Below are 72,089 nucleotides of genomic sequence, written 5' to 3'. Positions count from 1 at the left end.
TTGTGTTATAGTAGACCATGTAGCAGATAGTGAATGACAGGAACCAGGATCCAAGCTTAACCTTCAAAGGTCTGTGCCTAATGGCCTACTTTTGTCTGCAAAACCCCATCTCTTAAATGGTCAACCTCTGAAAATAACACCTCCAACCATTAAAAACCCTGTGTATGTTAGAAAATGGTTAGGAGGTATTTCAGATTCAAATTATAGCATGCTACAGTGAAATTAAGGACAATGCACTGGCTTTCATTTTCCAGCCCCTGGAAAATGGCCCCATGTTTCTTGTACTAAGTCTTTGAGACAAACACAGTTGTACGTGTGTGCTATGCGTATTGTGATGGACACAACGAAGGACATTGCTTCAAAGCTTGAGTGGATGCAAGCATAGAAAAGCCCAAGTCCTTCCTCTCTGAAACGTGACTGCAGTAGAGCCCACAGTGCCTGGGGCCATTTTCTTGCCTCACTTTTGACTTGGTGACAGACTTCTCATTGCTCTGACAGCTTCTTGAGAGAAACAAGAGGAGAAAAGATTCCATTTTTTGGCTGATGGTTTCAGGACTTTTCATCTATGGTTAGCCAGCTTTGCAGTTTCTGAGCATGCTGACGCAGGATCATGTGGGGGAGGATGTGGAGGAGCAGAGTGACTTCCATGATGGCCAAACAGCAGCCGGAAAGGAAACAGGCAGGGGCACGTTTCTATGCTCCCCCCCCCCTCCAGCTATGGTATGCCTTCACCCAATTAGTTGCTACCCTCTAAGCTTTTACGAACCTTCCACACTTAGCACCACTGTCTTGGAACCAAGCCTTTACTATGCGTGTGGGCCTCTTAAGGTCACACTTCATATCAATTTCTTACCATTTACTTTAATTCAACTTTAGTGCAAACAAAGGTACATTTAAACACACTAGAAGCAATTCTCTTCCGTGGGAACAGGACCCAGAATGAAGCGGGTGAGAAGTGACAGAGTCAGGTGACGAATCCTTGGCAGTCCACCTCCGGAGACCAGCAATAGGGTGCAGATCTGGGGTTTATTGCTCAGCCCACAAGCATATATATATATACTGAGCCAATCCCAAGCCCCTGAATCCTTGGCCAATCGCGTCTGGACAGACCGTCACCATGCACCAGTGTTCCCTTTTTTTTTTTTTTTTCTGCCTCATTGGTGTAGATCACAGAGACCAGAGAGAGATCAATGACATTGTCTGTCATCTTCAGGAACACTATCTACATCTCAGATCTAATGCCATTTGTGGCAGATCAGGACTCTTCGAGGAGTCACAGGAGCCTGTGGCGCCTTGCTCTCCCTCCACTTTTTCCTTCATAAGGTTGACCGCAGCCGGGCAGTGGTGGTGCACGCCTTTAGTCCCAGCACTTGGGAGGCATAGGCAGGCGGATTTTTGAGTTCAAGGCCAGCCTGGTCTACATGATGAGTTCCAGGACAGGTAGGGCTACGCAGAGAAACCCTGTCTCGAAAAACACACAAACAAAAAGGTTGACCGTTACATTCCCCACTCCCACCCCCACCCCACCCCAAAGATGTGTGTGTGTGTGTGTGTGTGGGGGGGAATAAAAAGAAATCGCTGGGGATTCTGTACAAGTAAAAGTTGTGATTAAATACATTTAATTTAATTTGAAAACCACGGGCTCTCATTTTTTAACAGCAGTTACTCCAGTACTGAAGCTCAGAAAATGTGGAAAAACAGAAAAATGACAAAGACTTTACTGAGGAACCGAATAAGGCAAGTGACCCTGCTCCTTTGGAGTCGTCGCTTTTAAAGGGTATCACGGCTCCGGGCTTGTCCTCTTGGATTCCTTGCTCTGGAGAAACAGCCGCACTATGAGGACAATCATGCATCCCTCTGGAGACACCTGCGTGTGTTGGCAAATAACAGAGGCCTCTGGTAACGGCTGTGCAGCTCGGTTTGGCTACCTTGGTTTGTGTTCACAGCAGTCCCAGCTGACAGCTAATTATAACCTCCTGAGATGCCTTGAGTCACACCCAATTTAGCTGCTTCCTAGTTCTAGACTAAGAGGCAAGAAAGTCATGTTTATTGTTCTAAGATACCATAATATGGGGGGACTTAGGTCATGGAGAGATTCAGGATAATATCCTTTATTCTAACAGCAGATACACAGAGGATTTAAACATATCTCACAACATGCCATTCCTTAACAGCTGTCCAATGACCCTGCGGTCCCCCCAGAGTCTTTAATGACCTTTATGATCTGACTCCTATGCTTCCTTGCTAGCCTCATTGGCCATCTTTGCCCGTCACATACTCACCTCGGTCATCCTCTTTAATGCCCTCCATACATCCCAGGAACGCTGCTACCTGTTTTGGTGGCTGCTGCCAGCGCAAAGCCCCAGTACCCACTTACCAAACACCATAGCTTCTGTTCAAATATGTCTGCTTTTACGAGGTACATTTTTATCATTCTCTTCATGTACAATTGCACGCTTGTCCCTAGAAATTGACTCCCTATGCGCTTGTGCTGCTCTAGCACTAATTGTATTATATAATTTACTTTTTAGTAATTATATTATGTAATATTACTGTTCACTGTTTTCCTCTCTAAATTAGCAGAAGTATTTGCCTATTTTCTTTGTTGATAAATCACAAGGATCTAGAGTAGTGCATGACCATAGTAGGTATTTACTATCTATTGTTTGTATGGTTGCCTCATTCCTAAAATCTTTTTAAGTTTACCTTCCAATTACAGACCCTTATTCACTTTCAGGGATTGAATCTTAAGGCTTCCCACAATCAGCTTTTGAAGTCTACATACAAAACAAAAACATGGCCTTCATCATCCATCTCACACACACTATTTTCTTTTAAAAAAAGGTTGTGCACATGCTTGTGTATATGAGTGAGTTTGTGGGTGTGCCCATGAGTGTGCATTTAAGCACACAGAGACCAGAGATCAGTGACAGTGTGAATCATCTTCAGGAGAACTATCTACATACTTTTGAGACAAGAGACAAGGCTTCTCCTTGGCTTGGAGATCACTCACTGATTTGGCTATACTGGCTAGTTACCACGCCCCCTGGATCCTGGTGTCTCGGTCTCTCCAGCATTGGGTGCTAATTTTATGCCAACTTGACACAAGTTAGAGTCATTTGAGAAATAGGACTCTCATTTGAGAAAGTGCCCCCACTTGATTGGCCTGTGGGGCTGTGATGGTTGTTCCTTGTTGTCAACTTGACTACATCTGGAATGAATTGCAATCCAAAAATGGAGGGCACACCTGTGATCCAGATCTTGAAGTTGGAAGACACAGGCTTTTGACCTGGATCTTGATATGGGATGACACAGACTTTTGATCCAGATCTTGAGGCTTAGTGGCCATGAAAAGTTTAGGCCGAGGCAAGGTAGTACACACCTTTAATCCCAGGAGACAGAGGCAAGCAGATCTCTGAGTTCAAAGCCAACCTGGGACAGCAAGTTCCAAATCCAAGCATGGTAGTACACACCTTTAATCTGGGTCACACCTTCTGCTGGAGGCCTACATACGGACAGTGGAAGAAGGAAGGCCCTCTTCTTTGCCTCCTTCTCCTCCTTCTTCTCCTGCTTACACTTACTTGCCAGCATATCTGTTGGAACCTACTTTCTCAGGATTCCAGCTTATATAAAAGACCAGCTGAAACACCTACCCTCGTGGGACTGAGCAACTACTAGATTCCTAGACTTCCCATTCACAGTTGCCCCTTGTTGGGTTGGTTAGACTGCAGACTGTTCTAATGATTTCCTTTAATATATAGAAACATTCTATAAGTTCTGTGACACTAGAGAACCCTGACTAATGCAGAAGTATTTTCTTTATTATTATGGGAAGGCACAGCTTACTGTGGGTGCTGTCAGCCCTGGGCTATCAGCCCTAGGTTCTGTATAAAAGCTGAGCAAGCCAGTAAGCAGCCCCCCATGGCCTCTACAGCAGTTCCCACCTCCAGATCCCCTCCCTGTTTGAATTCCTCCCCTGATTTCTATCAATGATGAGCTTTTAACTGGAAGTGTAGGATGAACTAAACCCTGTCCTTTATGAACTGCTTTTAGTCATGGTGGACGTGTTTTGTTTTGTTTTGTTTTGTTTTGTTTTTTTTCACAGTAGTAGAACCCCTAACTAAGACACTGGGATTTTACAGATGTCACCATATGTTGCATCTTCATGCAGGTTCTGGAGATCAAACCCAGGTCTTCACGCATGAAAGGCAAGTTCTTTAGCAGCTTAGATTCTCCCTTGCTCACTAGACATAAGCATTATTTACTTGATATGCATGGATGTGTTGTCTGTATCTGTGTCTGTCTACCATGCATGCACAGGGTCGATGGAAGCCAGAAAAGGATATTGGATCTCTTGATGTCTCACTGGGTGAAACACACTTGCTGCTCCAACCTGATGGCTCGACTTCTATTTCTGGAACCCACATACAGGAAGGGGTCAGGGTAGTGGTGGTAGGGAGGAAAGAACAGACTCCACAAAATTGTCTTCTGATTTTCATATGTGCATTTACATCCACGTAGAAAAATTAAAAAAAAATAAACTTTTGTAAAAAAACGTGTACAATGTAAAGAGAAAGTTAACAATTTTTTTTTTTATCATCAAGTATTTAGAGTAGAAGGAGCTGCAGTCACAGAGGTTGTACAGCTATTCTTTTACTTTGGGGTATATGGGTAGGGTCACGTTTTTCTTGGCTACTGCAAACTTGTTTATAGTCTCTGTCTATTTCAAAGGAAAGAGGTAAAACTTCAGGCACAGGTTATAGCAAAAGGCAGGCTCGCTGTTGCCGGTTTCTTTGTCTCCAGCATCTCAGCTCCTTGGCTTCTGATTGTATCATTGTTTCAAGAGAGCCTTTTGTTTTGTTACATGTTGGGCTCACTCCTCTTCTCCTCTTCTGTCTTGGAGGCCTTTCTGTACAGTCCTCCACAGCATCCTCCATTTCTTCTCACCCAGCAGAATGTCTTCCTAAAGAGGCCAATATCTTCTGTGTGCACATCCTGGGTCTCTCTTCTTCTTTAGCCTCCCGAAAATTGACTTTTGATCTCAACACTTTACTGAACTGGTTTGTGCTCAGAGTTTTGAAAGAAAAGGCACACATGACTTGCTTTTAAACTTTCCACATGAATCTTTTTAACTTTTGGTTATGACAACGTGCACAGAGTTTTCCTTTGGTGTTAGCCCCAGAGAGAAATTGAGCCTGTCAATCAAGCTGAATGGAATAAGACGTAATATTATTTAATAGTGAATAGAAACTTGCAAGATGAAAATATTTTCATGTCAGTTGAAATATTGCCACCAGCTGCAAGTTTTGAATGTATGCTGGGTGTTTTCTCTCTCTTGTTTCTGGGAAGAGTTTGCTAGCAGGCAGCCTGCCTTTCAGTCTTTGGCTTTCCACTCAGTCCATTTGAGCACACACTCAGTGAAGCTTTGTTCACTTGGAGACTTTCATATGGGAAAAGGCTTCACAGGTCTTTTTTTTTTTTTTTCTCCTTTAGTTCTCAGTCAGCTCTGAGGGCAGCATTCATTTTCTCTTCTCTTCACTATATACAGATTGAGAAATTGAAGCTCAGTGAAGATAAATTACTGTCTGTGCATGCCCAAATCTAAGCGTCTTGATTCCAGTTTAGAGCTACCACCACATTTCAGCTATCTAGATGCAATTTATGTTCATAAGTAAAACTGTAGAGTAGAGGTAGAAGCCATTCTTTCTTACAGCTATTTCCCTCCCTCATACATTATAAGATCATATACTTCCAATAGTTTAAATTTATTCTGATGCCTTAACAAAATGGTAATCAGTGATTTTTGGTATTGAGTTTATTCTGTTCATATTGTGATAATTTCAAATTACTGTGGCTGGACAATGTGAAGAAGGGTTTGTTTTGGCTTACAGATTCATAAGGTTTACCCTGCAGTTCCTTGGCTTCATACACTTGGCCGGGAAATCCTGGCATTGGGAGTGTTTGATTTAGGAGTGCTGTTTCTTAATGGCCAACAGAAACAAAAAGCAAGACAGGAAGCAGTCAGGTAATATGCCCCCAAGTACCCTAGTAACTTACTTCCTCAAGTTTAGCCCCATCTTCTAAAGTTTCCAGAATCTTCAGAAATAGTTCATCATCTGAGGGCGCAGCTATACCACTCCTCAACATATGTCCAACGGACCAGACATCTCACTCAACAGAAACTTGCTCAGCCTTCTTTTCACTGATGCTTTATTCACAATAGCTAGGGAATGAAAACAACCTAACTATTCTTCAACTGGCAAATGACTATTGAAAGTGTGCTACATATACACTATGGAATGTTACTCAGCTGTAAAGAAAATTGAAATCACGAAAATTTCAGGTAAATGGATGAGAATGTTATATTAAACGAGGTAACCTGGACCTAGAAAGGCAAACATTTTATGTTCTTTGTTATTTGTGGCTCCTAATTTCAAATCTTCAGATGTAGAAGCTAACTGGGAGTAATGGTAGAAACCAGGAAAGAAAAGGAACCATTGGTGGGTTGGGGCAGAAGCAATAGGAAAATAGCAGGGTACAAGTGTTTAGAAAGGGGAGTTGGGAAAAATGGGTGCTGGCTTTGATTGGGGAGGTAGAAAAAAAGAAAACTTCCCAGAGGTGGAAGGCAAGTCTTTAATTCTGAAGGCACCACACACTTCTGACAAATGACCCAGAGTTGACTGAGCTGGAGTTGACCAGAATTCTTCCTCCTTGAGGATGAGTTCCCGTGATACCAGTAGGTGCTATGCAAGCATTCAATGGAGGGGAGCAGCCAAGAGTCTGCAACAATGACCAGAGTGGCATGGTAACCCTGAGTGCAGAAGTGGCGCTCATGTCTTGGTAGCAACCAACAGCAATTTACTTGGATTTAAGGCTCATGGAACAAAAAGGAAAACATGCCTAGTGTCAGAAACTTAGCTAACTACACAGAGCTAATGAGGTCATGAATCTTTTTTTTTTTTTTTTTTTTTGACATGGTTTCTCTGTGTAGTCCTGGAACTCACTTGGTAGACCAGGCTGGCCTCAAACTCGGAAATCCGCCTGCCTCTGCCTCCCAACTGCTGGGATTAAAGGCGTGCGCCACCACCACCCAGCATGAGGTCACGAATCTTAAAGGAGAGCCTACAACCACTTTACAAAACCAGTACAGTTCTTAATTGCATTCTAATTATTTATCCTTATCCCATAGATGAGCAGCTCTCACTCCTCAACAACAACAACAAAAACCTTCTTTTGGTAGCTGTAGTACAACCACTTTATTCTTCTCCCCGACTAGCTTACAAATAAATGAGACTCAGACTATGGATATTTTATTTGGCTTTGACAGTTACTGGGGGGGAGGGGGAGCAGGGCCAGGAGGGGGAATCTACTCTTCTATCTGCTGGTCTGGCTATCTCCCTAGCAGTGTATCCCAGATACTTGCTGTCTCTCCTGGCCATGTGCTCATGGTCCATCTCCCCTCAGGGAGGCTTCCACTTCTCTTCCTCACGTTCTTCCTCCTTCTACAACCAGGCCATTCTAAACTTACCTACCTCTAATCCCTCCAGTAATTAATTGGCTGTAGAGAATTTTATTTAACCAATAGTTTTAAATCAAGGAACAAGGTTTGCACAACAAAACTTGTAAGCATAGGGTATAGAATTTAGCACATAGCAACACACAAAACCTCAGCGGGTAGCAGATAGACACACAGGAAACCCACAGATAGACACTGTTACAGGAAACCACAACTGTTCAAAATGCAGAGAACAAGAGAACATGTGGTTGTTAGTATTAATTCCGCCAAATGAGAATAAATATCATTATCCAAATTCCTAGGTCAGATTAAGCAAGTTTTATTTTCTGCCAGACAGGTCTCTCTTCCTAAAGTGGGGCTTGAAAATATAGTATTGAATATAGGAAACTGTAGGCTTACATAGCTCCCAAAACCCGCAAGACCAGGGGTTTTCAAAGAGTGGGTGATTTCCAGAGGAATTTTGGTTACATAGAAACTTGGCTGGATACTTCAAAGGTATTTGTCAGAACATCTTATCAGGGTACATTCAAGATGTGAGTCAAATTCCATAGGGTGGGGAGCATGTCAAATTCTAGAGACATGTTAAAGCATGGTCAACTTGAATTTTGCAGCAAATAGAATTGGACTTTTCCTGACCTAATAACAAAATGGCTTCCATCACTCGTCCCAATTGATATATCTACAATAGAATTCCTGTACCTAAGGCTCAGGGATCATGTGGAAGAGGAGGCAGACTGATTGTAAGAGCCAGAGGAACGGGAAATTTGCTGAGATATTTGTCTCAGAAATGTCAAAGAAGCTACACCCATGAAGTCTCAACAACTTGGCTGCTTCAAGAGCTGAGCAAGGACCATACCAATAGGCATATTATTATGGAATGGAGAATCCTTAGGGGACCCTACATCTAGACAAAGCACTGCAGATGACTAAGTAATTCTGAGTGGAAGAAATAGTCTTCTCTAGGGAAGAGACCCCCAGTTGGTAATCTAATACAAAATGATGAATATGAGAGAGAACAAGGAAGGGAGTGAATGAGATGGGTTGGAGGGAGGAAAAGGAAGGGGAAATGCTGTAATTATGTTTTAATTTAAAAAATAAGAATTATTTAAAAGCAAAAACAAATGAGAAAGTAAACTAGGTCTCCCCTCTGTGAGGTGTTAGCTAGTATTGTTTTTATTGTAGGGCATTTAAAAGACCTATTTCGAGATATATTATGAAGAGTTTTCATTTTGAACACAGTAGATTGAAATGTGAATATTTGTCAGAAGAAAACGTCAGCAAAGGATTTTTGAGGTATTTGGTGAAATTCACAAGATAATAGTTAGAAAAGGTTTCGGCTCTGATCACAAAGGACGTGAGTCATTTAATTTTACCCTTTCTACTGGTACAGTCTCCATACTCAAGAAGTCTGTGAGCTCTCAAATGATTTAATTGTTAAAGGCAAGTTTGAAGAAATGCATGGCATTTATGTAAAAATGGAGTCTGTTCAAACTGCCAATTTTTTGAAATTTCTGTAAGAACAAATTCAAGCACAGAGCAGGGTTTATGATTTAGGAACAATTAAGGCTTTTCAGCCCTATAATCCCTCAGTAATAACCACGTTCATCATTTAGCCAGCTTATAAAGAGAAATAAAAATGATAATGTTGATTCTTGCCAGAGTTGGTGACCGCAAACTTAATTATATATGGTAAATAATTATGGCTGCAAATAGCTACGTGATTTATAATTCAGGCACCGGAATGTAATGAAATGCTTTGACTCTGCTCTTAATCATACGGAAGGAATTTGAGTCACACTTTAAATCCTGACACTCCCTTTTTGACCTTTTCCAAGTTAGGGTTTGAAGCAGCGGGATGCCCTTTCCTTTGTCAAACATCTCCTCATCTCAAAGCAGAGGATTTTTGGATTGATCCTACTTCTGCCAAGTTCTACCCAGAGCCCTAATTATATTAACCTAGAAAATAAACCTCAAACTGTCTGGACTGTTTTATTAAGAGCAAAATGTCTGAGTAAACTCAAGAGAGAGCCACAAAGAGAATGAACAAGGTTTGTAAAGGATGTAACTGGGTTTTTATAACTAATAAAAGTAAATTTAATATAATGGGACAGCTAAATCATACAGTGAACTAGATTTATATTGAGGAAGATATATATTACTTTAAATAAGTTTGTCTATGTTCCAAACCTGCTGTGGTTTTTGAGGCACCATCTCAAGTATTTCTAAATAATGTCTAAGCGGAGGTGTCTCAGCTGAGATGCATGTTCCATGCTGAGGACTCAGGAAAGTGTAGTTGGGAGCCTCAAATAAATGGCCTCACACTGCGGCTGTGAGGTGTTAAGTCTGAGTCTTCCTGATTCTCACTCCTCTCCTGCAAACATCCTCATTTCCTTTCTCTTGAGCTCTCTTGCTATCTGAAGGACGACATATTTCATACTCTTCCATTTAGGAATCCTAGGCATCAGCCTGAGGCTTTGAAGTGATCTGTGATGAAATCTCAGCATCCTTTTCTTCACTTTGTGCTTTAGTGCTGGGTGTCAGACCATTGGTTGTATGCAATGGGATTATCATAGACTGCCGCAGGAAGTTTCGCATGCTTGCAGCACTGATTAGGGTTTACAGGAGTGCTTTCTGATCTTCCGAGTGATTTCCTTGTCTTCACTCCTGTTCCCCATTTTGCTCCCAGAACTTCCACTTTGTAATGTAAATTGAATTCTTTTCAAACTTTTTTTTTTTTTTTTTTGGTTTTTCAAGACAGGGTTTCTTTGTGTAGCCCTGGCTGTCCTGGAACTCACTCTGTAGACCAGGCTGGCCTTGAACTCAGAGATCTGCCTGCCTCTGCCTCCCAAGTGCTGGAATTAAAGGCATGCGCCACCACTGCCAGGCCTTTCCAAACATTTTTGAAACTTCCTACTGTACTTAGATTAAAATCCAAAGAAGTCAATCCCGTTTGTCTCTTTAACTGCTCCTTGTGTGTGTGTGTCCCCTTGTTCTTTTGTCAGTTCTTATATCTTAACTACTGAAGCTGAAAGGATAGAAGAAACATTTTATTTTCCTTGTTTTCCTTCACACATCTTTGACAAGCTCCTGTCTATGAGCTATCAGAATTAAGGCTTTTGCTTTCCTGATGGGCACATAAGGACTGGTGAGAGCCAGAATCTGATGCCGAAAGACCCAATCGATTTATTTTGTTCATATGTTAAGTGACTTGGACTTATTAGCTATGTCCTCCCAAACTTTCAGTGTTCACCTTTGCCTGGTGGGCACATTTCTAACAGTCTAATTTAAATTTAAAGGAACAGAAATTGCCCAGAGGCTAACACAATAGACAAGCCAGATAAGAACACTCGGACAGATACTGAAGGCTCTGTTGCATAGCACTGTTTTCCTTTGTTCTGAAAAGAACTGAATCACTAATAGATAATTTTTCACATTTGCGTTCAGAGACTCTACTGTCATTTGACTCTTAAATAAAAGTTAGAGTCAGCTTCACATATATGGAGTGTCAGTGACATTCAAAATACGTAGAGAACCAACATGCATATGTCCCGTCTAAAGAACAGGACCTAAGATGTTTTTCCTATAATGGTGGGGTGTGGGGGTCAGAGACAAACAAACCCAACATAGACTTAGAGAAGACACCATTTCATAAAAGTGTATTAAACCTCTAAAACAAGAAGGAAAGAAATTTAGAGTCACATGAGATCAGTTAACAGAACAACAATATATATTTCAGGTTCATATACTTTTGAAGATAAGTCATTTATCTTCAATGTAAATAGTAAACAACAAACTTTCTTGAGGAGAGGGAGTTATTTGGCTTAGACCATGGGTTCTCAATCTATGGGTTGCAGCCCCTTTGGGGACTGAATGACCCTTTCATAGGGGTTGCACATCAGACATTCTGCATATTGCACATTTATATTACAATCATGATAGCAGTAACATTACAGGTATGAAGTTGCAAGGAAATGATTTTATGGTTGGGAATTACCACACATGAGGAACTGTATTACAGGGTCACAGCATTAGGAAGGATGAGAACCACTGGTCTAGACTGAAACAGGAGGCAGCATTAACTTTAAGGGGAAGGGCAGTGAGTGTTGTCATACCAAGGCTGAGCTGAAGGGTCCTTTTGGTTAAAAGGTTGCCACTTTATTTCCTCCATGCCAGCCTTGATCTCCTGAGAAAAAGTGGTCTCCTCTATGAGACAGGAAAAAGGCTTTATAAATAATACTTTAACTTGTGAGGTTGACCTAGAAATTGTGTGTGTGACAATGACAGTTGCCACAATGCTGTTCTGAGCTGTGTGGCTTAAGTATACCAAAGTAACAAAGCTTTTGCTTTGTGGGGTTCTTTTAAAGAAAAGCATAGTTAAGGTTAAAGTCGTTAAGTCCATGACATTTTGTTTGGCAAAATCTCAATAAAAGAGAGGCTAGGTAGTTGAGTAATGACACAAGCAGTTCAATGCTTTAAGTGACACTGAAGCATCCACATGTACTTCCCACATGCAATTGTTGACTCTTAACTTCTAAAATGACTACTTAAGGAATGCATTTTTAACCATCATGATTTTCACAAAGTGGTGCCGTTTTTGGACATTGGCTTCTTTTCTTTTTCTTTTTGTAAAACAACTTGTTCACACACAAGAAATGCTATTAAAAATGACATTTCAATGTTACACTTTCAGGCAACGTCAATAACACATTTGACAAGTTTTCTTGACATAACAATTTTAGGTCAGAGGCTAAATGTGACTTGCATTTGACTAACAGGGTTATTTCAAAAGACTTATCTTGAAATTTGAAAAGTCTTTCTTTTGCTTGATGTAGTGTGTTAATGAGTCTCTTAGTTATAGCTATTATTTTCATTTAATTCATTTTCCAGGACATAAAACAAATAGCATTTAGAAAAATAACAATTTTCTTTAATACATTTTACTCTGAGAATTTCATGCATGCATTCTATGTAGTCTCATCATATTTGCCCCTGCTCCCCATTTCTAGCACCCCAAGATCACTCTCCCATCTTCCTTGCAAACAAATGTCTTCTTCCTTTTTAAAAAGCACACAGTTCAATTTGTGCTACCAACAGCTGTTCCCCATAGTAATAATGGACTATATAAAAAGACAAATCAGGAAAATAATATCATCTACAATAGTCACATTAAGTATCCAAAGAATATATCCCCTTCTGGTCTGAGCCTGTGCCCTGAGCAGACCTTGGGCACTGTATCCACACCCAGTCCCACAACACCCAGAGAAAGCTTGACTCCCAGTTGCTCTAACACACCCAGGATCAGAGATGAGGAGGCAACAACATCTGCCCCAATGCTTAGAGTAACTGGGTCCCTCAGAATTCACAGAGTTTGATCCCCATGTGCTCTGAAATGCCTAGGATCACAGGATCACAGGATCACAGGATCATAGGATCACAGGATCACAGAGAAAGCTCGACTCTTAGGAGATCTCACACACCCAGGAGCACTGGAGCTCTGACACACTCAAGATCACGGCTGAGGCCACACATCTTTCCCAACACCCAGCCTAACTAGAACCCCCACAGGAACCAGGGAAATACAAACCCCCACCCAGCCAGAGGCACAGGTTCCATCCAGCTTGTACCTTTGCCTAGAGCAAACCCAGGGCTCTGGATCCCCACACACCCCTGCAACACCTAGAGAAAGCTTGACTCCCAGGAGCTCTGACACAACAAGATCTCAGGAGCTTGGTCATACCAGGATTTCAGGATCCCAGTGGCAGCTTGACTTTTGGGATCTCGGACACACCCAGGATCTCAGAATCCCAGGATCCCAGAATTATAGGATCACAGAGACAGCTGAACTCTGAGGAGTTTTGACATAACCAGGATCACAGGAGGGACAGTCTCTAGTCAGAGACAGCAAGGGCAGGTAACACTAGAGATAACCAGATGGGGAGAGGCAAGTACAAGAACATAAGCAACAGAAATCAAGGCTACTTGGCATCATCAGAACCTAGTTCTCCCACTACTGCAAATCCTAGATAACATGTCACACTGGAAAAGCAAGATTTAGATTTAAAATCACTTTTCATGATGATAATAGAGCACTTTAAGAACATAAATAACTCCCTTAAAGAAATACAAGAAAACACAGGTAAACAGGTAGAAACCCTTAAAGATGAAACACACAAATCCCTTAAAAAATTACAGGAAAACACAACCAAGCAGGTGAAGGAATTGAACAAAACCATCCATGATCTAAAAAAATGGAAATAGAAACAATAGAGAAATCACAAAGAGAGATGACCCTAGAGATTGAAAACCTAGGAAAGAGGTCAGGACCAATAGACACAAACATCACCAACAGAACACAAGAGATAAAAGAGAGAATCTCAGGGGCAGAAGATACCATAGAAAACATTGACACAACAGTAAAAAAAAAATGCAAAATACCCAAAACATCCAGGAAACTCAGGACACAATGAGAAGACCAAACCAAAGGATAAAAGGTATAGAAGAGAGCAAAGATTCCCAAGTTAAAGGGCCAGTAAATATCTTCAACAAAATTATAGAAGAAAGCTTCCCTATTCTAAAGAAAGAGATGCCCACGAACATGCAAGAAGCCTACAGAACTCCAAATCGATTGGACCAGAAAAAAAATTCCTCCTGTCACAGAATAATCAAAACATCAAATGCACAAAAAAAGGAAAGAATATTAAAATCAGTAAGGAAAAAGGTCAAGTAACATTTAAAGGCAGACCTCTCAGAATTACACCAGACTTCTCACCAGAGATTATAAAAGCTAGAAGATCCTGGGCAGATGTCATACAGACCTCAAGAGAACACAAATGCCAGCCCAGGCTACTATACCCAGCAAAAACTTCAATTAACATAGAGAAACCAAGATACTCCACGACAACAACAAATTTATACAATATCTTCCTGCAAGTCCAGATCTACAAAGGATAATAGATGGAAAACACCAACACCAGGAGAGAAACTACACTCTAGAAAAGCAAGAAAGTAATCTTTCAACAACCCCAAAAGAAGATAGCCACACAAACGTAATTCCACCTCTAACAACAAAAATAACAGGAAGCAACCATCACTTTTCCTTACTATCTCTTAACATCAATGGACTCAATTCCCCAATAAAAACACAGAAAAACAGACTGGACTCAGCATTTTGCTGCATACAGGAATCTCAGTGTCAGAGACAGACTTTCCAAGCAAATGATCCCAGGAACTGGAGTAGCTATTCTAATAACTAATAAAATCGACTTTTAACCAAAAGTTATTTAAAAAGATAAGGAAGGACACTTTGTAGTCATCAATGGAAAAATCTACCAAGATGAACTCTTAATTATGAACATCTATGCTCCAAATGCAAGGGCAGCCACATTCATAATAGAAATTTTACTAAAGCTCAAAGCACACATTGCACCTCATACAACAATAGTGGGAGACTTTAACAACCCACTCTCAGCAATGGACAGATCATGGAAACAGAAACTAAACAGAGACACAGTGAAACTAACAGAAGTTATGAACCAAATGGATTTAGCAGATATCTATACAACATTTCATCCTAAAACAAAAGAATATACTTTCTTCTCAGCACCTCATAGTACCTTCTCCAAAACTGGCCAAATAATTGGTCACAAAACAGGCTTCAACAAATACAAGAAGATTGAAATAATCCCATGCATCCTATCATATCACCACAGACTAAGGTTGGTCTTTAATAATAATAAAAAATAATGGATAGTTATTGGTTACTACCCATAAGCAATAAACATACTCATGGAAGCTGAACAATGCTCTACTCAATGATAACTTGGTCAAGGAAAAATTAAAGAAAGAAATTAGAGACTTTTTAGAACTTAATGAAAATTAAGGCACAACATACCTAAACTTATGGGACACAATGAAAACAGTGCTATGAGGAAAACTCATAGCTCTAAGTGCCTCCCAAAAGAAACAGATGAGAGCATACATAGCAGCTTGATAGCACACCTGAAAGCTCTAGAACAAAAAGAAGCAAACACACCCAAAATGGGTAGATGGCAGGAAATAATCAAACTCAGGGCTGAAATCAGCCAAGTAGAAACAAAAAGAACTATACAAAGAATCAACAATACCAGAGCTAGTTCTTTGAGAAAATCAACAAGATATATAAACCCTTAGTCAGACTTAACAGAGGGCACTGAGACAGTATCCGAATTAACAAAATCAGAAATGATAAGATAAATATAACAACAGAAACCAAGAAAATCCAAAATATTATCAGATCCTACTACAAAAGCCTATACTCAACAAAAGTGGAAAATATGGATGAACTGCACAATTTTCTAGACAGATACCAGGTCCCAAAGGTAAATTAGGATCAGATAAACCATCTAAACAGTTCCATAATCCCTAAAGAAATTGCAGCAGTCATTAAAAGTCTCTCAACCAAAAGAGCCCAGGACCAGATGAGTTTAGTGCAGAATTCTATCAGACCTTCAAAGAAGACCTAATGCCAATACTCTTCAAACTATTCCACAAAATAGAAATAAAAAGAATACAACCCAATACATTCTATGAAGCCACAATTACTCTGATACCTAAACCACATAAAGACCCAATAGAGAAAGAGAACTTCAGACCAATTTCCCTTATGAATATCGATGCAAAAATACTCAATAAAATCCTTGCAAACCAAATCCAAGAACACATCAAAACAATCACTTGTCATGATCAAGTAGGCTTCATCCCAGGGATGTAGGGATGGTTCAACAGAAATCCACCAACATAATCTACTATATAGACAAACTCAAAGAAAAAAACCAAACCATGTGATCATCTCATTAGATGCCAAGAAAGCATTTGACAAAATTTAGCACCCTTCCATGGTAAAAATGTTGGAAAGGTCAGGAACTCAAGGCCCATACCTAAAGATATTGAAAGCAATATACAGCAAACCAGTAACCAACATCAAGCTAAATGGAGAGAAACTTGAAGCAATCCTACTAAAATCAGGTTGCCCACTCTCTCCCTACTTATTCATTATAGTACTTAAAATCCTAGCCAGAGCAGTTAGACAACAAATGGAGGTCAAAGGAATACAAATTAGAAAGGAAGAAGTCAAAGTATCACTATTTGCAGATGATATGATAGTGTACTTAAGTGACGCAAAAATTCCACCAGAGACCTCCTAAACCTGACAAACAACTCCAGCAAAGTGGCTGGACATAAAACTAACTCAAACAAATCAGTAGCCTTCCTCTACTCAAAGGATAAACAGGCTAAGAAAGAAATTAGGGAACTGCATGGTACTGGTACAGCAACAGACAGGTAGATCAATGAAATAGAATTGAAGACCCAGAAATGAACCCACACACCTATGGTCACTTGATCTTTAACAAAGGAGCTAAAACCATCCAGTGGAAAAAAGACAGCATTTTTTGTTTTGTTTGTTTGTTTTTGTTTTTTGTTTTTTTCAAGACAGGGTTTCTTTGTGTAGCCCTGGCTGTCCTGGAAATCACTCTGTAGACCAGGCTAGCCTTGAACTCAGAAATTTGCCTGCCTCTGCCTCCCAAGTGCTGGGATTAAAGGCATGTGCCACCACGCCCAGCTTAAAAGACAGCATTTTTAACAAATGGTGCTGGTTCAACTGGCAATCAGCATGTAGAAGACTAGAAATTTATTCATTTTTATCTCCTTGTACAAAGCTCAAGTCCAAATGGATCAAGGACCTCCACATAAAACCAGATACAATGAAACTAATAGAAGAAAAAGTGGGGAAAAGCCACATATACAGGGGCACACAGGAAAAGTTCCTTAACGGAACACTAATAGCTTATGCTCTAAGGTCAAGAATTGACAAATGGTACCTCATAAAATTGGAAAGCTTCTGTAAGGCAAACAACACTGTCAATAGGATAAAACAGCAACCAACAGATTGGGAAAAGATCCTTACCAATCTTACATCCAATAAAGGGCTGATATCCAATACAAAGAACTCAAGAAATTAGACTCCAGACAATCAAATAACCCTATTAAAAAATGGGGCACAGAGCTAAACAAAGAATTCCCAACTGAGGAAACTCAAATGGTCAAGAAGCATCCAAAGAAATGTTTAACATCCTTAGTAATCAGGGAAATTTAAATCAAAACAACCCTGAGATTCCACCTCACACCAGTCAGAATGGCTAAGATCAAAAATTCAGGTGACAGCAGATGCTGGTGAGAATGTGGAGAAAGTGGAACATTCCTCCATTGTTGGTGAGATTGCAAGCTGGTACAATTACTCTGGAAATCAGTCTGGCAGCTCCTCAGAAAATTGGACATGGTATTACTGAGGACCCAGCTATATCACTTCTGGGTATATACCCAAAAGATGTTCCAACATATAGCAAGGACACATGTTCCACTATGTTAATAGCACCCTATTTCTAATAGTCAGAAGCTGGAAAGAACCCAGATGTCCTTCAACAGAGGAATGGATACAGAAAATGTAGTACATTTATACAGTGGAGTACTACTCAGCTATTAAAAACAATGACCATGAAATTCTTAGGCAAATGATGGAACTAGAAAATATCATCCTGAGTGACAGAACAAAAGAATACACATGGTATGCACTCACTGATAAGTGGATATTAGCCCAAAAGTTCAGAATATACAAGATACAATTCACAGATCACATGAAACTCACGAAGATGGAAGACCAAAGTGTAGATTTTTTTCGTTCTTCTTATAAGGGGGAACAAAAAACTCATGGGAGGAAATATAAAGACAAAGTGTGGAGTAGAGACTGAATGAAAGGTCATCAAGAGACTGTCCCACATGGAGATCCATCCCATATACAGTCACCAAATGCAGACATTATTGTGGATGCCAAGAAGTGCTTGCTCACAGGAGCCTGATATAGCTGTCTCCTGGGAGGTTCTGACAGAACCTGACAAGTACAGAGTGGGATGATCACAGCCAATCATTGGACTGAGACCTTGGTCTCCAATGGAGGAGTTAGAGAAAGGACTGAAGGAGCTGAGTGGGTTTGCAACCACATAGGAAGAACAACAATATCAACCAACCAGAACTCCCAGAGCTCCCAGGAACTAAGTCATCAACCAAAGAGCACACATGGAGGGACCCATGGCTACAGATGTGTATTTCATAGAGGATGGCCTTGTCAGACATCAGTGGGAGGAGAGGCCCTTGGCCCTGTGAAGGTTCTATACTCCAGTATAGGGGACTGCCAGGGCCACGAAGTGGGATTGGGCTGGTTGGTGAGTAGTGGGTGGGGGATAGGATAGAGGGTTTTCAGGGAGGAAAACTGAGAAAGGGGATATAGTATTTGAAATGCAAATAAACTATCCAATTAAGAAAAAAAACTTACTGATCATCAGGGAAAAAAAAGATAAAAAAAATAAAAGGAAAGGAAAGGAAAAGAAAAGAAAAGGAAAGGAAAGGAAAGGAAAGGAAAGGAAAGGAAAAGAAAAGAAAAGAAAAGGAAAGGAAAGGAAAAAAGAAAAGAATATATCCAATCATAGGTGTGAAAAGCCTGCATCAAAAACTATGGAATTCTGAGGAAAGAAATCAAAGAGTAGCAACCTGATAGGAACACGTCCCTTCCCGCAGTCTAAGAGCTACTATGGTCAAAATGTTCACACCACTCCATAAACCTGAAGTCTTTGTGTAATAACCATCAAAACTTGAACAATGCTGGGCGGTGGTGGTGCACGCCTTTAATCCCAGCACTTTGGAGGCAGAGGCAGGCAGATTTCTGAGTTCGAGGCCAGCCTGGTCTACAGAGTGAGTTCCAGGACAGCCAGGGCTATACAGAGAAACCTTGTCTCGAAAAAACCAAAAAAACCAAACCAAACCAAACCAAAACAACCCCCCCAACCCTCCCCCCAAAACAAAACAAAACAACAACAAAAAAACCCAACTTGAACAACACTCCTCATGAAAAGAAACAAAATCCCAAAATATGTCTAGCTCTATAAAGGCCATGCATTCCCAAGGCAACCTTGAAGTGAATAGTAAATTTAAGAACAATAAGCCAGGTGATCTTCAATATATCATAAAGCTCCATTGTTCAAAACTTCATAGCTCTGGTACAAAACAGACAAGGAAGATCAGTGGAGATTCCAGAAAGAAGTTCACACATTCAGTCAAGTGACTTTCAAATGAAGGTGCCAAAAATACATGGGGAAAGAACAGTGGCTTCAAAAAATTACACAGCTGTCATGGTTTGTATATGCTTGGCCCAGGGAGTGACACTATTTGGAGGTGTGGCCTTGTTGGATGGGGCTTTAAGACCCTCATCCTAGCTGCCTGGAAGCCAGTATTGTGTTAGCAGTCTTCAGATGAAGATGTAGAACTCTCAGCTCTTCCTGTACCATGCCTGCCAGGACATTGCCATGCTCCTGCTGAAAGACTCCAAAACTCCCAAAGGGAGGCACTTACTCAAGCCTCGGGTCAGCCGCGCACCCAAGAAGACACTGAGACCGGTACTTAAGATGTATAGAGAGTAAGATTTAATACAGCAACGACAAGAAAGCACATAAAAGCACATAAACCAGATATCTGGGGTCGAATCTCATGCAGCCTGCAAGGTGCAGAGGGGATTCGGCAATTAGCCCAAACTTTTCACAAGCTTTTATAGGAAGGAGGCAAGGGGGGGAGCAGGGCAGGGAAAATACAGGTTTTACGTCACTAAGTGATTCAACCAAGGGTTTTTCCAAAGTGCTTTTGCAACCGCGTCCCACACTTTGGCCATGTACTTGATTCATTGGAACTGAGGTTTTTACTCACACCCTTATCTCAAAAATGTCCCTGGCACAGTCCTTAGTTGGGAGGGGTAGGACTGGGTTCGTTCCAGGAAACCCTTATCTCAGAAATGTCCCCGGAACAGTTTTCATTTGAGAGGGGGTCTGACTCTGGTGTGAGAGTTCAGAATGTACTCTGGGGTGAGAAGTTCAGGAGGGTTCCGGGAACAATCTCCAGATGGGAGGGGTAGGAGGGCTCTGAGTTGGAGAGTTCAGTAATTTTCCTCTTTCATTCCCCACTTCTTTTTTTTTGTGAATAGCTCTAATCTTAGAGCTGGGTCTTGGCCTCCTGGAGGACCCGATGTTGTTGCCTTAATACCATAACCTGTACTGCATTTATTCTCTCTCTAACAAAAGCCACTAACTTATTAAGAATGCAGGGGCCAAAAGTGAGCAAAAGCATAAGTGTAATTAAAGGCCCTGCTATGGTGGAAAGGAGTGTGGTGAGCCAGGGGGACTTATTAAACCAGCTTTCGAACCATCCTTGTTGGCTTTCTCTTTCTCTTTTACGTATATCTAGGCGTTCTCTAAGTTTGGCCATAGAATCTTTGATTACTCCTGAATGGTCAACATAAAAACAACACTCTTCTTTCAGGGCAGCACAGAGCCCTCCTTCTTTAAGGAATAATAAGTCTAATCCCCTCCTATTTTGCAGCACTACTTCAGACAAGGAAGTTAAAGATTCTTCTAATTTAGTTATAGACTGTTCTATAGTTCTAAGATCAATATCCATAGCTGTACGTAATTCTTCATAATATTGGGGGGTCTGAATCAAGGCAGCGGTCCCTGTACCTACTCCCGCTGCTACTCCCAATCCTAAAAGTACTGCCAGAGTTAAGGTAATGGGCTCTCTTCTCCAGCGGACCCGATGATCAAACTTATCTAAAAAGGAGCTATCATCATAATACAGGAGTCTAGGAATAAGCTGGACTAAAATGCAGAAATCTTTGGAGCTATTAAAACCAGATATAGATACACAAGTTGTGAGACCAGTATTGCAAGCCCATACTGTGTCTATGGGGGGCACCAGATACTGACCACTTTTGCTAGGCTGGATGTTCTGGGTCTGATTACAAAGGTGCCGTTTGTCCTGAGGCGCCTGACCTAGACAGAGTCCACTTCCTGACACTGCTTCCAGAGTCAGCTTTCTGTTTTCCCCCCAAAGACATTGAGAATGATCTGAAGTAGTATTATAAGTCCTGGTCTGAGCAATGCCTTCATAATAAGGGGGCCTAGAGGTATAGCATAACCAACATGATTGAGTCATATTAGGATTAGTCCTATTCAACACCAAGAAAGCTCCTTGGATCAGACTGACCAGACGGCTTTCTGTGTCTGGGGGCGATGGAGTTGGTGGAGCTGGTACAGCCGGGACTTGTGGGGGAGCTGGTGCTATTGGGGGACCCTGTTCTGTAAGGACTTTATTGGGCCCTATGGGGGTTACCTCCAACTCTTTTATTGCCAGCCTGATTGTAAAAATGAACCCAGGGTCTCTCGGTGGACTGGATACACGCCAACCCCACTTATTTCCTTTAAGCCAACTTAAACGATTTTGTTTTCCTTTTTCAGTGAATTTTATAAGTAGGGGGTTGCAGTATTTACCTTTGCATGGTCCTGGGGGGCTGTTTTCAGTAGCACACCCATAAGCTCCTATGGCGGCCTCCTCTGGATGGAGGTCGCCATAGTTTGGATATTTATGGGGATCTCTTTCTCCTTGATATGGCTTATCATAACCACTACCTCGCTTAACTGTGATTAGGTCCCAGGCAGAGGAAGGCTTCCAGTAGGCTTCCCCTGTTGTTTCACATGTCCATTTACCACAAAAATAATCTGATGCCCCCCCGCATTTTTGTTGAAGCTCTTTGTTTTGACCCTGACCAGGGCAAACATAAAACTGTGCAGCTCTAAGATTGGCTCGGTAGAACTGCCCTGAACACCCATACGTGTTCCCTATTCCACCTGGAACACACCGCTGTTCAGGGGGTGGGTTACTAAGATCAGTATGGTCGGGGAGGTCCCAATTGGGAGATCCTGCTGCTAGTCTACAGATGTCAGGTGTGAGATCAGGCCACCAAGTCCACAGGGGAAGGACTGCAGTGATTGCCCACACAATGTTTCCCTTTTCATTAAGCACTTCCCAAGACTGCTGGACTGGGGCATGAGGGTTGTGGTCCCCTAGGCTTAGGGTGACGCCCGCGACACAAGCGAAGTTTAAGAGGGTTGTCAGTAGTTGCCACCGTCCAGTTGTCTTCATGGTTGTCTCTTTCCTGGCCAGGAGCCTTCTTGACATGGGAGGCATGGATCCAGGCGGCGATTCCGTCTACCTTTACTGCTGTGGGGGTTGTTAACAGTACCAGGTATGGTCCTTTCCACCGAGGTTCAAGAGTGCCGGCTCGATGTCGTCTGACGAGGACCGAATCTCCAACCTGGAACCCGTGGGGCACTGTTGTAGTCCCCGGTGCATAAGCTTCCTTGATCTGGTCCCAGATCTGTGTTCTGACAACCTCCAAGGCCTTTAAATGGGTAAACAGAGCAGAGGGTGAGGAAGAGTCAACACAGGGATCCAATGTCCCGCCAGACTCAATTAAGGGGGGCGGTCCCCCATGTAGAATTTCATAAGGAGTAAGACCGAAACGTCCAGGTGTGTTTCGGACCCTAAGGAGCGCAAAGGGAAGGAGGGTCACCCAGTCCTTACCGCCGGTCTCAATAGCTAATTTAGTTAGGGTCTCTTTTAGAGTTCTATTCATTCTTTCTACCTGTCCTGAGCTTTGGGGTCTATAAGCACAGTGTAATTTCCAATCAGTCCCCAATTGTGTGGCCAGTCCCTGACTTACCTGGGCAACAAATGCGGGCCCGTTGTCTGAGCCAATTACCTTAGGGATCCCAAACCGGGGTAGGATTTCTTCAAGGATCTTCTTAGTCACTACCTTGGCAGTTTCAGACTTGGTGGGAAAGGCCTCTACCCACCCTGAAAAAGTGTCTACAAATACCAGCAGGTACTTGTTACCATACATTCCTGGTTTAATTTCAGTAAAATCTACTTCCCAGTAAACTCCTGGGCGATTCCCCCGTTGTCTTTTTCCTTGTTCTTTATAAGGCCGGGCAGCATTAGTGAGTGCACAAGCTCGACAGGACTCTACTACCTGCTGCACCACCTTATTTAATTCTTGGATCTGATATCTGGAATTTTTAATAAGTTTCAGGAGCTTGTCAACCCCTAAATGGGTGAATTGATGCAGTTTCTGGACAAATTCTCTTCCCTCTCTGACAGGTAGCTTGATACGCGCTTGGGAAAAATAGGGAAGCTGGTCCGCAGTCCAGATGAGCTCCCTGATATCATATTCCTCTTTTTGGTCCTGGCGTGCTTCTTGACGAGGTTCTGGCGTGGGCTCGCCTCCCTCTTGTGATACACTCTTTCAGCTTCTCTCACCAAATCCTGTAAAGTATAATCTTGGAGCCCCTCTAGTCTTTGCAGCCTTTTCTTAATATCAGAGGCAGACTGACCAATGAAAGCCATAGCCACGGCTGCTTTTTGACCCTCTGAAGAGGGATCAAACGGTGTATATCTCCTGTAAGCCTCCATTAGTCGTTCTAAGAAAACAGAGGGCGGCTCCACTGGACCCTGAAGGACCTCTCTTACCTTGGCCAAATTAGTAGGTCGCCGTGCGGCCCCCTTGAGCCCCGCCACTAGAGTCCGGCGGTAGACCGTGAGACGCTCCCTACCTTCCGCAGAGTTGTAGTCCCAATTAGGACGAGTCAAGGGGAAGGTTTCATTTATGAGGTTGGGGAGATTAGTGGGGGTCCCATCTTGTCCCAGGACATTCTTCCTGGCTTCCAGCAGAATTCTTTCTCTCTCCTCCGTGGTGAAAAGGACCTGCAAAAGCTGCTGACAATCATCCCAAGTGGGTTGATGGGAGAACATAAGTGATTCAAGGAGCCCAATAAGCCCAGAGGGGTTTTCTGAGAAAGGAGAGTGGTTAGTTTTCCAATTGTATAAATCAGCAGAGGAAAAAGGCCAATATTGCAAAGGAATGAGATCATTAGGTCCTGGCGCTGGCCCCCCCACATGTGCTCTAAGTGGCAAGGCGACTGTTGAGTCCGGTCCCCCCTCCTCCCCGGGACTCCGGCCTCGGCGGCTCCTAGTTCCCCCCACCGGTCCCTGAACTCCTCTCACTATTGGTCCCTGCGGCGAGGCAGCCGCAGGCGGCTGCTGGGGAGGAGGGTAAGGGGGAGGTTGGGAATCCATCCAGAGGAGGTCGTCAACCTCTGGATAAATCTTGGGGGGTGCTGAGGGACTGGATTTTTCGGCTGCGTCGGACTGGGCAACCGCGACCGTCAGTTTCGAAGAATTTGAAATCCAAGGCTTGACCCACGGAGGTGGAAACTGAACAAGATTCTGCCAAGTCACGATGTAGGGGATCTGATCAGGGTGACCCCCTTCTTCCTGAAAAACAATCTGCCTGACGGCGGCGATTAGTGACAAGTCAAAAGCACCCTCTGGTGGCCAGCCTACTCCAAATGTCGGCCACTCGGAGGTGCAGAAGGTCTGCCAAGGCCCCTTTTTAACTTCCACCGATTGGTTGTGAGCCCTGTCTCTCACCTCTCCCCAATGCTTCAGGGTTAGAGACAGGGGAGAGGAGGCAGATTGTCCCATTTCTAGAATAATAGCAGACACGACAAGAGCAGACACAAGACTGAGACAGAAAAGCAGCCAAAAACGGCGGCGACCTCGCGTCGCCCACAGGCAACTTACAGAATCAGATGGCCTTTCCAAGGCCAGCCAGCTTAGACCTTCCACCAAAGTGATGGTCTCTCGGCTTCAGAGGGGTCCGCCAAGCGTCCTTGACCCTCCCCTTGTCTTCCTGGGGCGTCCCCCAGGGCGATCGGACGGTGGGCACCAGACACGTCTGTCCTACCCTACCCCGCGCTCTCTATTGAGACCTGCTTGGTCTCCAGCCCGGAGCACGGTCTCTGGTGCTCGTACTGAGCACAGAGCGTCACGCAAACCCAAAACAGCGATCGCACCAGATACAGATTCAGATGGCCTCTCCCAGGCCCACAGTACGAGACCTTCCTGGCCTCCAGAGACAGAACACAGACACTAGACCAAAGCAGAACAGTAAATCTTACTTCTGAGTGGGTCCAGGACTTCTGGGTGGTCGCGCTGATTCCCGGCCAATGCACCAAATGAAAGACTCCAAAACTCCCAAAGGGAGGCACTTACTCAAGCCTCGGGTCAGCCGCGCACCCAAGAAGACACTGAGACCGGTACTTAAGATGTATAGAGAGTAAGATTTAATACAGCAACGACAAGAAAGCACATAAAAGCACATAAACCAGATATCTGGGGTCGAATCTCATGCAGCCTGCAAGGTGCAGAGGGGATTCGGCAATTAGCCCAAACTTTTCACAAGCTTTTATAGGAAGGAGGCAAGGGGGGGAGCAGGGCAGGGAAAATACAGGTTTTACGTCACTAAGTGATTCAACCAAGGGTTTTTCCAAAGTGCTTTTGCAACCGCGTCCCACACTTTGGCCATGTACTTGATTCATTGGAACTGAGGTTTTTACTCACACCCTTATCTCAAAAATGTCCCTGGCACAGTCCTTAGTTGGGAGGGGTAGGACTGGGTTCGTTCCAGGAAACCCTTATCTCAGAAATGTCCCCGGAACAGTTTTCATTTGAGAGGGGGTCTGACTCTGGTGTGAGAGTTCAGAATGTACTCTGGGGTGAGAAGTTCAGGAGGGTTCCGGGAACAATCTCCAGATGGGAGGGGTAGGAGGGCTCTGAGTTGGAGAGTTCAGTAATTTTCCTCTTTCACTGCCTTGATGATAATAGCCTTAACCTCTGAACCTGTAAGCCAGCCCCAATTAAATGTTGCCTTTATAAGAAGAATTCTTGGTCACGTTGTCTGTGCACAACAATGAAAACCCTAACTAAGACAACATCCAATCAAAATTCAGAGTTGTGGATATATAGCCGTGAAGCACTCCTACACCTAAGGCTTAGGAAACATTGCAGAAGAGGGGGTTGAAAGGTTATAAGAGACAGTGGATCAGAGAGTTTGCTGTGATATGGTGTCTCCTAGCAACAACAGAATGTACACCCCTGAAGTCTCAGCAACATGACTGCCTTACAAGAGCTGAACAACGGCAAGAGCAATAGACCATGGGAATGTTGGGGGGCAGGGAAGCCCAAGACGTCTCAACCCGACACAATACAGGCAACTAAGGGACGTTGAGAGAGGGAGAGAAACAAAAGACCACAGATTTGGAAGAGAACAAGTGGTTCAAACAGATGGTAGTCTGGGAGTCAATGTGGTGGTTTTCGTGAGGCTGGCATCACTAGGTGAGCTGTTCTTCAGACCTCGATGAGAGCACACCAGATGTGGCAAAACCACCTGGGATTGCCACGTGACACCTATGTGGCAAGTGTGACAGCCCACTTGGAGCAATACTTCTGGGACGCATGTGCTGGCTGCCTGTCAGTGTGGGCGAGCACAAAGCCTTTTGTTTGTGTGCATAGTCGAAGTAAGAAAGAGGAATATGTAGTGTGTTCTGAGTCTTCAGTCTGTTCCGCCCCCACTCACTATGCCTGTATCTTGCTGACAAGGTGTTTTCCTGTAATATGATATTTATTTTCTAGTGTAATCTAATTGAAAATAATCATGAGCCCCCAAATTTGAACTATTAGTGAAAAAGTTTCCAGAAATGTAAATACTGTTGTATGAGTGTAAGTATGGGGGGGGTATGTGTTTGCTTTTCAAAAATTGCTGTTTATTGCTAGTACAAACTGGTTCATTTTTCTGGCTGTGAAAATTGGGTATCTTGCATTGAGATAAAACATAATTTTCCTATTAGCTTTAATGGAACGCCTTCCCCCCTACCCCATTTAAAAGCTCTTTATTTAACGGCAGGGTTTTCAGGTACTAATGAAGTCATTAAGCAAAGAAGAAATATCCTTGGAAAAAAATCCAAACAAACAAATAAACATTGAGACACATAATGACTAACAAGTGGATCCCACAGTTTCTGAGAAGCTAACACAAAACATCTCAACAAATTTGCTCTCTCTCTTTTTTTTTTTCTTGCCTGACATTCATGTGGATTGAGTTCCTTTTCCAGGTGACCAACTCTTCCACTCCTGTCCTATCTGCCACTGCCCAACAGGGACTTCAGCAAGAGAAGCAAGTAAGGACCAGTATTGCACTTGGCTTGTATAACACTTTCATCCCCAGTTCAGTAATGTTTCTGAAATAGCTGAGGTGTTTGGGACTCAGTTATTTCCCCACTTTAAGTTAATCACCACATAGTTTTGTTTCCTACTCATCTTTAATAATTTAGCAAGACCAAAATTCTTTAGGGAAATTAGATGCTTTTTCTCAATTCATTTCTTAGCATTTTATATCTCTCAAGAAACATGGACAAATCAATACTATAAAACACTATATAACTATATAGTTATATATCACTTCTAACACAAATATTTATGGTGATGACTATATATGCATGTGTATGTACATTTTCTTTTTAAATTTTTGGGCATTATTGTATTTAAAATTCCTATTTGGTGCCTCTGTTATTTTTTTTTTTTGATTTTTAATATTTTTATTACATATTTTCCTCAATTACATTTCCAATGGTATCCCAAAAGTCCCCCATAGCGCCCCCCACTTCCCTACCCACCCATTCCCATTCTTTTGGCCCTGGCATTCCCCTATATTGGGGCATATAAAGTTTGCAAGTCCAATGGGCCTCTCTTTCCATTGATGGCCGGCTAGGCCATCTTTCGATACATATGCAGCTAGAGACAAGAGCTCCGGGGTTCTGGTTAGAACATCATGTTGTTCCAACAATAGGGTTGCAGATCCCTTTAGCTCCTTGGGTACTTTCTCTAGCTTCTCCATTGGGAGCCCTGTGATACATCCAATAGCTGACTGTGAATATCCACTCCTGTGTTTGCTAGGCCCCGGCATCGTCTCACAAGAGACAGCTATATTTGGGTCCTTTCAGCAAAATCTTGCTAGTGTATGCAATGGTGTCAGCGTTTAGAAGCTGATTATGGGATGGATCCCTGGATACGGCAGTCTCTAAATGGTCCATCCTTTCATCACAGCTACGAACTTTGACTCTGTAACTCCTTCCCTGGGTGTTTTGTTCCCAATTCTAAGAAGGTGCACAGTGTCCACACTTTGGTCTTCATTCTTCTTGAGTTTCATGCGTTTATCAAATTGTATCTTATATCTTGGGTATCCTAAGTTTTGGGCTAATATCCACTTATCAGTGAATACATATTGTGTGAGTTCTTTTGTGATTGTGTTATTTCACTCAAGATGATGCCCTCCAGGTCCATCCATTTGGCTAGGAATTTCATAAATTCATTCTTTTTAATAGCTGAGTAGTACTCCATTGTGTAAATGTACCATAATTTCTGTATCCATTCCTCTGTTGAGGGACATCTGGGTTCTTTCCAGCTTCTGACTATTATAAATAGGGCTGCTATGAACATAGTGGAGCATGTGTCCTTTTTACCGGTTGGGACATCTTCTGGATATATGCCCAGGAGAGGTATTGCTGGATCCTCCGGTAGTACTATGTCCAATTTTCTGAGGAACCGCCAGACTGATTTCCAGAGTGGTTGTACAAGCTTGCAATCCCACCAACAATGGAGGAGTGTTCCTCTTTCTCCACATCCTCGCCAGCATCTGCTGTCACCTGAATTTTTGATCTTAGCCATTCTGACTGGTGTGAGGTGGAATCTCAGGGTTGTTTTGATTTACATTTCCCTGATGATTAAGGATGTTGAACATTTTTTCAGGTGTTTCTCTGCCATTCGGTATTCCTCAGGTGAGAATTCTTTGTTCAGTTCTGAGCCCCATTTTTTAATGGGGTTATTTGACTTTCTGGAGTCCACCTTCTTGAGTTCTTTATATATATTGGATATTAGTCCCTTATCTGATTTAGGATAGGTGAAGATCCTTTCCCAATCTGTTGGTGGTTTTTTTGTCTTATTGATGGTGTCTTTAGCCTTGCAGAAGCTTTGTAGTTTCATGAGGTCCCACTTGTCAATTCTCGATCTTACAGCACAAGCCATTACTGTTCTATTCAGGAATTTTTCCCCTGTGCCCATATCTTCGAGGCTTTTCCCCACTTTCTCCTCTATAAGTTTCAGTGTCTCTGGTTTTATGTGAAGTTCCTTGATCCACTTAGACTTGACCTTAGTACAAGGAGATAGGAATGGATCGATTCGCATTCTTCTACATGTTAACAACCAGTTGTGCCAGCACCATTTGTTGAAAATGCTGTCTTTCTTCCACTGGATGTTTTTAGCTCCCTTGTCGAAGATCAAGTGACCATAGGTGTGTGGGTTCATTTCTGGGTCTTCAATTCTATTCCATTGGTCTATTTGTCTGTCACTATACCAGTACCATGCAGTTTTTATCACAATTGCTCTGTAGTAGAGCTTTAGGTTAGGCATGGTGATTCCACCAGAGGTTCTTTTATCCTTGAGAAGAGTTTTTGCTATCCTAGGTTTTTTGTTATTCCAGATGAATTTGCAGATTGCACTTTCTAATTCGTTGAAGAATTGATTTGGAATTTTGATGGGGATTGCATTGAATCTGTAGATTGCTTTTGGCAAGATAGCCATTTTTACAATGTTGATCCTGCCAATCCATGAGCATGGGAGATCTTTCCATCTTCTGAGATCTTCTATAATTTCTTTCTTCAGAGACTTGAAGTTTTTATTATACAGATCTTTCACTTCCTTAGTTAGAGTCACGCCAAGATATTTTATATTATTTGTGACTATTGAGAAGGGTGTTGTTTCCCTAATTTCTTTCTCAGCCTGTTTATTCTTTGTGTAGAGAAAGGCCATTGATTTGTTTGAGTTAATTTTATATCCAGCTACTTCACCGAAGCTGTTTATCAGGCTTAGGAGTTCTCTGGTGGAATTTTTAGGGTCACTTATATATACTATCATATCATCTGCAAAAAGTGATATTTTGACTTCATCTTTTCCAATTTGTATCCCTTTGATCTCCTTTTGTTGTCGAATTGCTCTGGCTAGGACTTCAAGTACAATGTTGAATAGGTATGGAGAAAGTGGACAGCCTTGTCTAGTCCCTGATTTTAGAGGGATTGCTTCAAGCTTCTGACCATTTACTTTGATGTTGGCTACTGGTTTGCTGTAGATTGCTTTTATCATGTTTAGGTATGGGCCTTGAATTCCTGATCTTTCCAAGACTTTTATCATGAATGGGTGTTGGATCTTGTCAAATGCTTTTTCCGCATCTAACGAGATGACCATGTGGTTTTTGTCTTTGAGTTTGTTTATATACTGGATTACGTTGATGGATTTCCGTATATTGAACCATCCCTGCATCCCTGGGATGAAACCTACTTGGTCAGGATGGATGATTGTATTGATGTGTTCTTGGATTCGGTTAGCAAGAACTTTATTGAGGATTTTTGCATCAATATTCATAAGGGATATTGGTCTGAAGTTTTCTATCTTTGTTGGGTCTTTTTGTGGTTTAGGTATCAGAGTAATTGTGGCTTCATAGAATGAGTTGGGTAGAGTACCTTCTGTTTCTATTTTGTGGAATAGTTTGTGAAGAACTGGGATTAGATCTTCTTTGAAGGTCTGATAGAACTCTGCACTAAACCCATCTGGTCCTGGGCTTTTTTTAGTTGGGAGACTATTAATGACTGCTTCTATTTCTTCGGGGGATATAGGGCTGTTTAGATCATTAACCTGATCTTGATTCAACTTTGGTACCTGGTATCTGTCTAGGAACTTCTCCATTTCATCCAGGTTCTCCAGTTTTGTTGAGTATAGCCTTTGGTAGAAGGATCTGATGGTGTTTTGGATGTCTTCAGGATCTGTTGTTATGTCTCCTTTTTCATTTCTGATTTTGTTAATTAGGATGCTTTCCCTGTGCCCTCTAGTGAGTCTGGCTAAGGGTTTATCTATCTTGTTGATTTTCTCAAAGAACCAGCTCCTTGATTGGTTGATTCTTTGAATAGTTTTTCTTGTTTCCACTTGGTTGATTTCACCCCTGAGTTTGATTATTTCCTGCTGTCTACTCCTCTTGGGTGAATTTGCTTCCCTTTGTTCTAGTGCTTTTAGGTGTGTTGTCAAGCTGCTAATGTGTGCTCTCTCTAGTTTCCTTTTGGAGGCACTCAGAGCTATGAGTTTTCCTCTTAGAAATGCTTTCATTGCGTCCCATAAGTTTGGGTATGTTGTGGCTTCATTTTCATTGAACTCTAAAAAGTCCTTAATTTCTTTCTTTATTCCTTCCTTGACCAAGGTATCATTGAGAAGAGTGTTGTTCAGTTTCCACGTGAAGGTTGGCTTTCTATTATTTATTTTGTTATTGAAGATCAGCCTTAGTCCATGGTGATCTGATAGGATGCATGGGACAATTTCAATATTTTTGTATCTGTTGAGGCCTGTTTTGTGACCAATTATGTGGTCAATTTTGGAGAAGGTACCATGAGGTGCTGAGCAGAAGGTATATCCTTTTGTTTTAGGATAGAATGTTCTGTAGATATCTGCCAGATCCATTTGATTCATAATTTCTCTTAGTTTCTCTGTGTCCCTGTTTAGTTTCTGTTTCCATGATCTGTCCATTGCTGAAAGTGGTATGTTGAAGTCTCCCACTATTATTGTATGAGGTGCAATGTGTGCTTTGAGGTTTACTAAAGTTTCTTTAATGAATGTGGCTGCCTTTGTATTTGGAGCATAGATATTCAGGATTGATAGTTCCTCTTGGAGGATTTTACCTTTGATGAGTATGAAGTTTCCCTCCCTGTCTTTTTTAATGACTTTGGGTTGGAAATCAATCTTATCAGATATTAGAATGGCTACTCCAGCTTGTTTCTTCATGCCATTTGCTTGGAAAATTGTTTTCCAGCCTTTCATTCTGAGGTAGTGTCTATCCTTTTCTCTGAGATGAGTTACCTGTAAGCAGCAAAATGTTGGGTCTTGTTTGTGTAGCCAGTTTGTTAGTCTATGTCTTTTTATCGGGGAGTTGAGTCCATTGATATTAAGAGATATTAAGGAAAAGTAATTGTTGTTTCCTGTTATTTTTGTTGTTAAAGTTGGCATTTTGTTCTTGTGGCTGTCTTCTTTTAGGTTTGTTGAGGGATTACCTTCTTGTTGTTTCTAGGGCGTGGTTCCTGTCCTTGTATTGTTTTTTTTTCTGTTATTATCCTTTGAAGGGCTGGATTCGTGGAGAGATAATGTGTGAATTTGGTTTTGTCGTGGAATACTTTGGTTTCTCCATCTATGTTAATTGAGAGTTTGGCTGGGTATAGTAGCCTGGGCTGGAATTTGTGTTCTTTTAGTGTCTGTATAACATCCGTCCAGGATCTTCTGGCTTTCATAGTCTCTGGTGAAAAATCTGGTGTAATTCTGATAGGCTTGCCTTTATATGTTACTTGGCCTTTTTCTCTTACTGCTTTTAGTATTCTATCTTTATTTAGAGCATTTGTTGTTCTGATTATTATGTGTCGGGAGGTATTTCTTTTCTGGTCCAGTCTATTTGGAGTTCTGTAGGCTTCTTGTATGTTCATGGGCATGTCTTTCTTTAGATTTGGGAAGTTTTCTTCTATAATTTTGTTGAAGATGTTTGCTGGTCCTTTGAGTTGAAAATCTTCATTCTCATCCACTCCTATTATCCGTAGGTTTGGTCTTCTCATTGTGTCCTGTATTTCTTGGATGTTTTGAGTTAGGATCTTTTTGCATTTTACATTTTCCTTGATTGTTGTGCTGATGTTCTCTATGGAATCTCCTGCACCCGAGATTCTCTCTTCCATCTCTTGTATTCTGTTGCTGATGCTCGTATCTATGGTTCCAGATTTCTTTCCTAGGGTTTCTATCTCCAGTGTTGCCTCATTTTGGGTTTTTTTTATTGTGTCTACTTCCCTTTTTAGGTCTAGTATGGTTTTGTTCGTTTCCATCATCTGTTTGGATGTGTTTTCCTGTTTTTCTGTAAGGACTTCTACCTGTTTGATTATGTTATCCTGTTTTTCTTTAAGGATTTGTAACTCTTTAGCAGTGTTCTCCTGCAATTCTTTAAGGGATTTTTGTGCTTCCTCTTTAGTGTCTTCTACCTGTTTAGCAGTGTTCTTCTGTATTTCTTTAAGTGTGTTATTAAAGTCCTTCTTGAAGTCCTCTACCATCATCAGGAGATATGCTTTTAGATCCGTGTCTAGCTTTTCCGGTGTGTTGGGGTGCCCTGGACTGGGCGAAGTGGGGGTGCTGGGTTCTGATGATGGTGAGTGGTCTTGGTTTCTGTTAGTAAGATTATTACGTTTACCTTTCGCCATCTGGTAATCTCTGGGGTTAGTTGTTATCGTTGTCACTGTTTAAAGATTGGAGCAGAAGCTGTGTTCCACTCACCAGCAGTCTCAAAATCCTGCGGCGGGGGTCGTGGGTAGCTGATGGTACCCCGGTGCTGGTCCAGCCGGAAGAGGCCTGTGGTCCTACTCAGGCCGGTTTTCTGCTTCCCTAACTAATGCAGTCTCTGGTCCCGCGTGCAATTGGATTGGAGCAGAAGCTGTGTTCCACTCACCAGTAGTCTTAAGATCTTGTGGTGGGTGTTGTGGGTAGCTGGCGAGTGTCAGCCGACCCTGCGCCCCAGCTGCCCCGGTGCTTTTCTGACCGGAAGAGGCTTGTGGCCCTATGTAGGCTGGATTTCTCTCTCCCCAACCAGAGCAGTCTCAGGTCCAGCGTGATTGGACTGGAGCAGAAGCTGTGTTCCACTCACCAGCAGTCCCAAAATCCTGCGGCGGGGGTCGTGGGTAGCTGGCGGGTGTCAGGCAACCCTGCGCTCCAGCTACCCCGGCGCTGATCCGGCCGGATGAGGCCTGTGGCCCTACTCAGGCCGGTTTCTGCTTCCCTAACTAATGCTGGTGCCTCTGTTATAATCAGCATTCCTCTGTTTATCTGAGTTTCTTTGAGGACTAAATGATGAATCTTAATTGTGGATGAAATGTGGGTTGATTCTCTTTATATAACTTTCCTTGAATGTTCAACAATATCTTCTTTTGATTACTTTTGATAGTTGATAGCTAGCCCAAACTTAATGGCACTCTCTTTCCTCTACCCCCTGGCAGTTACAGATGTACACTGCCATGCGTAATAAGGAATAGTTTTGTGTTAATTAGGACTAGGGGTCATGTAGTGGTCATTTATTGTGGTTATTCATGTGACCTATAATGCAATACTCAAGGAAAGGAGGAGAAGAAGAAAATCAGGTTATTTCATTTAGCTACTCATTTGGTAGAAACACACAGTGGAAGTTAATGACTATGGCTTCCTAGCAGAACTCCATAGCAGTTCTTGGGTAAAATGTGAGGCATTATTCATTTTACTCAAAGTGGCTTTAATTAACAAGCATAGTCTACTATGCTATAGGAAATTGACCTCAAATAAATATTAGGGTTATATCATTTATATTCTACTTTGATAACAATTATACACACACACTTTATTTACATAATGATATAATAGACATCATTGATATTAAGTGATTAAGACACATTAAAATATGAATGAGCCTTATTTGAGCATTTGATGATTTGCAAATAAGGTGGTAAAATATTCATTGATTCATATCATGAATATATGTGCCAGCAACCATTCTCAGTCTCACCTATTTAATACAGGCAGAATAGGTTTACTATAATTCTAAAGAACCCTAGGATCTTTTGACTGGCAAATGAGCAATGAATCCAGCTAAAGTCAGCTTAAGAAGAAAGTCCTTTGAAAGTTTGAATCCAGCCATGCATTTTCCACCTCAGCCAGAAACATTCTAACTGGCATTATTTCTTCATATGAAATGGCTGTGTCTACACTGTGGCTTAGTGTGGGCACCACCAATAGTCACAGCCAAACCCCATGGGTAACTTGTTGCAACGTATACACAGGCATGTGGTGCTTCGTCTTGCCCTTGCACATTGTAGAGAAGTCTCTTTTACTAACAGTCTCCCCCTGTGTTCATCAATTTTTTTATTAGATATTTACTTTATTTACATTTCAAATGTTATCCCCTTTCCTACTTTTCCCTCTGAAAATCCTCTATCTCCCCCCCCTCCCCCTGCTCCCCAACCCACCCACTACCATTCCTGGTCCTGGCATTCCCGTCTCCTGGGGCATAGAGCCTTAACAGGACCAAGGGCCTCTCCTTCCATTGATAACCGACTAGACCATACTCTGCTACATATATAGCTAGAGCCACAAGTTCCACCATGTGTTTTCTTTGATTGGTGGTATAGTTCAAGGAGTTCTGGGGGTACTGGTTAGTTTATATTGATGTTCCTCCTATGTGGCTTCAGTCCCTTTCAACTCCCTGGGTACTTTCTCTGCCTCCTTCATTGGGGATCTTGTGCTCCATTCAATGGATGACTGTGAGCATCCACTTCTGTATTTGCCAGGCACTGACAAAGCCTCGCAGGAGACAGCTCCTGTCAGCAGGCTCTTGTTGGCATCTGCCATAGTGTGTGGGTTTGGTGATTGTTTATGGGGTGGATCCTCAAGTGGTGCAGTCTCTGGATGGTCTTTCCTTCAGTCTCTGCTCCAAACTTTGTCTCTGTAACTCCTTCCACGGATATTTTGTTTCCCATTCTAAAAAGGAATGAAGTATCCACACTTTGGTCTTCCTTCTTCTTGAATTTAACTTGAATGGAGGCCTAACTTTCAAACGACTGTGGCTTTCCACATGCTTTCCTCTCTGTGCTCAATCACATTTAACTTTTGATTTAGATTGAGAAATGAACTATTTTTCTTTCCACTTGAACACTTAGAGGTTGTTGCAATGTTATTAATTGGCCTAATTTCAACACTGTCATGTCTTTGAGAATAGAGAGGCCCAAGGGGAGGGAAAGACATGGAAAAATGACCCATTGGACCAGTAGTCAGAGCACACACATTTATCAATTAAATGTGCTGCATTATATATGTGCAGCTCATGGTTCTCCAAAACAACTATAATATTAACATCAAATATCGCTAATCACGAGCCACAAAAAATGATGTTAACAGTAAATAAGTAAAAATATTGCAACTGTTATAAAAATGTGAAATAAAGATATAAATTTGGGAAAGTGGTGGCAGTAGACTTTCTCAATACAGGGTTGCCACACAACTTCAATCACTAAAACAAAACAACAAGACAAAACTAAATACCTTACATGTGAGGTACAATACAATGTGGCACAGCAGAATTAAGTGTGTTTGTAATTATTGTTTCCACTTTACACATTAGCAAACTAAAATTCAGTGTGGTTGTTTACTTGCTCCAGGTAACAATGTAAATGGCAGAGTTGACTATCAATACACTTGTCTGATACATTAATTTTTTTTAATTTTAATTTTTCATTTATTTTTTGAGAACTTCATATATGCATACAATATATTTTTAATGTTTTTAAAAGCACCTTACCATGTTTACTTTTATTGATTATTGAAAAGGAGTCTTTTAAAAAGATTTATTTTTGTTTTATGCATATGTGGTGTATGGTTCCATGTCTGTATGTGTACTACCTATGTGCATGTTCCTACAGAGGTCAGAAGAGGGTGTTGAAACCCCTGTAGCTGAGTTACAGATGATTGTTAGTCCAGTTTTGAGGCAGTATGGATGCTGGGTCCCAAATGTGGTTCTCTGAATGAGTAGATATTACCTGTAACCACTGAGACACTTCTCCAGCTCCTAAAAAGGAATCGTTTTTTTATTAGATATTTTCTTTATTTACATTTCAAATGCTATCCCGAAAGTTCCCTATACCCTCCCCCTATCCTAAAAGGAATATTTATTTATTTATTTATTTTTGATTTATTTATTTATTTTTTTGAGACAGGGTTTCTCTGTGTAGCCCTGGCTGTCCTGGAACTCACTTTGTAGACCAGGCTCAGAAATCCACCTGCCTCTGCCTCCCGAGGGCTGGGATTAAAGGTGTGCTCCACCATGCCAGGCTTAAAAAGGAATCTTTAAATCAGCTTTTACTGCATCAAATAATTTTGTTTGTCTTAATACATTTCTCACTTTATAAGGCATTAATCTACAACTGCAGCCTGGAAAGGCTTGTCTAAGTTTCCTCTGCAGCTTGGATCCACACGTTCACTTGTATGATCTTCCACACCAACTTCAGAATGGCTTGTGCTTCCTTCTTAGAAGCTGAAGAACATGTGGTAAGAGATAAAATGGCTTGCCCAGAGACATGTGACTAGGACTTATGAGTTTGTTGTCCTTGCTTCGGAAAACTTTCTTCTCTTTCAGAAAATCCTGGAGAGACCCAAGAACTGCAAAAGCTGACACAAGTTCTAGATAATTTAATAGAGCCACTCACTATAGCTGTTGGGTAATAATATGCATTACTGCTTACTGAGCTGTTTGTTCTACTAAGTGTCTTTTTCATTATATTTTACTTAGTCTTTATAACAATCTACAGCAATAATTTTAGAAACGTAGAGACTTAATTTTATAAATATTAGTTTTTCTTAAGTCTACAACTGTTAGAAATAAGTTATTAATCTAAATATTGTGACTGAAATTCTACAGGCAACCACAAGACACATGCTGTTTCTAGCGTCTTGTGTCCAGCCTTCAGGGACCTTCTTGGATGCTCCTTGATCAACCCTTTCCTATTGGTGCAGTCCCTTGCAACTTACATGAATAATACTACATTTGTAGATCCATTCTTATAAAAGAATTACTTATGTAGTTAGTCTGTTTTCAGTGGTATCCACTAAACTTGTGAGGGATCTGAGCTAGACAAGCCCTTTTTCATACTTAATCACATCTTGATGAGACCTCTAGTGACTTCTGTATAATTTTCAGATGAGCAGGAGTTCACTCACCACCTTTGAGAAGTGAGGATTTTTAACAGAATATGGTTGGATTCAGGAAATAAAAAAGGCTTGACAAAAGCTTAAGGAGATTCTTTTTAAAATACTATTGCATTTTTTTTTTTCTGAGAGTTGCGTTAATTGAAAAACTAAAGTAATGATAAGGAAAGCCCTTTAAATGCTTTTTGATTCAGTCAGCGAGGGAAATCTTTTATAAAAACCACTGGGAAAGTTAAAGCAAGACAGATGGCTAAAAAGAAGGACATTCTAAATTCACTTTTAATTTGACATTGACAATGCTTTAAGTCATGTCTAATGACTTTCAGCTGCTCACAGAATGGCGCACAAAGTCCTTCTCAGGACAGCAGGTCTATGCTTTGCGTAACCTCCTCTCCAATATTCACCATTTTCTGTTTTTCCAACACTTTTCTACCACGAAGTTATGTGCACTCTGTTCCCTCTGTCTGAATGCAGCCTGATTTTCTTTATGAATGAAAACTCACATTTCAAGCAGTTATACATATTTACTAAATGACTGTTTTGGTCCAATGCAAGGAAGAAATACAGGGCATAGATTGGTAGATCTTGTCTCAAGTTATCTAAATTTAGTTGTGGAAAATATCTTAAAAACTATGAAAGGAGAAAAAAAGCAATTTAGGGAACTAATTGAAAAAATCACAAGGCACTGTGTGATAGACATCAGATGAAGAATACTAGGCCTGTCATCTTACTTGGTATGCTCAAGTTTCTTGAACTTGTTCAATGATATGAAGGATTTTCACATTTGGATAGAATTCAATCGATGAATGACCTTTCTTTTTCTTTTTTTCTTTTTCTTTCTCTTTCTTTCTTTCTTTCTTTCTTTCTTTCTTTTTCTTTCTTTCTCTTCCTTCCTTCCTTCCTTCCTTCCTTCCTTCCTTCCTTCCTTCCTTCCTTCCTTTTTTTCCTTCCTTCCTTCCTTTTTTTCCTTCCTTCCTTCCTTCCTTCCTTCCTTCCTTCCTTCCTTCCTTCCTTCCTTCCTTCCTCCCTCCTCCTCCTCTTTCTTTCTTTCTTTCTTTCTTTCTTTCTTTCTTTCTTTCTTTCTTCTTTCTTTTTTTTTTTTTGTCTGCAGATAGGAGCCGTGGAGACTGGGTAGTGAAGGTAAGTAAGTGGACAATTAGGACAAGGGTGTCTCCATGTCTCCTCCTTCCTACCGATAGTGTTTTCCTGTGTTTGGCCACTGAAGTGGACATAGATCATCCAATGAGGAAAAGGAAAATTACTGTCACTGTCATGGAAGTTCAAGATAGAATTATTTACTTCAATAATTATAGTGGATTTTAAACCTACCTCTGAGCTAGTATAAAGCTTGGGACTAGATTTTTTTTATTAGATATTTTCTTTATTTACATTTAAAATGTTATCCCTTTTTCTTGTTTCCCCTTCAAAAACCCTCTATCCCTTTCCTCCTTCTCCCTGCTCACCAACCCATCCACTCCCTCTTCCTGGCCCTGGCAGTCCCTTATTCTGGGGCAAAGAACCTTCACAAGACCTCTCATTGATGACTGACTAGGCTATCCTCTGCTACATATGCAGCTAGAGCCATGAGTCCCATCATGTGTTTTCTTTGGTTGGTGGTTTAGTCCCAGGGAGCTCTGGAGATACTAGTTAGTTCATATTATTGTTCCTTGGGACTAGATTTTAGAAGCAGACTAATACAATACCCGGCTAACTTCTTTCACCCTTTGTCTTAGTCAGGGTTTCTATTCCTGCACAAACATCATGACCAAGAAGCAAGTTGGGGAGGAAAGGGTTTATTCAGCTTACACTTCCATACTGCTGTTCATCACCAAAGGAAGTCAGGATTGGAACTCAAGCAGGTCAAAAAGCAGGAGCTGATGCAGAGGCCATGGAGGGATGTTCTTTACTGGCTTGCCCCCCCTGGCTTGCTCAGCCTACTCTTATAGAACCCAAGACTACCAGCCCAGGGATGGTCCCACCCACAAGGGGCCTTTCCCCCTTGATCACTAATTGAGAAAATGCCTTACAGTTGGATCTCATGGAGGCATTTCCTCAACTGAAGCTCCTTTTTCTGTGATAACTCCAGCTGTGTCAAGTTGACACAAAAATAGCCAGTACAATTGACCCCTTGTCAACTTGACACACAAACACATCACTAGTAAGCCTCAACCCTTACATTCTTATTCATCCCCAAGATCTAAATAACTTTAAAAGTCCCACAGTCTTTACATATTCTTAAATTTTCAATCTCTTTAAAATATCCATCTCTTTTAAAATCCAAAGTCTTTTTACAATTAAAAGCCTCTTAACTGTGGGCTCCACTAAAACAGTTTCTTTCTTCAAGAGGGAAAATATCAGGGCACAGTCACAATCAAAGCAAAAATCAATCTCCAACCGTCCAACATCTGGGATCCAACTCACGATCTTCTGGGCTCCTCCAAGGGCTTGGGTCACTTCTCCAGCCATGCCCTTTGTAGCACACACGTCGTCCTCTGGGCTCCAGATGCCTGTACTCCACTGCTGCTGCTGCTCTTGGTGGTCATCTCGTGGTACTGGCATCTCCAAAACACTGCGTGACCCCTTCAGTCCTGGGCCTTCAATTACAACTGGGGCTGCACCTTCACCAATGGCCTTCCATGGCCTCTCACAGTGCCGAGCCTGAGCTGCTGTGTGACCCCTTTATGCCTTCAAAACCAGTACCACCTGGGTGACCCTTACACATTACCAAGTCCCACTGCAGAAGGAGTACAACCTTGCCTATCTCTGGAACACAGCCTCTTTGTGCTTTCAGAAAACACTTCCCAGAAGATGTCACCTCAACGATGCTGGTTGGTTAAGCTCTTCTTAATCACCGCTAATTTCTTAGCTCCAGCTAACCAGCATCAATAGTCCCAGTAATGCAAAGGTTTTGCTTTAGTAGTTCTGGTATCTTGTTAATCACAGCTTATTCTTCAGCCCCAGCTAACCAGAACTACAAAATCTTCACAATAAAAACAGCAATGGCCCTGAAGAGAGTCTTTAATTTTCCCTCTGAAATTTCACAAAACAGGCCTCCATCTTCTGCACTGTTCTCAGCATTATCTTCCAAGCTCCTACACAACATCTGACAGAGCTCTTAACAACGAATGGATCTTCAAGCCCAAAGTTCCAAAGTCCTTCCACAGTCCTCCCCAAAACATGGTCAGGTTGTCACAGGAATACCCCACTCTGCTGGTACCAATTTGTCTTAGTCAGGGTTTCTATTCCTGCACAAACATCATGACCAAGAAGCAAGTTGGGGAGGAAAGGGTTTATTCAGCTTACACTTCCATACTGCTGTTCATCACCAAAGGAAGTCAGGATTGGAACTCAAGCAGGTCAAAAAGCAGGAGCTGATGCAGAGGCCATGGAGGGATGTTCTTTACTGGCTTGCCCCCCCTGGCTTGCTCAGCCTACTCTTATAGAACCCAAGACTACCAGCCCAGGGATGGTCCCACCCACAAGGGGCCTTTCCCCCTTGATCACTAATTGAGAAAATGCCTTACAGTTGGATCTCATGAAGGCATTTCCTCAACTGAAGCTCCTTTCTCTGTGATAACTCCAGCTGTGTCAAGTTGACACAAAAATAGCCAGTACACCCTTGTTACTATACTCTTGCAGGGTTTTACACTGTGTTTCATGCGAGACACTAGCATGCCATAGATACCTCTATGCTGTGCCATTTTTTTCACTTAAAACATCTTGGAAAATCATCACAGCAGTTTGCATAGATCTTCTTTCATCTGTTTTATAGTATCCCATGGTGTAGGTGTTGCAGAGCTCATTGCATTATTTTCACATGCATGGGAATTATGTAGTTTCAAATATCTTGCACCAGTAAACAATTCTAGAAAGCATTTATCCTTTCTCCATATCCAATCTGTGGACATATCTTATGTCCTTTTATTGTTACATAAGCATACAGCCACATGAAATCAGGTAGCAACCTGCGCAAGTTTGCTTGACCATGAAATTATAACAAATTTACACAGTAAACAGCAGACATTAAAGCAAACAAATTGACATTAGCAATTTTAACATAATGGAGGATGGTATTTATTTGAAGTGAAGTGATGTTTTATGACAATAATTTTGGTAACAATGGCTGTGGTGTGACATCACCTAATAGTTCACATTTCATACTGCACACACATCTGTCACTTTGGTCGGAGAAGATTTATTTTCTGCAATTAGCAGTGCAGCTGCAGAGACATATTAGCTGGCCAAGATGCTGGAAAACCAGCAAGCATAGAGTGCTCAGCCCTAAATGGAACATCTAGGTCGCTCCTTCCAAGGTTCATGGAACACTGTGGAAGAGATAGCAGGAAAAAATTAGGACTGGAGGACGAGAAAGACTACTGTGAAATGCTGTCTTCCAGGCATGGCATAGCCACCGCCGACCTCTTAAACCCAAATGGCTGAAGCAACCTGCACAAGTTTGGGCCTGTAAACATCCTGTGCTGCAACAGGGAAGAACTCACAAGGCTACCCCTCACCCTGAACATCTCTAGGCACTTTATTGTTGCTGAGACTGAGAAAGACATTTTCTCCAGAGGTGTAAGCAAGGTTCCCATGTGACTGTAATAACCGCTCATTCAAGTTCCTCAAGGAAATACTAATGAAACTCACTGGATCATCCCCTTCCACTCCTAAAAGATATGAAGTAGGGAGTAGGGGACTGGCTGGGAAGATTAAAGGAATGAGCAGGAAATGTCATGTATGACACGTGTATGAAAATGTCATGATGAAATCCACTATTATATATAGCTAACATATGTAATAAACACATTAAAATTGTGGAGTGAAGTTAAAGTTAGCCTTAAAGAGTAATTTATATCTTAACTACATATAATAGAATATTATTATCTTATAACTTAACTACATATACTAAAACAGGAGGGATAAATAAACAAGTGCCCAACTTAGGTTAGAAAAACCCTGCCCCTAGAGGCAGTGCAGGTGTGGCTGCTGTGCCACATGTGCATCAGTAGGTGGCAGAGAGGAGAAAGGCTATGTCTGCTCATCTGACCTGTGAACAGAAATGATTATGGACAGGCTAATATTGCATGCAAAAAGTGAGCCCGAGATAACCTAGCATTCTGGTGCCAGGGTGCTCAGACAGGAAGCTAGCCTGAGATGACCACCAGTCCTGTGTCATGCAGGCCAGGACTATATCCCAGGGTTGGGAGCATGCCAGAACCCAACTGGGACTGCTGTTCTGGGCAGGAGTAAACCCAAGACAGATGACCCTGACAAGTGATTACTCTGGTAGGATATGAGCAAGCACAAGATAACCACCAGACCTGTGCCATGTGACCCAGATATGGAGTTAGCCTAAGATGCATGCAGGCTGGGTGTGTGTGTGTAGGGGGGTGGGGGTGGGTGGACAGACCATGCCCAAGATGACCCAGCCCAGTATCATAATGCATGAGCAGGGCATAGCATTCTGGAGACCACTCCTGAGATGATCCCAGATACTCATCTGGGTCCCAAGAATATGAGCATGTGTGAGTTGGCCTTGCTACTCATCTGTCATGTGCTAGCATGGATGAGAGAAAGATACCTTCCTTCTCCATTGCCTTCACTATTTGTGGCAAGTGGGAGACCTGGCTTTGGGGTCACAAGACAGGAAAGCTGGCCCTGACCCCTCAACAGCTACAGCACTCAGGAGAGCAGGCCCTCCACTTGACTTGGGCACCACAGTAGAGCTGACTCTGGTGGCAAGGTGCAGGCCAGCCAGCTCTGAGGGTATGAACATGAGAGAGCTCTCTAGCAACTTGTCTGGGAGTGCTTCTCCCATCCTTTCCCCTTGCCATCTATGACAGGCAGGAGTCTGGCCCTGTGGTCATGAGACTGGGAGAACTGGCCATGTCTCCCATCATCTGCAGTATTTGGGAGTGGGAACTCTGCACCTCGCCTGGGCAGCAGGGTAGAGCTGGCTCTGGTAGTGGAGTGTTGCTGATGAGCAGGCCCTGGGGACACACGAACTGGAAAGCCAGTGGGCTATTTCAGATACCTCTCAGGCCCAGATCCAGGGCTTTGAATTCGTCTACCCCAATATCTATCCCATCGATGAACTGCTGGAGTGCATGAAGGGGCTGGTCCTAAAGATCCAAAACTATAGAATCTCTGTGACACAGAGTAACTAGATATCTGAGAGGGGTCTCAGCGAGGCTCCAGTATTGATGGAGTGGCAGTAGCCACAGGCCTTGTATCAGACCAACAAGTCATTGAAATAGACATTTGCAAGTAAGGAATTATGGACAAAAGGGTGTACTGTGGGGTGTATTATGACACACTATAGCTTCCACAACAGATTTTTTCTCTCTATTGGGAGGAGGTGGCAAGGATGGGGGGTGGTTATGAGGGAAGGGGAGTTCACTGGTATTGGGGGTGCAGGTTGTGAAATTCACAAAGAACCAATAAAAAGTTAAAAAAATTACAAAAAAGAAGTTAGAAAAAAGACAGTGAAGCCAACATAAAGAGAAGAGGAAGCAGATGAAGCTACTGAACTGATGAATTATGTCAAAGGCCACATCACTCTGAATGTAAATTATAAGAAGATAATGCAGAACAATGCAAAGAGCCCAAAACTGGTTGTGTTATAAAATGAATTGTAGATAACCTCTAGCTAGATTGAGTAAAGAGAGAGCAAGTATCTATAATAAGAACAGAACTGGAGCATAACTCCAGATACAGCAGGGCATACCTTTAAAGTCTGTAAAAGTATAGGTTGATAAATTAAAAATTCAGAATGGGCAATTTTCTAGAAAACTAGTTTATAAAGAGAGTAAACTTAAATATTATGCCTACATAAAACACAGTTATATATCTATATAATCTATATTAGGAATCTGGAAGGCTGGCATGGTGGTTCATACCTTTAATCCAAGTATTTAGGACGCAGAGGCAGGCATGTTTCTATGAGTTCAAGAACAGCCTGGTCTACATATCTACATAGTGAATTTCAGGAAAGCTAGGGGTTGTTTTTGCCCATACCCCTCCCAAAGTAATTGAGTAGTTAAAAATCATAACACACTAAGATACACACATCCAAGGTACAATTCACAGACTACATGAAGCTTAAGAAGAAGGAAGACCAAAGTGTGGATACTTCGGTCCTTAGAAGGGGGAACAAAATACCTATGGAAGGAGTTACAGACACAAAGTGTGAAGCAGAGACTGAAGGAATGACCATAAAGAGACTGCCCCACCTGGGGATCCGTCCCATATACATCCACCAAACCTACATACTATTGTGGATGCCAAAAGTGCTTGCTGACAGGATCCTGATATAGCTGTCTCCTGAGAGGCTCTGCCAGTGCCTGACAAATACAGAAGTGGATGCTCAGAGCCAATCATTGGACTGAGCACAGGGTCCCCAATGGAGGAGCTATAGAAAGTACCCAAGGAGCTGAAGGAGCTTGCAGCTCTATAAGAGGAACAACAATATGAACCAATCAGTACCCCCAGAGCTCCCAGGGACTAAATCACCAACCAAAATGTACACATGGAGGGATCTATGGCTCCAGCCCCATATGTAGCAGAGAATGGCTTTGTTGGTCATCAGTGGGAGGAGAGGTCCTTGTTCCTGTGAAAGCTTGATGCCCCAGTGTAGGGGAATGCCAGGGCAGGGAGGAGAATTGTGTGGATTGGTGATCAGGGGGAGGAAGACATATATTGTCTCATAAAAATGTTAACTTATCTGGTAGAAAATCTGGAAAATTGTTGATCTAATTCTATTTGCCATTTTAAAGGATTATCTTTCCTTCTTTTTGGGACCATGCTGGCCATAAAAAAGATTTGAGGCTTGAAAAAAAAAGATATATACATTCATACAGAACAAGATGATTTTATTTTATGTGACATAGTTGAAGAATTCAGAATAAGGAAAAAAAAAACCCTATATTTCAAAAAAGGGGGAAAAATTCAGAAATTAAAAGAAAAGAAGTTACAGGACACTCCAAACGTGCCTAGGAAGAAGCAGAAAGTGAATGGAAAAGAAGTCAGTTGGGACATAGCCCCAACTGCATGGCTTCCCACCTGAGGGAGGGAGACAAGCTTCAAAGAGAAGACAGAAAAGACAGGACACTGTCAATTCTCTCTGACCAAGCTAGAGGACCACATGAGCCTCAAATCCACCTTCAAAGTTTGGTAAGACATTGATTCCTCCAGCAGGAGGGTGAGCAGTTGAGAGACATCTTCTTATGTCATTCTGCATAACTGGAAACACAGAGGCCAGGCACTATTCTGAGTGAGACTGCACTCTTTAGACCCATAGTGAGAGACATTCCTGGGAAGCAGTTGGGGCAAGTAAGAGGGTCATATGCAGAAAATCTTCAGTGGAGATGTCAGGAAGCTTGGCTCAGGCTGTGACAGCCCTACCAAGACCCAGTATGATCGATGGAAACTAATATGGAGGTTTAGTTCAGAGGATGGATCAATCTCTGATGATGCCTACCTTCTCTTCAATGGCGTAGACTTCACAGACTTTAAAACCTCAGGATCTCCAGAGACCTGGGGTACTGTAGCTGTCCCTGCCGCAGGCCAGTAAATCCCTAGAAGGTCTTCTGTCATGAAAGCAGGCTTTCCTTCCGTACAGTTCTCAGTGCTGTGGTTCCTTCTACTCCTAACTCATTTTGGAGATAGTTCTCCCCTGCTAGAACATGAGCCTTCCCAGCCTACTGCAAAGCTAAATGCCCTGGTATGCAAAGAAAAGAAACTGCTAAGTGAAGACAGCTCTGCTGGTCTGTACTCTCTCTCACTGGTCACTCATGGTTAAGCACAGGCTCAGCACCAGTGCACAAACCCTGGGAGCATCCAGTGCCCACAGCTTCAGCTGAGCCTCCTCTTCACCAACTTTTTAGGACCCAGAAAGAAAAGAAGCAGCTACAATATTTTTTGCCCCTTATTCTCCCTTTTTCTCCTTTTAAAAATAATATTTTTATTTTATAATATGTTTTTATTTATTTCCTTTTATGCACATACTTAGTCTTTTTCATTATTATGCAATCTTCTGAATTTTACTCTTAATTTTTTGTCCCCCACGTTTTTTCCCTCCCTTTCTTCTTTTCATCTGCACTATGTTTCAAATGTTAATTTGAATTTATCTTATTCATTAAAAAACCTCATTTTTAATTTTTCTTTCCTTTCTTACATTTATCTAATTTTGTAGTCAAACGTCCTTATTACTGGAAATTTTGTGCGTGTGTGCTTCTTTTCTTTTACATTTTTTTTCTAATTTCTTACTCTCCTTTTTTGTCCAAAGTTGTTCTCTGTGTCTCCATTTTTTTCATTTTCATTTATTTAACCTTGTTTTCCCTCCATTTTCCTGTTGTCTCATACAGTACATCCATATATACACGCAAATGATCCTAATATCATAGCATCTTCTACACTGGTTTTCCTATTTTCTGGTTCATGACCATTGGTAATGTATTAGGATGCTTCAATTGACTTTAGCTATATTTCTCTATCTTGAAGTGTTTGCTTTTGTTGCTACTATCCTATTTTGTTTTCTTTCTTTCTTTTTTTTTTTCCTATTTTGTTTTCTATTTGTGAAGTGGTATCGGGATAGAGCCTTTAAATGTGACATGCCCAATATGACTATGATTCCAAACTGGAAGAGATGTCCAACAGATGCACAAATCACATCACAGAAACACAAGAAATATGAAAAAGAAAGGAACATGACTCAGTGAAAAGATCACAGCTCCTTAGCTACTGAATTCAAAGACATTGAAATAGGTAAAAATGTTGAAGATTTCAAAAGTTTACCAGTAAAATTTATCAGTGACGTCAGAGACAACAGAGATGATCAAGATGAAATCAGTCTCAGACCTGAAAGGAAAAAGTAGCTTTGGAGAAAAAGCCAGCAAAATGGATGGGAAAACTAGCAAAAAAGAAAAGACCACAAGTGAGGAAACTGAGATTTTTTTTTTTTGGGGGGGGGGGAGAGGGGTTGGTAATCAAAATCTCAGTGAGCCTAATACAAGTTAAAGTGGAAAGCATTGTGAACAGACTTGATCCAGCAGAACAAAGAATGGCATGGATAAAGGTCAAGGTCGAAGGATACTATCCTCAAACATCAATTTAAAAAAATGAGCATGACTCCAATATCCAAGAACTTGGACGTAATGCAGGCCAAATATCAAAATCCACAGGATAGAAAAAGTACCAGAGACAAACACTACAGGCACTGAGAATCTATTTAATGAAATTATAGCATATAGTTTCCCAAATCTAGAGAAAATAATTGGATATCCAAATGCAAGAGGCATTTAAAAATCCCAAATAGATATCTTTAGAGAAATCCTTCTCATAGCTTATTATAGTCAAGATGTCAAAAATACAAGGCAAGGAAACAATTTTAAAAGTTATAGGGGAAATGCTAACTTGCCCACAAAGACAAACACAACAGAATATTGTCAGATCTCTTTTTAAACCATCCAAATTAAGAAAATGTGGAATGACAGTTTCAAACTCTGAACAAAATAACTACCAACTATGATTGCTATATCCAGCAACTCTTTTAAAATTGGTGATTAAATAGGGATATTTCAAGACACCACAAACTAAAGCAGATTGTGATGATCAATCCCTTACTGTAGAAGATGCTTAAGGTAATATGTGAGAGGAGGGCAGAGGACAGTATCAATCATGACAGCAAAGGAGAGAGTAAATTTCATGAAGAGAATATATGAGCAGGGAGCAGTAGGAAGAAATCTGTCAGGCCTTTAAACCAACAGCACCCCAGTACCAGTAGGTTAGAAGTAAACGAACAAGCAATAATCCAACAGCCAGAAAAACAACCAATAAGTATCAGAAGATTAGATCTGGTTGTGATAGAGGACTGTCTTAAAAGCATTTGTAAGGCAGAGGTAGGCAATCTCTGTGAGTTCAAAACTAAGCTGGTCTGCATATTGAGTTGCAGAACACCCAGGGCTACATAGAGAAATGAGTTTGAACCCCTCAATGCAATCACAAGAATTATTAAGCACTAATAGTAAACTTAAATGTAAATGGCTTTAGGATGCCAACAAAGAGATGAATACTGCTAGCTGACTGGATTTATAAACTAGATCAAATTCTGTATTGTCGTCAAGAAGAATATCTCACTGGTAAAGTCACTTTGATGAGCAATTAAAGAATGGAAGTCCTGGTGTTCCCCTGTGCTGGGCATATAAAGTTTGTAAGACCAAGGGGCCTCTCTTCCCAAAGATGGCTGACTAGACCATCTTCTGCTACATATGCAACTAGAGACACGAGCTCTGGGGGTACTGGTTAGTTCATATTATTGTTCCACCTATAGGGTTGCAGACCCCTTCAGCTCCTTGGGTACTTTCTCTAGCTCCTCCATTGGGGCCCTATGTTCCATCCAATAGATGACTGTGAGCATCCATTTCTGTATTTGCCAGGCACTGACATAGCCTCACAAGAGACAGCTATATCAGGATTCTTTCATCATAATCTTTCTGGCATACGCAATCGTGTCTACATTTGGTGGCTGATTATGGAATGGATCTCCAGGTGGGGCAGTCTCAGCTCCAAACTTTGTCTCTGTAACTCCTTCCATGGGTAGTTTGTTTCCCATTCTAAGGAGGGACGAAGTATCCACACTTTGGTCTTCCATCTTCTTGAGTTTCATGTGTTTTGCAAATTGTATCTTGGGTATTCTAAGTTTATGGGCTAATATCCACTTATCAGTGAGTGCATATCATGTGAGTTATTTTGTGATTGGGTTACCTCACTCAGGATGATACCCTCCAGATCCATCCATTTGCCTAGGAATTTCATAAATTCATTGTTTTTAATAGCTGTGTAAACTTTATATGCCACAGTACAGGGGAACAGCAGGGCCAATAAGTGGGAGTGGGTGGCTAGGGGAGCAGGTTGGTGGGGAGGGTATCGGGACTTTCGGGATAGCATTTGAAATGTAAATTGAAGAAAATATCTAATAAAAAATTGGGAAAAAACCAACTTGAATATCCTGGTAACTAGGCAACCTCCAGATTGGTTACAGAATGTTTGTTTCAGATGTTTCTTGAGGTCATTATCTACAGAGGGGGTTAGGAATTGGTTGGAGAAGATGTCTGAATCCATGATTTCCTCTGGAGTTGAGATGACCTCTGGGAGTTATCTGGAGCTGGGTACATAGCTGGGCTTGTGCACTTATCCACTGAGCAGTCATGAGGTTTCTAAAGAGGTACATGCTTTTTGGCAAGAAAAGCCTTTTCAGCCAAGAGTGACCCCCGAAGAACAGTACTCAGAGCTCTAGGTCAGCAGTACTACCTGTAGGCAGCTGGAAAATATGTCCTTATATTACAGTATCACAGTATGGGATTCAACTTGCACTATTTTCCAAATGAGCTAGCAAAACTGAGTGATTCCGGAACACAAGTGGTAATTCAGTGACCTGGTAGATAGAAAAAATAAAATGTTGCCTTAGTCTAGTGATGTGATGTGTACTCTCTTCTGTTAACTGAATATATCAGTTAGGATTTGTACTTGGTTTGTCCCATCAGAGGCCAACCAAGCACCAGTGTGGTGGTTTGAATATGCTTGGCCCAAGGAGTGGCACTATTAGGAGGCATGGCCTTGTTGGAGTAGGTGTGGCTTTGTTGAAGGAAATGTGTCACTGTGGTGTGGGCAATGAGACCCTCCTCCTAACCACAGAGGAGCCAATCTTCTTCTAGAGGCCTTCAGGTGAAGATGCAGAACTCTCAGCTCCTCCTATACCATGTCTGCCTGCATGCTGCCATACTCCCACCTTGATGATAATGGACTGAACCTATGAACCTGTAAGCCAGCCCAATTAAATGTTGTCCTTATAAGGAAAAAAAAAAAGAATGGAAATCAATCTACTATCAAGCAAATGGGAGATTTTATATATATATATATATATATATATATATATATATATATATATTGGTAGCTGTTATAATATCTGATAAGCTAGACTTCAAATTAAAGTTAAACAAAAGAGATAAGTAAGTAGCATATATATTAACAAGGGAAAATTCAAGAAGAGATAGCAATTATAAATACATATATATATATATATAAACATCTATATCTATCTATATCATCTATCATTTGTATCTCTACCATCTGTAATGTAAGGGCTCCCAATTTCACAAAACAAATACTAATAGATATTAAAATCACTCACTCTTACTTTACCAAGACCTATCAGACTTTTAATGTCTATTAGTGGTTGTTTTATGAAATTGGGAGCTCTAACCAAAATATTTTGCAATTTAATTACATAAATAGACTTAATAGAAACTTGTAGAATATTCCATCCAATGAAAACATATATACATTCTTCTTACCAACCCATGGAATTGTTGCTACAATAGACCAAGTTCTAGTTCACAGAGCAAGTCATAATAAATACCAAATGTTTGTCAGATCACAGTAAAAACACAGACACACACACACACACAAAGCAATAGGAGAAACTCCAGTAACTACACAAATACTTAGAAACTAAACAATATAATGAACCAATGGGTCATTAAAGAGATTCGGAAGGAAATTTAAAAATTCTCAGACTCAACTGAAAATTAAAGCACAATAACCATGACATGGTGGCGCACACCTTTAATCCCAGCACCTGAGAGGCAGAGGCTGATGTATCTCTGTGAGTTTGAGGCCAGCCTGGTCTACAAAGTGAGTCCAGGATAGCTGGGGTTATTAGATAGAGAAACCCTGTCTTGAAAAACAAAAACAAAAATAAAACAACAACAAAATAAAGCACAATCTAATAGATCTATTGGGACATAGTTAAGTAAAATTTTAAAGAAAAACTTATAGCAATCAAATAACTTAATGATGCAACTCAAGGTGTCAGAAAATCAAGAACAAATCAAACCCAATGCAAAAGGTGGCAAAATTTAATAAAGATCAAGACAGAAAGTAATTAGATGTAAACAAAAACATTAATATGTAAAATCAAACAAACAAAAAGATGGTTTGCTGACAAGACATGACAAGATTGACAAACTGCTAGCCAAGCTAACAAAAAGAGAAGACCCAAATAATAAATTGAGACAAAAAAATGTTACAACAGATGCCAATTGTTATACCCAGATTACAAGGTCCTCAAAGATCACCAGAGATCATCAGGAGTCCAGCTAGTACGAAAAAGCAAAGAGTTATTATTCAAGCAGGAGTTCAGACCCTCCAGCCTCTCCAGCATAGTGGAGGTCCTAAGCTGGTACAAGTCTTGTCTATTTATCATGTTAGTAGAATAAGGGACTTTCCAACTTGGCTGTTACATGATTGGTTGACATTTGCTTGTTGCACTTCTACTGGCTAGTAATGATTTCAGCTTGATATGAGCAATGGTTGCTAGCTCAATTAATCTATTTTAGACTTTAGGTACTTTCCCCTTAAGAACTGATTGGTTGTTACTAGGAGTCGAGTGACTATTTTCCCAGGGGACTTGTGATTGTTACCAGGGTGACATGGCTTCTGGAACAAGATAGGGCTTTTCCAGTAGCTGAGTTTGTTCAGAGGGCAATCATAAAACAGAGTCTGTAAACTAGACCCTTTAAGCTGGGCCCTTTACCAATAAAATGCAGAGGACTAGTAAGGATTACTTTGAAAACTATTATTACAAAAAAAAGACAAATTTTAAAGAAATGGGTAAATTTCCTAGACAAATATGACCTACCAACATCAAGTAAAGATGATATAAACAACATAAATAGATCTGTATCAAAAATCAAAGTTGAAGCAAAAATTCAATCTCTAAAATGAAATACTGAACACTAGACAGATTCCTACTGAATTCTATCCGATCTTTAAAGAAGAGACAGGACCAAACTGTTTGAAATGTTCCACAACGAGGGGCCACAGGCCACATCTGGCCGGATCAGCGCCAGGGTAGCGGGAGCGCAGGGTTGCCTGACACCCGCCAGCTACCCACGACCCCCGCCGCAGGATTTTGGGACTGCTGGTGAGTGGAACACAACTTCTGCTCCAATCCAATTGCGCGGGACCTGAGACTGCATTAGTTAGGGAAGCAGAAACCGGCCTGAGTAGGGCCACAGGCCTCATCCGGCCAGATCAGCACCGGGGTAGCGGGAGCGCAGGGTTGCCTGACACCCGCCAGCTACCCACGACCCCCGCCGCAGGATTTTGGGACTGCTGGTGAGTGGAACACAGCTTCTGCTCCAATCCAATTGCGCGGGACCTGAGACTGCATTAGTTAGGGAAGCAGAAACCGGCCTGAGTAGGGCCACAGGCCTCATCCGGCCAGATCAGCGCCGGGGTAGCGGGAGCGCAGGGTTGCCTGACACCCGCCAGCTACCCACGACCCCCGCCGCAGGATTTTGGGACTGCTGGTGAGTGGAACACAGCTTCTGCTCCAATCCAATTGCGCGGGACCTGAGACTGCATTAGTTAGGGAAGCAAAAACCGGCCTGAGTAGGGCCACAGGCCTCATCCGGACAGATCAGCACCGGGGTAGCGGGAGCGCAGGGTTGCCTGACACCCGCCAGCTACCCACGACCCCCGCCGCAGGATTTTGGGACTGCTGGTGAGTGGAACACAACTTCTGCTCCAATCCAATTGCGCGGGACCTGAGACTGCATTAGTTAGGGAAGCAGAAACCGGCCTGAGTAGGGCCACAGGCCTCATCCGGCCAGATCAGCACCGGGGTAGCAGGAGCGCAGGGTTGCCTGACACCCGCCAGCTACCCAGGACCCCCGCCGCAGGATTTTGGGACTGCTGGTGAGTGGAACACAGCTTCTGTTCCAGTCCAATCACGCGGGACCTGAGACTGCTCTGGTTGGGGAGAGAGAAATCCGGCCTACATAGGGCCACAACCCTCTTCCGGTCAGAAAAGCACCGGGGCAGCTGGGGCGCAGGGTCGGCTGACACTCACCAGCTACCCACAACACCCACCACAGGATCTTAAGACTTCTGGAGAGTGGAACACAGCTTCTGCTCCAATCCAATTGCACGCGGGACCAGAGACTGCATTAGTTAGGGAAGCAGAAAAACGGCCTGTGTAGGACCACAGGCCTCTTCCGGCTGGACCAGCACCGGGGTACCGTCAGCTACCCACGACCCCCGCCGCAGGATTTAGAGACTGCTGGTGAGTGGAACACAGCTTCTGCTCCAATCTTTAAACAGTGACAACGATAACAACTAACCCCAGAGATTACCAGATGGCGAAAGGTAAACGTAATAATCTTACTAACAGAAACCAAGACCACTCACCATCATCAGAACCCAGCACCCCCACTTCGCCCAGTCCAGGGCACCCCAACACACCGGAAAAGCTAGAAACGGATTTAAAAGCATATCTCCTGATGATGATAGAGAACTTCAAGAAGGACTTTAATAACACACTTAAAGAAATGCAGGAGAACACTGCTAAACAGGCAGAAGACAATAAAGAGAAAGCACAAAAATCCCTTAAAGAATTGCAGGAGAACACTGCTAAAGAGTTACAAATCCTTAAAGAAAAACACGATAACATAATCAAACAGGTAGAAGTCCTTACAGAAAAACAGGAAAACACATCCAAACAGATGATGGAAATGAACAAAACCATACTAGACCTAAAAAGGGAAGTAGACACAATAAAGAAAACCCAAAATGAGGCAACACTGGAGATAGAAACCCTAGGAAAGAAATCTGGAACCATAGATACGAGCATCAGCAACAGAATACAAGAGATGGAAGAGAGAATCTCAGGAGCAGAAGATTCCATAGAGAACATCGGCACAACAATCAAGGAAAATGTAAAATGCAAAAAAGATCCTAACTCAAAACATCCAAGAAATACAGGACGCAATGAGAAGACCAAACCTACGAATAATAGGAGTGGATGAGAATGAAGATTTTCAACTCAAAGGACCAGCAAACATCTTCAACAAAATTAAAGAAGAAAACTTCCCAAATCTAAAGAAAGACATGCCCATGAACATACAAGAAGCCTACAGAACTCCAAATAGACTGGACCAGAAAAGAAATACCTCCCGACACATAATAATCAGAGCAACAAATGCTCTAAATAAAGATAGAATACTAAAAGCAGTAAGAGAAAAAGGCCAAGTAACATATAAAGGCAAGCCTATCAGAATTACACCAGATTTTTCACCAGAGACTATGAAAGCCAGAAGATCCTGGACGGATGTTATACAGACACTAAAAGAACACAAATTCCAGCCCAGGCTACTATACCCAGCCAAACTCTCAATTAACATAGATGGAGAAACCAAAGTATTCCACGACAAAACCAAATTCACACATTATCTCTCCACGAATCCAGCCCTTCAAAGGATAATAACAGAAAAAAACCAATACAAGGACAGGAACCACGCCCTAGAAACAACAAGAAGGTAATCCCTCAACAAACCTAAAAGAAGACAGCCACAAGAACAAAATGCCAACTTTAACAACAAAAATAACAGGAAACAACAATTACTTTTCCTTAATATCTCTTAATATCAATGGACTCAACTCCCCGATAAAAAGACATAGACTAACAAACTGGCTACACAAACAAGACCCAACATTTTGCTGCTTACAGGAAACTCATCTCAGAGAAAAGGATAGACACTACCTCAGAATGAAAGGCTGGAAAACAATTTTCCAAGCAAATGGCATGAAGAAACAAGCTGGAGTAGCCATTCTAATATCTGATAAGATTGACTTCCAACCCAAAGTCATTAAAAAAGACAGGGAGGGACACTTCATACTCATCAAAGGTAAAATCCTCCAAGAGGAACTATCAATCCTGAATATCTATGCTCCAAATACAAAGGCAGCCACATTCATTAAAGAAACTTTAGTAAAGCTCAAAGCACACATTGCACCTCATACAATAATAGTGGGAGACTTCAACACACCACTTTCACCAATGGACAGATCATGGAAACAGAAACTAAACAGGGACACAGTGAAACTAAGAGAAATTATGAATCAAATGGATCTGGCAGATATCTACAGAACATTCTATCCTAAAACAAAAGGATATACCTTCTTCTCAGCACCTCATGGTACCTTCTCCAAAATTGACCACATAATTGGTCACAAAGCAGGCCTCAAAAGATATAAAAATATTGAAATTGTCCCATGCATCCTATCAGATCACCATGGCCTAAGGCTGATCTTCAATAACAAAATAAATAATAGAAAGCCAACCTTCACGTGGAAACTGAACAACACTCTTCTCAATGATACCTTGGTCAAGGAAGGAATAAAGAAAGAAATTAAGGACTTTTTAGAGTTCAATGAAAATGAAGCCACAACATACCCAAACTTATGGGACACAATGAAAGCATTTCTAAGAGGAAAACTCATAGCTCTGAGTGCCTCCAAAAGGAAACTAGAAAGAGCACACATTAGCAGCTTGACAACACAGCTAAAAGCACTAGAACAAAAGGAAGCAAATTCACCCAAGAGGAGTAGACGGCAGGAAATAATCAAACTCAGGGGTGAAATCAACCAAGTGGAAACAAGAAAAACTATTCAAAGAATCAACCAATCAAGGAGCTGGTTCTTTGAGAAAATCAACAAGATAGATAAACCCTTAGCCAGACTCACTAGAGGGCACAGGGAAAGCATCCTAATTAACAAAATCAGAAATGAAAAAGGAGACATAACAACAGATCCTGAAGACATCCAAAACACCATCAGATCCTTCTACCAAAGGCTATACTCAACAAAACTGGAGAACCTGGATGAAATGGAGAAGTTCCTAGACAGATACCAGGTACCAAAGTTGAATCAAGATCAGGTTAATGATCTAAACAGCCCTATATCCCCCAAAGAAATAGAAGCAGTCATTAATAGTCTCCCAACTAAAAAAAGCCCAGGACCAGATGGGTTTAGTGCAGAGTTCTATCAGACCTTCAAAGAAGATCTAATCCCAGTTCTTCACAAACTATTCCACAAAATAGAAACAGAAGGTACTCTACCCAACTCATTCTATGAAGCCACAATTACTCTGATACCTAAACCACAAAAAGACCCAACAAAGATAGAAAACTTCAGACCAATATCCCTTATGAATATTGATGAAAAATCCTCAATAAAGTTCTTGCTAACCGAATCCAAGAACACATCAAAACAATCATCCATCCTGACCAAGTAGGTTTCATCCCAGGGATGCAGGGATGGTTCAATATACGGAAATCCATCAACGTAATCCAGTATATAAACAAACTCAAAGACAAAAACCACATGGTCATCTCCTTAGATGCGGAAAAAGCATTTGACAAGATCCAACACCCATTCATGATAAAAGTCTTGGAAAGATCAGGAATTCAAGGCCCATACCTAAACATGATAAAAGCAATCTACAGCAAACCAGTAGCCAACATCAAAGTAAATGGTGAGAAGCTTGAAGCAATCCCTCTAAAATCAGGGACTAGACAAGGCTGTCCACTTTCTCCATACCTATTCAACATTGTACTTGAAGTCCTAGCCAGAGCAATTCGACAACAAAAGGAGATCAAAGGGATACAAATTGGAAAAGATGAAGTCAAAATATCACTTTTTGCAGATGATATGATAGTATATATAAGTGACCCTAAAAATTCCACCAGAGAACTCCTAAGCCTGATAAACAGCTTCGGTGAAGTAGCTGGATATAAAATTAACTCAAACAAATCAATGGCCTTTCTCTACACAAAGAATAAACAGGCTGAGAAAGAAATTAGGGAAACAACACCCTTCTCAATAGTCACAAATAATATAAAATATCTTGGCGTGACCTTAACTAAGGAAGTGAAAGATCTGTATAATAAAAACTTCAAGTCTCTGAAGAAAGAAATTATAGAAGATCTCAGAAGATGGAAAGATCTCCCATGCTCATGGATTGGCAGGATCAACATTGTAAAAATGGCTATCTTGCCAAAAGCAATCTACAGATTCAATGCAATCCCCATCAAAATTCCAAATCAATTCTTCAACGAATTAGAAAGTGCAATCTGCAAATTCATCTGGAATAACAAAAAACCTAGGATAGCAAAAACTCTTCTCAAGGATAAAAGAACCTCTGGTGGAATCACCATGCCGGACCTAAAGCTCTACTACAGAGCAATTGTGATAAAAACTGCATGGTACTGGTATAGTGACAGACAAATAGACCAATGGAATAGAATTGAAGACCCAGAAATGAACCCACACACCTATGGTCACTTGATCTTCGACAAGGGAGCTAAAAACATCCAGTGGAAGAAAGACAGCATTTTCAACAAATGGTGCTGGCACAACTGGTTGTTAACATGTAGAAGAATGCGAATCGATCCATTCCTATCTCCTTGTACTAAGGTCAAGTCTAAGTGGATCAAGGAAGTTTACATAAAACCAGAGACACTGAAACTTATAGAGGAGAAAGTGGGGAAAAGCCTTGAAGATATGGGCACAGGGGAAAAATTCCTGAATAGAACAGTAATGGCTTGTGCTGTAAGATCGAGAATTGACAAGTGGGACCTCATGAAACTACAAAGCTTCTGCAAGGCTAGAGACACCATCAATAAGACAAAAAAACCACCAACAGATTGGGAAAGGATCTTCACCTATCCTAAATCAGATAAGGGACTAATATCCAATATATATAAAGAACTCAAGAAGGTGGACTCCAGAAAGTCAAATAACCCCATTAAAAAATGGGGCTCAGAACTGAACAAAGAATTCTCACCTGAGGAATACCGAATGGCAGAGAAGCACCTGAAAAAATGTTCAACATCCTTAATCATCAGGGAAATGCAAATCAAAACAACCCTGAGATTCCACCTCACACCAGTCAGAATGGCTAAGATCAAAAATTCAGGTGACAGCAGATGCTGGCGAGGATGTGGAGAAAGAGGAACACTCCTCCATTGTTGGTGGGATTGCAAGCTTGTACAACCACTCTGGAAATCAGTCTGGCGGTTCCTCAGAAAATTGGACATAGTACTACCGGAGGATCCAGCAATACCTCTCCTGGGCATATATCCAGAAGATGTCCCAACCGGTAAAAAGGACACATGCTCCACTATGTTCATAGCAGCCCTATTTATAATAGCCAGAAGTTGGAAAGAACCCAGATGTCCCTCAACAGAGGAATGGATACAGAAATTATGGTACATTTACACAATGGAGTACTACTCAGCTATTAAAAAGAATGAATTTATGAAATTCCTAGCCAAATGGATGGACCTGGAGGGCATCATCTTGAGTGAGGTAACACAATCACAAAAGAACTCACACAATATGTATTCATTGATAAGTGGATATTAGCCCAGAACTTAGGATACCCAAGATATAAGATACAATTTGATAAACGCATGAAACTCAAGAAGAATGAAGACCAAAGTGTGGACACTGTGCACCTTCTTAGAATTGGGAACAAAACACCCAGGGAAGGAGTTACAGAGACAAAGTTCGTAGCTGTGATGAAAGGATGGACCATTTGGAGACTGCTGTATCCAGGGATCCGTCCCATAATCAGCTTCTAAACGCTGACACCATTGCATACACTAGCAAGATTTTGCTGAAAGGACCCAAATATAGCTGTCTCTTGTGAGACGATGCCGGGGCCTAGCAAACACAGGAGTGGATGTTCACAGTCATCTATTGGATGTATCACAGGGCTCCCAATGGAGAAGCTAGAGAATGTACCCAAGGAGCTAAAGGGATCTGCAACCCTATTGTTGGAACAACATGATGTACTAACCAGAACCCTGGAGCTCTTGTCTCTAGCTGCATATGTATCGAAAGATGGCCTAGTCGGCCATCAATGGAAAGAGAGGCCCATTGGACTTGCAAACTTTATATGCCCCAATATAGGGGAATGCCAGGGCCAAAAGAATGGGAATGGGTGGGTAGGGAAGTGGGGGGCGCTATGGGGGACTTTTGGGATAGTATTGGAAATGTAATTGAGGAAAATATGTAATAAAAATATATATAAAAAAAAAAAAGAAATGTTCCACAACACAGGGGGGCAGGGGAAGGAGCATATAACTTTGTCTTCAAGTCATTACCCAGATACTAAAACAACCACCACAATCACTACCACTATCACCACCACCACTACCATCACTACCACCACCAACAAAATAACTATGTACTAATTTCCCTGATGAATTGACATAAAGATTCTTGCAAATCTTTATGCATATTAGAGAAGATCATATATCATAACTAAATTGTTTTCATACCTTGTATACAAGACTGGTTTATAGTATGCAAACTAACATAATAGACCAAATGATGCAGAAAAACTCTTTAAGAAACTCCAGCATCCTTTTATAATAAAAGCCTTAAAGAAACTGGGTATCTTAGGGTTTCCAATGCTGTGAAGAGACACCATGACCAATGCAACTCTTATAAAGGACAACATGTTATTGGGACTATGTTACAGGTCCAGAGGTTCAGTCCATTATCATCATGGCAGGAAGCATGGCAGCATGCAGGCCTGTGTCTTGCACAGTGGTGGAGCATCAAAGTCCAGCTCTACAGTGACACATTTTTTTTTCCAACAAGGCCACATCTACTCCAACAAGGCCACACCTTCTAATAGTGCCACTCCTGGGCCAAGTATATTAAAGTCACCACACTGGGATTAGAAGGAACATAGATCATATCTCAATATAATATAATAGGTGAATTCCATGGCACTGAATACTGAAGGGAGGAAAACTGAAAGCATTGGCTCTAGAAATAGAAGTGGAATGAGAATGTTCATTCTCACCGCTGTCATTCAATATGTCTTAGAGTAATAAGGCAAGAGAAAGAAATAAAAAAGACACAAATAGGAAAGGAAGAAGTGATAAGATTCTTGGCAGATGATGTAAACTATTCTTAAAAGGCTCCAAGGACACCATGGAACTAGATCTGTTAAACAGTTTCATCAAACTAGCTGAACAGAAAGTCAACATACAGAAAGCTAGATTTTCTATAAGAGAGAAACCAGAGGAAAAATTCAGTTTTACAATAGCCAAGAAAAACAAAACACTCTAGAAATGAAGCCAATAAAGGAGACTAAAGATGTTAGAAATGACAACTGTAAGATGTTGAAGAAAGGAGCATTGGCAGGAGACATCTTGGTTCTGGCACTCCGCCAAGAGTATTCTGCACAGGTGAGAGTGTGGACTACAGAAACTAACAGCTTCTGGGACAGGCAGGAGCCACAGAGCTTCGGAGGCAGCCCCCTTTTCGGGCTCCAGACATCCGGGCACCTTCCCTGTCAGAGGAGAGGTGTCTGCTCTGCCCGGGAGGGCTTTGAAGGAGCACCTGGGGGAGCCATCTTGGTTCCCGGATCCCTCAGAGACTAGTCTGTGCAGGGGAGAGTGTGAACTACAGAAGCTAACAGCTTCTGTGACAGGCTGAAGCAACACAGCTTCTGGGACAGGTCCTGTTTTGGGCCTTCATCTTTGGTCAGAAGGGAGGTTTGAACGCCAGATATCTGTGCACCTTCCCTGTAAGAGGAGAGCTTGCCTGCAGAGAGTGCTCTGACCACTGAAACTCAGAGGAGAGAGCTAGTCTCCCAGGTCTGCTGATAGAGGATAACAGAATCACAAGAGGAACAATCTCTAACCAGAGACAACTATAACAAATAACTCCAGAGATTACCAGATGGCGAAAGGTAAACGTAAGAATCTTACTAACAGAATCCATGACAATTCACCATCATCAGAACCCAGCACTCCAGCCAGTCCTGGATACCCAAACACACCCGAAAAGCAAGACTCAGATTTAAAATCATATCTCATGATGCTGGTAGAGCACATCAAGAAGGACTTTAATAACTCACTTAAAGAAATACAGGAGAACACTGCTAAATAGGTAGAAGACCTTAAAGAGGAAGCACAAAAATACCCTAAAGAATTGCAGGAAAACATGACCAAACAGGTGATGGAATTGAATAAAACCATCCAAGACCTAAAAAGGGAAGTAGACACAATAAAGAAAACCCAAAGTAAGGCAACGCTAGAGATGGAAACCCTAGGAAAGAAATCTGGAACCAAGATGCGAGAATCAGCAACAGAATACAAGAGATGGAAGAGAGAATCTCTGGTGCAGAAGATTCCATAGAGAACATCGGCACAACAATCAAAGAAAATAGAAAAATGCAAAAAGATCCTAACTCAAAACATCCAGGAAATCCAGGACACAATGAGAAGACCAAACCTACGAATAATAGGAGTAGATGAGAATGAAGATTTTCAACTCAAAGGACCAGCAAATATCTTCAACAAAATTATAGAGGAAAACTTCCCAAACCAAAAAAAAGAGATGTCCATGAACATACAAGAAGCCTACAGAACTCCAAATAGACTGGACCAGAAAAGAAATTCCCCCAAACACATAATAATCAGAACAACAAATGCACTAAATAAAGATAGCATATTAAAAGCAGTAAGGGAAAAAGGTCAACATATAACCTAACATATAAAGGCAACCCTATCAGAATTACACCAGATTTTTCACCAGAGACTATGAAAGCCAGAAGATCCTGGACAGATGTTATACAGACACTAAGAGAACATAAATGCCAACCCAGGCTACTATACCCAGCCAAACTTTCAATTAACTTAGATGGAGAAACAAAAGCATCCCACAACAGAACCAAATTCATACATTATCTTTCCACAAATCCCGCCCTTCTAAGGATAATAACAGGAAACCCCCCCCCAAAAAAAACAAAAAAAACAAGGGCAGAAACCACATCCTAGAAAAAGCAAGAAGGTAATCCCTCAACAAACCTAAAAGAAGACAGCCACAAGAACACAATGCCAACATTAACAACAAAAATAATAGGAAGCAACAATTATTTTTCCTTAATATCTCTTAATATCAATGGACTCAACTCTCCAATAAAAAGACATAGACTAACAGACTGGCTACACAAACAGGACCCAACATTTTGCTGCTTACAGGAAACCCATCTCAGGGAAAAAGATAGACACTACCTCAGAATGAAAGCCTGGAAAAAAATTGTCCAAGCAAATGGTCTGAAGAAACAAGCTGGAGTAGCCATTCTAATATCGAATAAAATCGACTTCCAACCCAAAGTCATCAAAAAAGACAAGAAGGTGCACTTCATACTCATCAAAGGTAAAATCTTCCAAGAGGAATTCTCAATTCTGAATATCCATGTTTCAAATACAAGGGCAGCCACATTCATTAAAGACACTTTAGTAAAGCTCAAAGCACACATTGCATCTCACACAATAATAGTGGGAGACTTCAACACACCACTTTCACCAATGGATAGATCATGGAAACAGAAACTAAACAGGGACACAGTGAAACTAACAGAAGTTATGAAACAAATGGATCTAACAGATATCTACAGAACATTTTATCCTAAAACAAAAGGATATACCTTCTTCTCAGCACCTCATGGTACGTTCTCCAAAATTGGCCACATAATTGGTCACAAAACAAGCCTCAACATATAAAAAAATATTGAAATTGTCCCATGCATCCTATCAGATCACCATGGACTAAGGCTGATCTTCAATAACAAAATAAATAATAGAAAGCCAACATTCACATGGAAACTGAACAACACTCTTCTCAATGATACCTTGGTCAAGGAAGGAATAAAGAAAGAAATTAAGGACTTTTTGGAGTTTAATGAAAATGAATCCGCAACATATCCAAACTTATGGGACACAATGAAAGCATTTCTAAGAGGGAAACTCATAGCTCTGAGTGCCTCCAAAAAGAAACAAGAGAGAGCACACATTAGCAGCTTGACATCACACCTAAAAGCTCTAGAACAAAAGGAAGCAAATTCACCCAAGAGGAGTAGATGGCAGGAAATAATCAAACTCGGGGGCGAAATCAAGAAGTGGAAACAAGAAGAACTATTTAAAGAATCAACCAAAGGAGGAGCTGTTTCTTTGAGAAAATTAAGATAGATAAACCCTTAGCCAGACTCACTAGAGGGCACAAGGAAAGCATCCTAATTAACAAAATCAGAAATGAAAAGGGAGACATAACAACAGATCCTGAAGAAATCCAAAACACCATCAGATCCTTCTACAAAAGGCTATACTCAACAAAACTGGAAAACCTGGATCAAATGGACAAGTTTCTAGACAGATACCAGGTACCAAAGTTAAATCAAGATCAGGTTAATGATCTAAACAGTCCTATATCCCCTAAAGAAATAGAAGCAGTCATTAATAGTCTCCCAACCAAAAAAAGCCCAGGACCAGATAGGTTTAGTGCAGAGTTCTATCAGACCTTCAAAGATGATCTAATCCCAGTTCTTCACAAACTATTCCACAAAATTGAAGTAGAAGGAACTCTACCCAACTCATTCTATGAAGCCACAATTACTCTGATACCTAAACCACAAAAAGACCCAACAAAGGTAGAGAACTTCAGACCAATTTCCCTTATGAATATCGATGCAAAAATTCTCAATAAAGTTCTCGCTAACCGAATCCAAGAACACATCAAAACAATCATCCATCCTGACCAAGTAGGTTTCATCCCAGGGACGCAAGGATGGCTCAATATATGGAAATCCATCAACACAGTCCAGTATATAAACAAACTCAAGGACAAAAACCACATGATCATCTCGTTAGATGCGGAGAAAGCCTTTGACAAAATCCAACACCCATTCATGATAAAAGTCTTGGAAAGATCAGCAATTCAAGGCCCATACCTAAATATGATAAAAGCAATCTACAGCAAACCAGTAGCCAACATCAAAGTAAATGGTGAGAAGCTTGAAGCAATCCCACTAAAATCAGGGACTAGACAAGGGTGTCCACTCTCTCCCTACCTATTCAACATTGTACTTGAAGTCTTAGCCAGAGCAATTAGACAACAAAAGGAGATGAAGGGGATACAAATTGGAAAAAAGAAATCAAAATATCACTTTTTGCAGATGATATGATAGTTTATATAAGTGACCCTAAAAATTCCACCAGAGAACTCCTAAGCCTGATAAACAGCTTCAGTGAAGTAGCTGGATATAAAATTAGCTCAAACAAGTCAATGGCCTTTCTGTACCAAAGGATAAACAGGCTGAGAAAGAAATTAGGGAAACAACACCCTTCTCAATAGCCACAAATAATATAAAATACCTTGGTGTGACTCTAAGGAAGTGAAAGATCTGTATGATAAGACCTTCAAGTCTCTGAAGAAATAAATTAAAGAAGATCTCAGAAGATGGAAAGATCTCCCATGCTCATGGATTGGCAGGATCAATATAGTAAAAATGGCTATCTTGCCAAAAGCAATCTACAGATTCAATGCAATCCCCATCATAATTCCAACTCAATTCTTCAACGAATTAGAAAGTGCAATCTGCAAATTCATCTGGAATAACAAAAAAACCGAGGATAGCAAAAATTCTTCTCAAGGATAAAAGTACCTCTGGTGGAATCACCATTGCCGACCTAAAGCTGTACTACAGAGCAATTGTGATAAAAACTGCATGGTACTGGTATAGTGACAGACAAGTAGACCAATGGAATAGAATTGAAGACCCAGAAGTGAACCGACATACCTATTATCAATTGTTCTTTGACAAGGGAGGTAGCCAAGAAATGGGAGTGTGTGGGTCGGGGAGTGCGTGGGGGAGTGTGTGGGGAACTTTTGGGATAGCATTGGAAATGTAAATGGATTAAATACTCAATAAAAAAAGAAAAAACAAAAACAAAAACAAGATGTTGAAAAAAGATGTTGAAAAAAAAAAAAGAACATAAGGAGATGGAATGATCTTCCATGCTCATAGAGTCAGAATAAACATAAACATTTCAATGTTATCTAAAATGAATAAATTCACAGACTAAAGCATAATTCTAATTAAAATTCCAACAATATTCTTCCCAGAACTAGGAAAACATTCATAAAATTGATATGGGAGCATGGAAGATACTGAAGCAACAATAAATAGAAATTCCCATTCTAGAGACACTTTATTATCTGATCTCAAATTATACCACACAGCCATAGTTATAAAAACCAAACCAAACCAAATTAAACCAACAACCAAAACCAAAACTAAAATAAAAGTAAAATAAGAGAAAACCAAAACAACTGTGCAGACATAAAAAACAGACCTGTAGTCTAAGGAAATAGAATTGAAGACACAGAAGTAAAACCACATAGCTTTAGGCACCTGTTTTCTTTCTTGGTGTGTATGGATGAGGAGTACATGTGTATGTATTCACAAAAGTGTGTGTGTGTGTGTGTGTGTGTGTGTGTGTGTTTATGAACCCTTATGTTCTCAGAGCAAGCACTTCACTAACAGGTGCCTACTCAAGTCTGGTGTCAAAATATATACATTGGAGAAATGGCAGTCTTTTCAATAAATGGCACTGTGGTAACTGGATATCCACCCATACAAGAAGAAAATGAGATTTATATCTCTCACCTTGCACAAAACCTGTTCAAAGCAGATTAAAAGGCCTTATATATATAAAGTGCTACACACACACACACACACACACACACACACACACACACACACAGACATCAATGTATACATATCAGACAGGGGATATCTAAAATCTAGAAGAACTGCAAAAGTTAAAAACCCAAACCAAAATCTTACAACCAACAAATGGCTAACGAAATGAATAGTTTTCAAAAGAAGACACACAGATGTTCAATAAATATTTAGGAACATGTTCAACCATCATTATTAGGAAATACAGATGAATTGTTTTCAGATTTCATCTCACTAAAATCAGAGTGGCTATTTTCAGGAAAATAAAACAAAAATCTCAAATGCTGGCACATATGTTGGGAAAGAGGAACACTTATATACAACTTAGGAATGCATATGCAGCCATTATGGAAGTCAGTGTAGAGGTTCCTCTAAAAACTTCAGGTAGAACTCTATATTATGTAGCTATATTATTCTTGAATATATGACTGCATACCTAATGGACTTTAAGTTAACACCTCACAGAAATATTTGCATATCTACACTTTTCATTATCTTTGGTTATTCTTTTACATTCTTATACATTTATTTTTATTTCATGTGCATCAGCATAAGGCTGTCAGATTCTCTGAAACATGAATTCAGACAGTTGTGAGCTGCCATGTGGGTGCTGGGAATTGAGCCTGGGTCCTTCAGAAAAACAGCTGATGTTCCTAACTGCTGAGCCATCCCTCCAGCCTGCTCACTGGTTCTTTCTTTCTTTCTTTCTTTCTTTCTTTCTTTCTTTCTTTCTTTCTTTCTTTCTTTCTTTCTTTCTTTCTTTCTTTCTTTCTTTCTCTCTCTCTCTCTCTCTCTCTCTCTCCCTTCCTCCCTCCCTCCCTCCCTCCCTCCCTCTCTCTCTCTCTTTCTCTCTTTCTCTCTCTCTTTCTTTCTTTCTTTCTTTCTTTCTTTCTTTCTTTCTTTCTTTCTTTCTCTCTCTCTCTCTCTCTCTCTCTCTCTCTCTCTCTCTCTCTCTCTCTCTCCCTTCCTCCCTCCCTCCCTCCCTCCCTCTCTCTCTCTCTCTCTCTCTTTCTCTCTTTCTCCCTTTCTCTCTTTCTCTCTCTCTCTCTCTCTCTTTCTTTCTTTCTTTCTTTCTTTCTTTCTTTCTTTCTTTCTTTCTTTCTTTCTTTCTTTCTTTCTTCATCTTCGTCATCTTCGTCGTCGTCTTCTTCTTTTTCTGAGACAGGGTTTTTATTGTGTATCCCTGGTTGTTTTGGAACTCATTCTGTAGGCCAGGCTGACCTTGAACTCACAGAGATCCACCTGCCTCTGAGTCCTGAGTGCTGGGATTAAAAACAGGTGACAACAACTCCTTGGTTATTCTCCAACAAACAAACAAACAGCCCAAAAGATAGCAGGGATTTATAACGATCCTTTATAAGCAGTCAGAATTTTAGAGCTGTTAAGAATTTACAGGCACTAGTTTTGTACACATTCATATGTAGTTGAATACATGGCTCTACTAACAATCCTAAACTGAAGAAACTTATCTGTATGTGTAGCTAGTGTATAAAATGAACTGAGATATGTTTTGAACTGTTCTCTAATTTCCTCATATCTTATTTCCTTTATGAATCAGGCACTGATAGTACATAAATGTCATAAATAGTTAATGAAAGTTGTCATATATAAATGTATGGTGTTTTATACCTGTGGTGCCCCATGAATATATGACAGCTTGTATCTATCACTGCATTTTCAATAGCTGTATATTTTCCTTTTAATTGCCTTTTGCTAATATCATTTGTCCTGGGAAGGACATTTTTATACAAATTGCCTAATGAAGCTTTGATCAATGAGTATTAAAAGTATTATGAAAACTTCCAAATATGGAAAATTGGTTCATCAGGCTTATCGGAGTTTTACTTTATTTGTGACAGTCTCTCCTCCTTTCATTGCTGATTAAGTTTAAAACAAATTACATGCAATACTAATTTTCAGTACAAGTTTGTAAAGGCTAATTATTTTCTCTTGATGATTACTTTCACAATCAAGACTTAAAATAATTATTTGGTGTCATCTAATACATATTTAATAATTTCCTGAAAATTTGAATCTCTTGTCAGATGATGTGCTATGGTATAAGATTTCAATTGGTTTACATATTTGGTGGCTGTCCTGGTTAGTTTTTGTTTGTCAACTTAACACAAGATTCAGTCATTTGAGTAGAGGGAATCTACACCAAGGAATCTACTAGATTGGCTTGTGGGTAAGCCCATGGGGCATTTTCTTGATTTATGATTGATGAGGGAGGGCCTAGCCCACTGTGGGTGGTTCAGCCTGGACTCATTGTCCTGGGTGTTATATATAAGGAAGCAGGCCAAGTAAGCCATGAGGAGCAAACCAGTAAGCAGCACTCCTTTATGGCCTTTGCATCAGCTCCTGCCTCCATTTTTTTTTTCTTTGAGTTCCTGCCCTGACTTCATGCTTCATGATGGATTGTGATGTGGAAATGTAGGCTGAGATAAACCCTTTGCTCCCCAAGTTGCTTTGGGTCATGATGTTTTATCACAGCAATAGGAACCCTAACTAAGACAGTAGTTGATCTTTGTGTGTGTGTGTTTTTTTTGTTTTTTGTTTTTTGTTTGTTTGTTTGTTTGTTTGTTTTTTTTTTTTTTAGATTGGACAGTCTCCTCATTATCTCTTTACCCAGGCTACTGAATTGTTTTGTCTCACACATTTGCCTCTTTGCTTTGTTTTGATGTTTTAATTATTCATTTTCAGAATCTACTTGTGTGGTGATTTGAAGCTTGGCCCAGGGGTGCACTATTTGGAGGTGTGGCCTTATTGGAGTAGATGTGGCTTGTTAGAGAAAGTGTGTCACTGTGGGCATGGACTTTAAGACCCTTGTCCTAGCTGCCTAGAAGCCAGTCTTCTGTTGCCTCTGGAACCAGATGTTGAACTCTCAGCTCCTCCTGCATCATGCCTGCCTGGGTGCTGCCATGCTCTGGCCTTGATAATAATGGACTGAACCTCTAAACTTGTAAGCCAGTCCCAATTAAATGTTTTCCTTATAAGAGTTGCCTTGATTGTGGTGTCTGTTCACATCAGTAAAACCATAACTAAGACAACTTATAAAAAAAGTTTTAGAAGTTTGACTAGATGTGCCTTCAAGTTTTCAAGTCAGAATATTTTGTAGGTGGTTCTCTGTATTTTCCTACCTTATTACATTATGAGATACAATGTCAGAATGTCCCACTTCTCACATTAACCATCATCAGTAGTTTGTGGTGACCACAGACTGATGCTCCTCACTGAAAACTTGAATGCCAATTTCCTAATATTTTATTTATTGATAATAATCTAGATGGATGACTTTATTAGGAGTACAAAATAATGATATGCTTCCCACCTCTTTAATATTTTTAACTGTAATTCTATTTTATTTCCTTTTATTTATTTGCCTTTGTATAATATATCCCAACTGCAGCCCCCCCTCACTCCTCCCAGTGCCTCCCACACCTCCCTTCTCCACCAGGTCCACTACTTCTCTCTTTCCTTTCAGAAAAGAGGAGGTTTTCCAGGGATACCAACTGAACATGGCACAACAAGATGTAATACGATTAGGCACTAACTCCCATAACAAGGCTGTGCAAGGCAACCCAGCAGAAGGAGAAGGGTCTCAAAAGCAAGTGAAGGAAGAGTCAGAGACTCTTCTCACTGTTAGGAGTCCCACAAAACCACAGCATATATGCAGAGGACCTAATGCTAACTGTAATTTTATAATAATATTTTTCTTGTGATCAAATAGATCTGACATACATATTTAAGTCAACTGCAAAAGAAAATAATATATTTGTTATTTTTTGACTGTGTCTATGTTTATGTTCTGATCCAACCTTTAGATTTGTGGTGATTTTCATCTAGACACTGATGTTGTAATTTCAAAAATAAATGGAAGTGTATCCAGACTTGCCATTTTTTATATTATTTTCCTCTGGTTTTATTTTTAGAACTTTGCAAATCTATCACATATTCCCTCTTAGATGCAAGGTGAAAAGCAGTCATCCTTAGCTTATTGCCCTGATGCTTATCCAAGAGGATATGGAAACGAGATTAACTGGTTATATTAGCATACATCATTCTCTTGCTTCACCCAGCAGCTGTTTCCTTGTGGAAGGAAGTATCCAACATTTTTGCACCACTGCTCCTAGAGCAGTCTGCTAACAGATGGTGACTTGAAGGAATTTCATAGTTCATCATTAAATGTGGGTGTCAAAATTTCTGAACATGTTGTGAAGAAATTATTTAATTTTTCCCCATTCTTTTGTGCTAACTCAGTTAAAAGAGAAATTGATGTAGGTTCATGTCGAGAGTATTTTAGGGAAAAGGGTGAAAAATATGCCACACCTCTGTTTAGAGAGCTAAATTGTACAATCCCCTAAAACACTGTATTTTATCCCTTCCCTGTCAACAGTCAACCTTTAAAGAAACCTCACCACTCCTCATGTCATCCTTGTCTTTACAGTATAAGAGAGTGCATGTTTGTTTGAAATTAGCTCAGGCTTGTCATGGCTGAATGATATCTGAGAGGGAATAATGTTCTAAGAATGTCTTTAGTGAAAGGCAGCAAATTGCTGAAAGTCAGACTTATAGCTTCCAAGAAGTCAAATGATTCTGACAAACTAAAATGTTATAAAATCAAATACATGGATGTTAACTAAATTGTTCACTTTCCCGGCAATCTCACCGGGCTTCAGCCACATTGATCACATGTGCACTGGAGAATACACACGACCCCCCCCCCCCTTCTCACAGTTCTTGGGTATTCTATTGACTTAACTTGCACTTAATCATAGAATGATTTTACCCCACATTTGTGCCAAAGATTATTTCATAGAGAACTTTTTCTTGAAAAGGGCTTCTGCCATGAGTGTTACATGACTTGGTTGCTGTTCCTTAAGGATAACATGGAGAAGCTATCTCTAGGTTTGCCTGTCACTCCACAATCCTCTTCCCTACTTTGTTGTTTGTTTTAGTCCTGGAAACCTTTACTTTTGGTTGTAGAATGCCTTTTATCTGAGGATATGAGCTTCACAGGAGTATTTGTCCCATTCGTTGAAGCATACCATCCACACACTTTGTTTCTGGGATACAGAAAATGTAGCCAAGAGAGCTTGTGGACACTTTACAAGAAGCCTAAGTATCTACTGCAATAGAGTAGGAACAGCACCTCAAGACTTCTCTATGTGTGCTGACAATTTTGCTATATTCTTCCTTTGTCTTTTGTCTTTTGACTCATGGATAATAAGATAACTGCTAGATACCATATTTATGAGCTAAGCAGAAACGGAAGGAAAATTGGCATTACTATGCTAGTAACATGTAGCTTTTTTTTGTCATCAGGCAACAGAGGTGCTTTTGGACAGCTCTCCAAGAGACTTGTGTGTTTACGTATCTCATTGAATATACTTGACTCATGTAGCTACTCCTGGATGAAAGAGTCTCAAAGGTTAGTACTCAAAATATTCAAACTCTAGGGCAGAGGAGAGG

At 41.0% G+C, this 72,089-nt stretch overlaps 1 protein-coding gene and 1 non-coding gene across 2 annotated transcripts; one reads left to right on the top strand and one right to left on the bottom strand.

The window, feature by feature from the left end:
• Window positions 1-19,029: 19,029 nt before the first annotated feature.
• On the bottom strand, window positions 19,030-60,233 carry LOC147005886 (uncharacterized). Its single transcript, XM_085828382.1, has 4 exons — window positions 60,178-60,233; window positions 23,210-23,496; window positions 22,554-22,861; window positions 19,030-19,068 (listed from the first exon to the last, which is right to left on the bottom strand). Exons 1-4 carry the CDS (start codon window positions 60,231-60,233, stop codon window positions 19,030-19,032), a joined length of 690 nt encoding a protein of 229 aa, XP_085684508.1.
• Window positions 43,123-43,249, top strand: LOC115030511 (small nucleolar RNA SNORA17). Its single transcript, XR_003836103.1, has one exon. It is a non-coding gene; the product is annotated as a small nucleolar RNA SNORA17 (small nucleolar RNA).
• Window positions 60,234-72,089: the final 11,856 nt, after the last annotated feature.

Source organism: Mus caroli, unplaced genomic scaffold (genome assembly GCF_978045245.1).
Source record: "Mus caroli unplaced genomic scaffold, Mus_caroli_1 scaffold_2, whole genome shotgun sequence".
NCBI lineage: Eukaryota > Metazoa > Chordata > Mammalia > Rodentia > Muridae > Mus > Mus caroli.
This window is presented reverse-complemented; position numbering and strand designations above follow the sequence as displayed.

What these genes read in the sequence shown, in the direction of transcription:
- LOC147005886 (XM_085828382.1), bottom strand. Translation starts at nt 60,233, where the DNA reads ATGGTAGTGGTGGTGGTGATAGTGGTAGTGATTGTGGTGGTTGTTTTA. An exon ending in GTGGTTGTTTTAGTATCTGG is followed by an intron (nt 23,497 to 60,177) that starts GTAATGACTTGA and finishes TAAAAATTCCAG; the next exon opens with ATATCAGATCCAAGAATTAA. An exon ending in GATCCTTGAAGAAATCCTAC is followed by an intron (nt 22,862 to 23,209) that starts CCCGGTTTGGGA and finishes GTGTTGACTCTT; the next exon opens with CCTCACCCTCTGCTCTGTTT.